This window comes from Arachis hypogaea, chromosome 13, assembly GCF_003086295.3.
Source record: "Arachis hypogaea cultivar Tifrunner chromosome 13, arahy.Tifrunner.gnm2.J5K5, whole genome shotgun sequence".
Taxonomy (NCBI): domain Eukaryota; kingdom Viridiplantae; phylum Streptophyta; class Magnoliopsida; order Fabales; family Fabaceae; genus Arachis; species Arachis hypogaea.
The window spans coordinates 3,856,985-3,929,073 of record NC_092048.1 but is presented as its reverse complement, the minus strand read 5'-3'; the positions used below and the strand labels follow the sequence as shown (position 1 = coordinate 3,929,073).

General features: G+C 29.3%; 5 protein-coding genes across 7 annotated transcripts; 3 read left to right on the top strand and 2 right to left on the bottom strand.

Annotated features, from left to right (window-relative positions):
* Window positions 1–9,407: 9,407 nt before the first annotated feature.
* On the top strand, window positions 9,408–11,121 carry LOC112736561 (NEDD8-specific protease 1). The gene is made up of 2 exons (XM_025786065.2): window positions 9,408–9,711; window positions 10,207–11,121. Exon 2 carries the CDS (start codon window positions 10,207–10,209, stop codon window positions 10,900–10,902), a length of 696 nt encoding a protein of 231 aa, XP_025641850.1. The 5' UTR covers window positions 9,408–9,711; the 3' UTR covers window positions 10,903–11,121.
* A 672-nt stretch (window positions 11,122–11,793) lies between these two features.
* LOC112736559 (arogenate dehydratase 2) lies at window positions 11,794–14,977 on the bottom strand. Of its 2 annotated transcripts, none has more exons than XM_025786063.3 (12): window positions 14,626–14,977; window positions 14,486–14,553; window positions 14,245–14,337; window positions 13,840–14,040; window positions 13,677–13,757; window positions 13,197–13,292; window positions 13,023–13,100; window positions 12,794–12,883; window positions 12,629–12,696; window positions 12,400–12,481; window positions 12,246–12,321; window positions 11,794–12,122 (listed from the first exon to the last, which is right to left on the bottom strand). In XM_025786063.3, the coding sequence occupies exons 1-11, from the start codon at window positions 14,816–14,818 to the stop codon at window positions 12,262–12,264; spliced, it is 1,110 nt and encodes a 369-aa protein (XP_025641848.1). In that variant the 5' UTR covers window positions 14,819–14,977; the 3' UTR covers window positions 11,794–12,122; window positions 12,246–12,261. The 2 variants fall into 2 exon arrangements, with proteins under 2 accessions (XP_025641848.1, XP_025641849.1); XM_025786064.3 differs by having other exon boundaries at window positions 14,486–14,533; window positions 14,626–14,964.
* A 28,403-nt stretch (window positions 14,978–43,380) lies between these two features.
* LOC112736558 (dof zinc finger protein DOF2.1) lies at window positions 43,381–45,041 on the top strand. The gene is made up of 2 exons (XM_025786062.2): window positions 43,381–43,723; window positions 43,890–45,041. Exons 1-2 carry the CDS (start codon window positions 43,691–43,693, stop codon window positions 44,772–44,774), a joined length of 918 nt encoding a protein of 305 aa, XP_025641847.1. The 5' UTR covers window positions 43,381–43,690; the 3' UTR covers window positions 44,775–45,041.
* A 6,295-nt stretch (window positions 45,042–51,336) lies between these two features.
* Window positions 51,337–58,785, bottom strand: LOC112736557 (interactor of constitutive active ROPs 3). 2 transcript variants are annotated; one of them, XM_025786061.3, is made up of 5 exons: window positions 58,599–58,747; window positions 57,174–57,236; window positions 56,700–56,823; window positions 53,555–53,729; window positions 51,337–53,153 (listed from the first exon to the last, which is right to left on the bottom strand). In XM_025786061.3, exons 3-5 carry the CDS (start codon window positions 56,723–56,725, stop codon window positions 51,546–51,548), a joined length of 1,809 nt encoding a protein of 602 aa, XP_025641846.1. In that variant the 5' UTR covers window positions 56,726–56,823; window positions 57,174–57,236; window positions 58,599–58,747; the 3' UTR covers window positions 51,337–51,545. The 2 variants fall into 2 exon arrangements, with proteins under 2 accessions (XP_025641846.1, XP_025641845.1); XM_025786060.3 differs by lacking the exon at window positions 57,174–57,236 and having other exon boundaries at window positions 58,599–58,785.
* Window positions 58,786–63,090: 4,305 nt separating this feature from the next.
* On the top strand, window positions 63,091–69,507 carry LOC112736556 (tetraspanin-3). Its single transcript, XM_025786059.3, has 2 exons — window positions 63,091–63,863; window positions 68,909–69,507. Exons 1-2 carry the CDS (start codon window positions 63,351–63,353, stop codon window positions 69,251–69,253), a joined length of 858 nt encoding a protein of 285 aa, XP_025641844.1. The 5' UTR covers window positions 63,091–63,350; the 3' UTR covers window positions 69,254–69,507.
* Window positions 69,508–72,089: the final 2,582 nt, after the last annotated feature.

The window sequence follows — 72,089 nt, the reverse complement described above, 5'->3', positions numbered from 1 at the left end:
ATGCATTTATGTGACTTGTTTGGTTTTGCATTACTTGGGTTTGTTTATTTGAATATCTATGCTTATTTGCTATATTTGAATATCTACTTGTGTTTGCCTTATCTGCTTTGTGTGTCTATGCATCGGTGTTTCGGAGGATCGGAAAAAAGGTGATGAACTTAGAGACTTAAGTTAGAAATTGAGATATAATCTAGAATACTTAGATACCTCATCCTGTCTATGATTTTCAATGTTAGTTTTAAGTTTGAATCTTTTGTCGGAAGTTCTAGGATTGCCTCTGACTTTTTCGAGACCTTATATCTTATGTAGCGGCACCACTACCATGCTGAGAACCTCTAGTTTTCATTTCATATGTGTTGTTGTTTTTCAGATGCAGGTTGAAAAGTACCACACTGTGTATTCTGGAGACTCTGAAGAAGCGAAGAACTCTTGGGATTCAGGGTTGTATTTTATTTATATTTATAAATGTATATGGATTCTCCACCTTGTATTTTATGTTTGTCCCTCTTAGAGGTCGACTCGGAGAAACAGGTTGTCAGTTTTTTGTTTTGAATTATTTTGGGGTGTATATATATGTATATGTATACTCTGGTCGGTCTTTGCTTCGCAAGCCGAGCCTAGAGCTTGTTAATTGCATTTTTTGAACTTTGGTCTTATATATTTATGTTATCTTTTTCGTTCATCTTATCAACCTGTCTACTTGTATCCGATCGTGAGTGTTGCGTTGTTCTACTTGTATTTCGTTCAATAACTTTTCTTCAAAGGCTCCTAGATAAAACTTTTTCCATTTATATTATGTATATAATTTTACTTTTAGAGGTCATAGCGTCTCGCCACCTCTGTTTTACATCCTAGGTGTAAAGCTCGGTGTGGTAGGATGTGACAATGAGGACGGATTATGAGTGGTGGGGGAGGAGGAGGGGGGGATGTCTCCACTCCATGGAGATCCGTTGCCATCCCTACTACTAATTCTTACTTGTTGTTTCGTTTTATTTTTGTTTTTAATATGGAGTTTTGATTAAATTTATATTGATCAAACTTATATTAACGATCTCAAAGGAATTAATATAACTCCTTTAAAAGGATTTTACCCGAGATTTATCAATCAAATATCGATAGAATAAAAAATTTCAATTTTTGTATTATAAATAAGCAATATAATTATTTCACTTATTTTTTGGTCGACTTCGACAGGTGGTGTCGAAACGAGCTTGCATCAAGATCTCAAGTATCGAAAAGCAGATACGGCTCTTCTAAAAAAGAGTGAGCTCGACCCAAAAATTATTTAATTGATGTCAAGACAATCTATGTCGAGAATACTAGTGGTAAACTTTATGATAAATAAAGAAATAACGAAATTCAAAGAAATTAAATAAAACTAAACCAAATAAACAAAAGGAAACAAGTTAAAAATTGATTTCTAATACTCACATACACTTGCACTCTATATTCTTCCGTTGCGTCGCGGAGACTGGAAATTTGATGAGGTTATGTGATGATTTAGTATTTTTGATTTAAGTCTTCGAACTCTTTTGAATTTCTACTATTTATAGATCATGGAAATAGATTTGCTATGGAGCATGTTTATCCACTATCTTAGTTCTTCTTTTTTCTTAGCCATGACTTTTCTTTGATCATGAAAAATTTTGACTTCGAAATTCTGACACCCACGTCTTCTTTGGTCTTTAAAGCCCCACGTTTATTCAACTTGCCCCTCAAATTTCGCACTCATGTCCTCCACTTAACTTGAAGGTTGAGTAGCAAGCCTTGATGATAAAAAAAAAAAAAATAACTATCCTTTCAACCCCAACGCTCTTTGTACTATCTTTCTTCGACTTCGACTTACCTATTTCTATTTTTGTAATCGAAATACTATTTTTATAGCCGAAACCAGTGGTAGTAAAAAAAAATCAAAATTTTTACCAACAATAATATAAACAGATGTTTAATCATGAATAAAAATAAAAATTAGAATCAAGCACAAATTTAAAATGAGAATGAACAAAAGAAAAGATAAAAAAACATTATAATACTAAAAAATATAACCGACAATTGACAAATACATAACAAAATGTAAAAGTGAAAGAATTGAAAGGACCTAAACTAAAACTGGAAATAAAATACATAAATTAAACAAATCGACTTTTAATATTTATATGTACTTGCATTTCATAATTTTTTTAGCGTCAATATGACTGAAAATTTGCATAATTTTTAGTGTGATTTTGTGTTGTTGAATAGAAGTCCCTTCTAAAATTTGTCTCATCCTATTCATAGAGAAAATTGAGAAGCTTTTTCCTAACCGTTTTATAAGATCTTCCACATTCTTTCTTTCACTTGCTCTTTAAAGATATACCCACATTTTTGAGAGTTAACTAATTCACCCCACATTCATAACAGTTTATACATTAGGATTAACTTTAAATTTAAGGTCATGTTAATTGTGACTCTTTACTCATATCTTCGACTGTCATGATCTTTACACATTAACAATTTTGCTAAATGATTTGTTTAACTTTCGACTCTCACCATTAACACCCTTCATCGTTATCAACATTTCACAAAATATGATATATATTTTGGCTCAGCAATATCTCGATCAACTCTTCTATTTCTTTGACTTCTCTCTTTAGTATCATCATTTTATCGATCATCATATTTACTTTGACTTCTTATGCTTGATTTCTAAATAAAACGGAATAATCATCGAAGTCGATTGATACACTTCTCTGGTCGAGATTTATTTTATACTAACATTGGTATTGAAAAATCTCCACAAGGATAATAGTCTCTCTTTTAAATAGTCATATAGATAACTTTTTTTTTAGTTAGGAATGAGATTCGAACTCAAAACCTCTAAATAAAGATAAATAAATTATACTATTTAAGTTATAATTCGATAATAACCATATAATTAATTTGTCTAAATAATAATGGAACATTTCATCTAAAATCTCGTAATTTATCAAATTTGTATGGAGATTAAAAATTTGTCATAAGATGTCATTAGAGAGGAAGAAGATGATGAGCTCGGAAAACTTCCATATGACAATGAAAATAATGGAAGAAGTAATCTAACATAAATAGCGCATTTAAACGTCCAAAAATGCTATGTGAACAAAAAAAAAAATTTTAATTAGTTATTATATATTTTTGATATAAATATATGTGTTGTTAAATTTTTTTAATATATATTTTATATTTTATATTTTAGTATATGTTTTATAGATTTAGTGGCTAATTTATTTGTATATCTCTAATATGATTATTTAACTTTAATGCCATATTAACATCGGACATTTTTAACATCGAAGTCATTTAATTGAGTTATAATTTTAGATTAAGCAATAATTTATAATAAAGATAATATACTTGTTGCAAACAATTAAATTAAATTAACCGAGTGGTCAACTCAATTATTCATTTAAAAAATATCCAAAATTCAAATTCTATTTTATTACAATTATTAATGATTAATGTTACGTAGGTAATCTAAGATAGATAGATTGAGTTTGAAGAATTGGCTCAAACGTCAGTAGAAAGTGGTCTCTGACTTGTTTTCATTCGGGAGCCGCCCGCCGTCCGAGTTGTATGTTTGAAGGAATGGGGGTGGTACCTGCAAAAACACACTCCGATGCCTAAGTTAGCAAGGGGTTAAGCAGGTTTAGAGTATTGGACTTAGTTTTACCTGAGTGTATCAGTGTATTTATAGATGATGATCCAATAACCACCGTTGGAGTAGTTCCACTCTTGAAGGTGGATAACCGTCCCTTTATCTTAGGGTTGTTGAGATATCTCTTCTAGAAGTGGATGAGAGATTTTAGGGGGCAGTTATTTATTTGAATAAGTGTTATCTGTCGGCTCATACTGAACCCGACCTCTTTGGAGGGGGCTTATGTCGTACCCGACCTCTTCGAAGAAGTCGGGTAGATAGTAAAGGCCAACCTCTAAATTAGACTTTTTAGCTTACTTGGGCCTGGACCATAGTGTTGAGTAGGGTACGAACAACCAATAATTTAATTATGCTATGATTTGTTCTAACATCTTCTCAATACTTTAAAAATTAAAACTCATGCATAATTTAAATTAAGATTTAGTAAAATTTTATTATGTTATCATTATTCAATTAAGGATTATAAGATTTCGTATCACTATTCGAGTCATTCTAATATTTAAAAAGTCAATAAAATTGTATTTGTTTGTTGAGATATGAATACTAATTGTTAAATACAGTAGTATATGTCCACTGTTTATTTGGCGAGACACGAATTTAAATAAATACAATAGTATATAGATACATATAAAATACATGTATTTAACGTTTTTTTTTTTTAAAATTAAGTCACGGAGACACAATGCATAAAACACAAAATTTAACCTTTTTATCCTTAGTTATTTTTAAAATTATCAATGCATAAAACGCAAAAAGTAAAATTGACATTTAATTTATACATATATATTTTATATATTATTACCAACACATTATAAAATTTATGTATCTTTATATTTATGAATTTTTGTGTATTTGTATGTGTCAAAGACACTAACCAAAAGTAGCCTAAAGTTACAAAATTTGTGTCAATCCCCATTCTTACTAAAGCAGGAAATTTTGAAAGTGAAAAACAAGATTAAAAAAAAAAGGCACGTGAGAAACACGTGTAAAGCAAAGTCAGGCAGTTAAAATTGGAAAGGCTCAGTCAACAAAACACCACCAAGTGGTCTTGCTCTCAGCCTAACTTCACCAAAAGGATGATATAAATCATGAATGAAATTTTTATGTCAACGTTGATTCAATCCAGGACTTATTCCTCTAATTGAGTTGTGTAGTGACTAATTAATCGTGTTTTATTTTAAGTGGCAAATAATAGTCTTAAACCATATTTTAATTATATATTTGAAAAATGTTCAAGAAGTCCTATAAACTTTTCAACAAACACTAATTTCAAGTTCAACAAAGTAAGTACGTAACTACGTCTAAGAGAGATGGTCTTTGCATCTTTCTCAGGTTTCGAAAAACATGCTGAAATGTCTACGGTCTAAAAAACATTCTCATGTTAGAAAAAAGTTATAATTTTATACAAATATCCAATACTATAATATACTATTTCAATGAAATTATTTATTTTGGACAACCTCCTAAAAGTTGGTATAAAACTTTTCCTTTTACATAATTATTTTACACTATAAACAAAGATAATTAGAGAAAAACCTAAAATAGCCCCCGATAAACTTTTCCTTTTATGGGACTGATTTTATCCTAAAAAGTTTTACACTTTGACCATTTTTTTTTTATTACCAAAGATATGAGACTCGAACCCGCAACCTCTTTACACTTTGACCTTTTTTTTTATTACCAAAGATATGAGACTCGAACCCGCAACCTCTTAAAGGTAAGAGACTCGAACTCGCAACCTCTTAATTGAATATGAGGAGTCTATGCCATTTGAGTTATTACTCATTGGCCTTGAACCATTAAAAAATAACAAAATTAACTCTTAATAATATAATTGCAAATGCGATGTAATAGCTATCAACAAGGCATATATATAATGCATGGAACCATCAGAACTCGTGGAATATGTGCATTGAGGAGTTTCAGAATTCGGTTAAAGATTGGAACTCGACAGTTTTTGGGAATATTCATCAAAAGAAATCCAAGATCCTGAGAAGACTTCAAGGGATAAGTAACCGTTTGAATACGGGAAGTAATAGGTTTCTTGAGAAAATGCAAGGGAAATTCTGGATCGAATACGAAAATATTTTAGTTCAAGAGGAGCTCTTTTGATTTCAGAAATCACGATGCAAATGGATTGAATTCGGGGATCGAAACACTAAACTTTTTTATGGCACTACTATAGCTACAAGAAGAAGAAACAAGATTATTTCCTTTTAAGATGATGAAGGTAACTGGGTTTTAAACAACATTGATCTCGAGCACATGGTTACTTCTTTTTATACTAATTTGTACTCTGATGACCTCCCTGATATCCCTTTTATCTTAAACAAAGCTCTTTCCACTCTTTATAATGATAAGTTGAATCAGATTGGAAGCAATTTTACTATTATGGAGATAAAAAAATACCTGCTTAGTATTGGAAGTTTGAAAGTACCAGAAAAAAACGGTCTACAAGTGATTTTCTATCAAGAGCAATGAATATTGTGGAAAATGACATGTAGAAACTGGTGGAAAAAATTCTTGCGAATTCTGGGACTATTGGTGAGATAAATGATACACTCATTACCCTTATTCCTAAAGTGAAACCAATCTATAGTCTGAAACAAATGCGCCTTATTAGCCTATGTAATGTGTTTTATAAAATCATTACTAAAGTGTTGGCTAGGATAGATAAATTAGTTAACTGAGTTAACTTAACTCACCCAATGCAGTTTTGTTTTTGGAAAACAGAATTCAGATAATATTATAATTACTCAGGAAGTGATTCACTCTATGAGATTGAAGAAAGGAGTGAAAGGGTGGATGGCGATCAAGATCGACTTGAAAAAAACATATGATAGACTGAAATGGAGCTTTATTGAAGATACTCCGAAGAATATTAGTTTGTCCCAACCTTTCATTAATCTTATTTCTAATGCATCTCTACGAGGATGAGGGTTCTCTAAAACGGGAAAGTCTTGGATGTCTTCCCTATTCGAGGCATTCGTTAGAGTGACCCTTTATCGCTGTATCTTTTTGTCTTGTATATAGAACGCCTCTTCCAGCTTATTAGTGTCATAGTGGAGTACAACTAGTGGAAGCCAATTTGCTTGAAGAGGTTATTAAAAAAGTTCTCGAAGCTTTTGCAACAGCTTGGACCAGAAAATGAATAATGATAAAATTCGCATCTTCTTTTCCTCCGCTATGGGTCTCAGAGTTAAGGAAGAGATTAGTGAAATGTTGTGGTTTACAAGAATAAATGATTTCGAAAAGTATTTTAGAGTGCCTCTTCTACACTCGAAGATATAATACTTATAAAGACATGAGAAAGTATAAGGAGCCAATGGAATATTTATACAATGTGTACAATGGAGATTTAGAGATGTCCGATTTAGTATTAGAGATATAATTATTAGTGTTATCTTTTCTCATCAGCTGAAACTTTTAGAATGAGTGGTATTATAACATGGTGTTAGAGCTCTAAATCCAAAAGATTAAGAGTTTAATCCTTAGTAAACTCCAAAATTAACTTAAACTTTTAGGATAAGATGTTTATTATGATAAAATATGTCCTTACCTCTATTTCTACTTACTGAATACAAACTGCTTTATTACCAATGTCTACATGTAATATGATTGATCTTAATTATAGAAATTTTTTTTGGGATGAGACAGAATAAAAAAAAAAAAAAAACTCATTTGGAGAAAAATCAAGAACCCAAAGGACTCCGGAAGGTTAGAAATTCGCCATGTGAGGGATCTGAACCGCGCATATACGGTGAAGATTGGATGAGACCTGGTCGAGGATAAAAACAGACTCTGAACAAAAGTGGTAACGACAATGTAAAAAAACTAAACAGAAGAACTAATATAATTTAAATAAAATTATTTAGGAATTAATTTAATTAAAAAAATCATCCAAAAATAAAATAAAAAATATGTGATCTTTCGTAAACGAATTTGACGGCTCATCCTTAAACGCTCCTTGCTAACTATGGAGTGCTGCACACCTTGTGAATTCGTAAATCTGAACTCTTCATTTATTATATTTTATTTGAATGGTCTGGATTTAAAAAGGTAACCTGTTAATCAGGTTAATCATTTTTGATAAGTTTTAGATTTTTTTTGTAAGTCTCAAGTATTGGGTTGAAGTTTAAAATAAAAAAATAGTATATAAATATTAAAAACAACATGTCTGTAAAAAAAATTATTGGACTTTAGAATTAAAATAAATAATACATAAAAAATAAGTTAAAAATTCATGTATTAAATCTAGAAAAAAAAAATATTAGAATTTAAAAAAAAATAATATTAAATATATATTATGTATATAATATTAAAATTTAAATAAATTTTGTTTTGTGTGAAATAAAATTATAATATTAAATATAAACACAATGCTAAAAAATTTTGTGTTATATATATATATATATATATATATATATATATATATATATATATATATAAACACAATGATAAAAATTTTTGTGTTATATATATATATAATTTTATTTTGTGAAAAATAAAATTAAAACATTAAATATGAACAGAATGATAAAAAATTTTGTATTATACTAATTTAATTAAAAAAATATATATACAACGTAAAAAACAAACAAACATATAATAATTTTATTTTGTGCGAAACAAAAATTCATATAAGTTTTTATTAACAATTTTTTTATTGAAATATGTCATTTTACTATATTTATAATATATTATTTGGGATAATTATATTATTTTAGTTGATATATATTATTTAAAAAAATATTTAAAATTTATTATTTTATATTAAGAATATTATTAAAAATATATTATTAGTTTTTCTTAAAATAATATTTTTTTTTCTTTGGTTCAAATACTATGATAATAAATTTTTTTTACGTAACTGCGTCTACTCAATAAATATTATATTCATTTATTTCTATATTGTATGTAAAATAAATAATTAATATTTAAAAAAGTTAATAAAAAAAAGTATTTTTTTTTTACCAACTCTTAGGTGAATATAGAGACTATGTCATTTGAACTATAACTCGTTGGCAAAGAAAGAAATACTCTTAATTATATATTAAATAAAATAATTATTTATTAGGCTCATTCTTATACAAATAAAAATTTTTCTTAGTTTTATATATGTAATATTTTATACCAATTAGCTTCAAAATTTAATTATTTTTTGAATAAATTAATAAAAATAATACAAATAATTGTTTAAATATAATTGTATTTTAATTTTTCATTCTATTACGTACACGTTGAGGATAATTTGAAATAAAAGATAATGGACTTGTTGTAACTGTCATGTATTTTGTGCTTTGATTGCGTTGTCATCTGAGAATTATGGTGCCTTCCTTTTCTATGGTAGCAATTTTTCAGGTTTTGAAGGTCCATTTATGGTAGATGTGGAATGGGGTGGATTCAAGAGCGTCAAAATATGTGGCTAGACAGAACAATAGTGGAAGCACCTGCTAGCAAACAAAACCGTGAAAATGCTTGAAGACATCACATCAACAATAACAGAATAACAGAGGAAATCGATCAAATTTTTCTGAGTACTCTTCTGGTGTAAAGATAGTCCTGTGTTAAACGAGCGAATTAGTTTTTTTTGTTAGTGCCGATTTGTTTGTTCAGTCCATGACAAAAAAAATAATAATAAATAAATTTAATTTACCTAATTACTTTTGATAACAGGTTAACTTTTAAAGAGTGCTGCACTCCCTACTTTGCCCAGAGTGCACTAGCTTTCGCCGAATTTGACTATTATCTTGGTTTCAAACCTCTCATGAAAAATATTCACCTTTGAAAAATTATGTTCACGAAAAATAATCAAATGGTATATAGAACACTTCTACAGTAACCACTAACCAGGCTTGAGCCCAAGAGAATTTGCATTCCATTGTGTGCAAAAGTCGAACAACAAATTACTTCTGAGTATCACTCGTGCGAGTATTTGACATCGATGCTTTCCTGAGGGTTCTTACATATCAAACTCCAACTTTTCCTGAATCAATAACCAACCAACCAACCAACCAGTCCTTTTCTTCAATTTGACTGTAAGTCCTTTCTAGGTTTAGGGTTATTAATCCTTGCTCATTTTTCAATAATTGGGAAACGAGTTTTCTTATGTTATCGTTGATAATTTAGAAATGGATCTTTTCTTTTTAATTTATTATTATGCAATCGCTAATTCCATTAGATAATTAGATTGCTTGAATATGTAGCGTGTGCCCAACTTTGATCTGAAGAACTTGATGCCTAGGTTATTGTGTTAAAGAAAATATTCACCAGATCCAGATGTATGTGAAAATGCCCAGCTGAAAAACTGATATTTGTGCATTTCCTTTTGTTGCATTTATCCGTGAAAAATGAAAACCTTTGGGGGCCATTTTTGAGTTTTGATTTTGGAGGGGGCAAAAGAAAGTTGAGGGAAGGGGAACTGGTTTGAAGATGTTTTGCATGTTTTATCACAAACTAGAGCAAGAAAATTTAAAATAGCAAAGTAGGTGATTGTTCATCTAACTAAGACATTGAACTTTCATTTTCATCAGATGAAGGGATCACCATCAGATGAGATGATTCTGAGCTACAACGATGTTGTGCTTCGGCGTTATGATCTAACCATCCTCAACGGTCCGTTTTATCTTAATGATCGAGTTATCGAGTTGTATTTCAGCTATCTTCCATCTTGTTATCCCTCTCAGGATACCCTGCTGGTTCCACCCTCTATAGCATTTTGGATCATGAAATGTCCTGTTGCTGAGGCTCTCAAAGATTTCATAGAGCCCCTTCATTTGTCTGATAAGGAACTGGTTATATTCCCCGTCAACGATAACGAAGATGTTGGTAAAGCTGAAGGTGGGTCTCACTGGAGCCTACTTGCTTATTACAGGCGCGCTAACAAGTTTGTTCACCATGATAGTTGCAGAGGCATGAACTCAGCACCTGCTAAGCAACTCTATAGAGCTGTTGGTGGATACATGGGGCAATGCGGATCGGCATCTGAACCTAGCTTTTTGGAATGGGCTGATTCACCCCAACAAGAGAATGGTTATGATTGTGGTTTGTATGTCATGGCCATAGCAAGAGTGATATGCAACTGGCATGTAAACTGCAAAAATATTGATTTAACGGAGCTGTGGTTCCCTGATGTGAAGGAACAGGTTACTCCAATTGCGGTTGCCGAGATGCGGGGTGAGATCTTGACCTTGGTTAAAAAGCTAATGGCAGCAAATCAAAACTCTTGAATCTAAGTGGAGCATCCTCTAACTCGAGATTTAGAAGACATCTGCATAATTGTTTGATTTGATCATATTAATGGGAGTTGAGATAGCAGTAAATACTAATAATGTAGAACACATTTTGATGAGTTTCATGTCTGAAGCAACGTGTAAGTTGGCATAGCCTGTAAAGATTCCAAACAGCTTATCGATGTTGTTAATATAACATCTAAAGTTTTAGAACTATTCAAAGTTCAAACACATTTTTACCTTTTTACTCATCAACTCATACATTAATGTTACTGTCCAAGCAAAACAAATGGTCTATAGATATGCAACATTAGATGTCATATTTATTGCCATAAAAAGAAAGTATAGTAACAGAAAGACAACACTATCCCACTTTGAATTATCGCAGTCCCATAATTGTTTATTTCTTTCTCTAATTCTTTTGTCATATTTTAGCTTCTTTAGATCTATTGCAACCTATTGGGATGAAAATGAAAAATCCAACATTCATGCGTTACCCAGAAAGCTAACGAGTCCCCTCATTTGGGCAAGATAAGATAATAAATTATATTTTTAATTGGTGTACTTAGCTGAAGGTTTGGATAATGAAGAACATTATGCTGTTAACTTTTATTTTCCAAGCTAATATATGAATGATAAAATGCTACGATTTGTTGTTTTAGCCCGAACTTCGCTGATGCAAAAATTCTTTACAAAAAGTCGCCATAGAAACACCAAGTGTAACTTTCAGAGAGTAAACGACGTTTATTAGCACACAGTTGATTTTTCAAAACTCCAAACGTTGATTACTTAATAAGTAAGCTAGCAAATTGCAAATAAATATCCAAACAAGCACTTAATCTATTGAAACCTCTTGATAACCTCGCCAGCAAAAATGTATAAGCCAGGTTTTCTCTAGTCAAATTAGTGTTTCATCATTTCATTTTAGAGATAATCTGAATACTTAACGTAACTTCAAAGGACAAGCATGGTCATTTTGAAACATCTGAGAGGAACTAATTGGGTTCAAAAGAGTATAAGCTATATTTGCATTTGAGCCAACATGTAGGTATGCTTTAAACTAACACTATATCTCTAAGAACAGAGATGCTAAAGCCAGGGAAGGCACGCCAAAACTGTTAGGAGCTTGTGCATCCAATGCTTCTGTGTATGTCTGCGTTTGAAGAAATGCAGACTTGGTGCATATTCATGAACATGATTAAACAATTTGAAGAACCCTACATCAACATCAGAAATTCAGAATAGAGCAAGAAACATAACATTAAAAGTATCCTAATTCATCCAATAAAGCAAACGACAAAATAACATCCAGGAAAACTGTTCAGATAGATGGTGCTCACCCTTTCAGGATATTATTTACACCGTGCCAGTATCCATCGGATAACTCCCTAGAACTCGCAAGAATGTAGCGAACTCCTGTAAAAATATAGAGTTTTTTAGAGCATCCGCTCATAGATAATCCTGTGGATATGATTCATAAAAATTAAAGTGTACATTCAGATGCCTCAGAGCATTTTGTGCCCTTGGATCAGCCATTGACGCTTCAAAATCAACATAAAAAAGATAATCAAAATACCTGTACAAAAAATATAACTTAGGATCATCACAAAGATCATCATAAAACCTTTTTCACTGATACAGTACTAGTTATGAATTGGAATAATCAATTTGAAGAAAGAAAATATTTAAATTAAAGAAGGAGCTGTAGTTATGGCATTCATACTTGGGTGACCCATTGCTATTATCATCAGCCATTCGCAGCGGCATGTTCCGCAAAGGACGGCTTTCAATCTGATAGAAAAACAAACAAATCTCGTGATCAGAATTGTTTTAGAAGTAAACTTGCAACTTCCATAACAAGCATCTGATGCCAATAAGAAAAACAAACCTTTGAAAGGTTGATTTGACGCAGAGCGAACACCGCAAGAGCCTTGAAAAGTATTCCCGGACCTTCTTCCAACGAAAAAACTATGCTTGTCTGAGAATTCAACACCACAATCAACAACTATACACAATATTTGATAAGTAGGCAGACGTATAACAAATCAATTAGTTGTGAGGAGAAGTATGGTGCATTCAATGCAATAGTTTCAGCTATTTATTCTATTCGTCTGTACCTTAAATGGCCTATCTGTACCGGGAATTATAGGTTCTCGTGCTAACATTAGAAATCGGGTGACATTATCGCAATCATCCTGAAAATACAAAACTGTGAGAGATGAAATCTAGTAATGTACATTAACATGAATGATTATCATGTTTGATAGAACAATGCAGCCATGGGTTCTGACCTGAATGTCTTGGGCAAGTATATTCAAGCCATAAATCTTTGCAGCAGCAGAACTAGCAACCGCTCCTGCATCTTTTACTCCATGCATGGCAATATACTATAATTTGTAACAATCTTAGGGTAAGTCACAATGATAACAAAGTCAACAATAGCAGCTTAATCGAATTTTCCATCCTAAAACCCAAGGTTCAATATCAATTCAAGTTGTTACTCTTCATAAGTTGATAAAAGTTGGTTAATTTTAAAAATAGATCATGGAGTTGATCAAGACCAACTTATATGACTAAAGGTACACCTAGAACCATGAAAAGCATAAAATACTCTGATGCCTAAAGGGAAAGTAGTATATTTCCTACACAAAAAAAAGTGGGAATGTCTAAAATGTCTTGATAATTGAAACTCAGTAAATTAAGTGCAATTGTTGCTTAACTGAAAAACAAGGAATGATACCAGAAACCAGCTCCCATCATTCTATGCATACCTGTGCAGCACCAGCTGTATCATCGACTGCTTCTCTAACCAATCCCCACTTCGTCAGTGTGTGCTCACATTGTGAAAGAGCCTAAAACACAACCAATCTTAGATGAGTTTGTGACTGTCCAAACAAAGGTAGGAGATAATAAGTTATAAACTTAGAAACAAACCTGTGGATGACTAAGAACACGCTTCAGATCCTCGAGTTTAACACCATGATTGGCCATCAGACAATGGTGAACTGCATATTTCACTTCTCCCACTATATGCAACCTGTGCCTGAGTAGAAGGTCATAATTTCTGTGGATGCTCCCTCCTAAAGAATTCTCAATTGGCAAAACTGCTCTATCCACAAGCCACCTCTCAACTTTCTAGTGTAACATAAATAAGTGGTTCAAGAACTTGCGCTTAAATTTGTCAAAAAAATCTACACATTAAACTACTCTTTATGTAACTAAGTTCTACAATGACAATCAATTTGGAATATCTTTCAATTTCTAATGTTATCATATTCCTACCAATGCAACAAATGAGGAAACTTGGAAAAAAGAGCAAAAATGAAAACAACATCATACTTGAAATGCATTCTCAAATTGTGGACATGGAACAGCTTCACAATTTGGGTAGGCCTTCTGTGCTGCTGATTCACTATAAGCACCAGGAACCCCCTGAAAAATAAAATAAAATAAAATAATTTATTCCCCCAATTAAACCAGCTCCACCAAAATAAAATAAAAATGCAAATGCTAAATCCAATACTCAACAATTCAATTGAAAAAATATTGAATTGAATATGAGACATGGAAGTAATACTACCTGATATGCAACTTGAAGACGTGGACCATCGGAAACTGAATCGGAGAGCTGAGTGGAAGTTAAAGGCCCTAATACACCAAATTAAATTAAATGAAAAAAAGAAAAAATGAATTAACGAATGAATGAAGTGAGTGAATTACGGGGAAGCGCAAATAGGTCAGCTTTATCGTTGAGATCGTTCTCCTTAAGCGAGGCGCGAAGAACGCAGGCGAAACGACACCGTTTTGGTGGGTGGAGTGTGAAGTTGAGGGTGATGGAGGAGTGCGCATGGGGTTGAGATGGCGGAGGAGAGAATGGACGGTGAGGATGCGATATGATCCGTGACGCCGCCATCGGACGATGATGGATTATTACAATTTACGGTCGCTAGGGAATCTGTTTTTGTTTGTTAGCCAAACTGGGGATTGAGTTTTCCGAAGAAGAATTTCGTGGTTTTGGGAATATATTATGGTCCAATTTCTTAGAGCACCTACAATAGTGAGTTCATCTTTCACTTTTTTGTGACATATAAGAACTCTAATCATTTGAGGAGTAAATGAATGAGTTCCGCACGGATCTTAAGACGAGGGAGTCCTTCTAAACAGGGACTCAAGTTAACCAATAATAACTTACTATTTGACAAATTATTTTAAAAAATAATAATATAAAATCTGAAATAATTAAATAATTATATTAAATAATAAAATAATAATTAAATTAGTAATAATTATAATAAAAATTGTATTAAATAATTAAATTTTTATTTAATTAATAATTTATATTAATTATTTATATTATTATATTAAATTATAATTATTTAAATTTACTTACATTAAAAAATAAATTTAATTTTTACACCTTACAAAATAATTCTTAGTTGAGTTAGTTATTTTTATTTTTAAAATTTAAAATGCTAACGATATTATTAAAATTAGCAATTGTAAACACAAAACTATAAATTAGTGTAATCCCGAATTATATATTGAGTATTATTATTATATATGAATTTATTTAATATTAATATCTTTTAATAGTGAATTATTTTTAAATTTATAAATTTAAATAATATTATTAAAAAAAATTAATTACATTAATTTTAAGTATTTTAATTAATTAATTAAGTGGGACTACAATAGAGACTAAAGTTAGTTCCTCCTAATGGAGAAGAGAGAGATGCTTTGAGTTCCTATTTATCGTTTATGACGCAAAAACTGATGTGGAGTTACTTTTTATGACAGGTACGCCATAAATAGAAATTGAGATAAGTTTCCTACTCGAGATGATCTAAACACTTCCAACGAATTGATTTCTTCAGTGTATTAAAATTATTTACACAAAATTCAACACATCGAAGACTAATTTCTTTGTTTGTCCACGGTATGATAAATCAACCATTAATTTGTAGGGAATCTAAATTTTGGCCCTAAGTTTTATTTAAAAATTTATAGCTAATTCGAATATGAAAAGCTAATTTCTAACTAATTGTTACATGCAAGGCAAAATTTTAAGTCAGTTAAAATTGAGAATGAAAATTAGTAAAAATTAAATTAAATTTTGTATTATATTTAATATAAAATATGTTGAACTATATTATTTTTAAATATTATGTTTAGTTTAAAATAAATAAATTTAAAATTAAAAAAATTAATAAAAATATTTTTAAACAAAATATTATTAAAATTTTAATTTTTAATCCTAAAAATTTTAGAATGAGTGCGATTTGTATTTTTATTTTTAATATTTTTTATTTTCTGAATTTTATAAAAAAAATAAAAAAATAAAAACAATAAAATCTTAGTTTTTTATTTTCACTTTTTGGTTTTTTTTTCACAAAATTTAAAAATAAAAAATATTAAAAATAAAAACGCGAATTAAAGACATTTTTAGTGGCATCTATTTTTATCTTTTAAAAGTATTGAAATGACTGAAATGTTGAATTTCAAATTTCTTACTACCAATCACCTAGATACAGTCTTTTTTTTATTTTTTGTTGGACTTGCCTAGATACAGTCTTTGGAAACAAACCTTATCTTAGGCTTGCTTGATTTAGTTAGTTGGGTTGGGCCTGACGTAGTTCAAGATCCAAACTGGAAAATAAATCTAACTCAAGACCAAAAAGAGAACATGGCCTGCATCTAATGTTGCACTTCAAGTTAAAGCCCACTAAATAAACTAATTTTGATCAATCACGTTAGCTAACTCTAACAGCAAGACTTGAAGGCTAAAGCCATTCACTTTAGCTCATATTCACCCTAACAGAACCCGAGCTTAGTTTAGACAATCAGGATCATAGTCTCTCCAAAATTTTTATAAAAAAAATTAGCAGTATTAATACAAAAATATAGTTCAATTAGTTTAAATATCACACTTTTATATTAAGTTTGTGGGATAAACTTCCAAATTTTTGTATTTATTTAATTATTTTTAATTTTAAACTTTAACATTTTGGATTTAGATTTTAATAAGTTTTCACAAATTAAAAATTTTATTGGCTTAGTCATACAAATTAAAATCTCATTCTTATTTATAGTAAAATTATTTTTTTATCTGTATAGTTATTTATTTTACAATAACATTTTAAATTTGGACTTCAATAAACTTACCAATTAAAAATTTTATTAGCTTATTTATACAAATTAAAACCTTATTCTCATTATTATTATTATTATTATTATTATTATTATTATTATTATTATTATTATTATTATCAACTAGGTTTTATAATTTTAATATTAGAGTTAGTTGTAGTAAAATTAATTTTTTTATCCATATAATTATTTATTTTATATTTTTAGTTATGAAATTTTAAAATATTTTATAATATCTATCTATATAATTATTTATTTATTATCATATTAATAATAAACTTAAAAATAATTATATTTATAAATTTTATTCTAATATAAATATTATTATAATTTTTGTGTTAACACCCCCACCACCAATCTCTTCAAGCTCCGCCACTGCACCCTAAACAACCCTTATGTTTAGCACAAAAGTTAATTCATAGTATACCACTTTGCATAATATCTATGCAATCAATAAACTAATTAGTAATTACTAATGCCATATATTTTTAGATTCCCGTTTTCTAGTAATTTTATTAAAGATAGAGAAATTCGAACTTGTAACCTCTAAATAAGTATGAAGAGACTATGTCATTTGAATTATAGTTTATTGATATTTTTTAGTAATTTTAATTAAAGATAAAAAATTAATTTTCATCTAATAATATAAAAAAAATTATACAATTATCAATTCATATATTACCACATCAACAAAATGAACTAATTTTTAAATTCATAACTTAAAAAAACATCTATAATTAGATAAACGTTAAAAATTAGTTTGTTAGTGTCTCAAAAGTAACTCTGAAAAATTGTTTACATTTAATGCTACTATACCCAATATCTAACTTATTTATATTTGAATGAATCCAAATCAGATCCTATTGGCACAAATATATGGATAACATAGTCAACCAAAAAAAAAAATATGCTATGTGTATATTAAAATTAGTTAACAAAATTAGTTACTAATACAAAATATATGTTAGAATATAAATATATATTGAAAATAAATTAAATTAAACATATATTTATACACAAATATATTAGTGGTTGATTTTAGTGACCAATTTTAATGTACGAATAACATTTTTGTCAAAAAAAAAATATATATGGATAACATGCTTTTAGATTATCTTTTAAAACACGGATAACATACCTTTAATCATTGTTTAAACATGTATTATAACACAACTTGACTACAATGTCCCAAACTAAACACAATCACCGTAAGTGTCAACTAGTAATAATAGAGCAAATGTTGATCTTGGTTAGAAGATAATCCAACATACGACTTTGTTATACTATATTTTAAGAAAACCTCATAGATAACAAACAAACTGGAGGATCAAGAGAATCAGAATCGAGATTTTTGAAAACGATTTGATAAAGATGCGTGTTAATTATGTTTTGTACGCATGTCATCACTGGACATATATATTCCCTTAACATCTTTTTTAAATTCTAAATGATGTCATTAATAAACTAATAATACTGTTACTAAATGGTCAAGACACGCATGCTTAGCTCACAATATTTGAACTGTGGCGAAAAATGAACAATCCCAAATTGAAATCTAAATACTTGACAACAACTAGGACCCACAAAGGTACATACAAATTCCATTTTATAAGAGACTTGATCAAAAATAAAATATATTTGGTATCTATCAACAACAATTAACAATCCATATTCTTCGTATGTTATCATCGTCCACTAAGATGAAGCTATTGGTGCATGCAATTATTGACCGCATTATTCACGACCACGTATGGTTTATAGTAAAATTGTAAAAGAATAGGAAAATAAAAGAATTGTGAAAGAGAAAGATGAAGAAATTTTATTGATTGTTGATTGAATGAATTGTAAACTATGAAAGTAAAATTAAGTATATATAGAGTATTGGCCTATGAAGGATAAAAGTAGATAAAGATAAGATATAGAGATAAAGATAAAGATAACTATAAGATAAGATAAAGACTAAATTATCATTTAATTTGTGTATTCTGTTGGCCTGAATTTGTGGGCCGTGAGACGTCTTTATTGTTGTCATGGGCTAAGGTGGAAGAGTGGTTTAATACGCCCCCGCAAGCTGGAGGATGAAAGATGTCAAGAACACTAAGCTTATTCAGATTAAGATGGAAGGGTTGAGGAGACAAAGGCTTGGTGAAGATGTCAGCTAGTTGCCCAGAAGAGGGAATTGGGAGAAGTTTTATCACTCCAGCTTGAGCTTTTTGTCGAACCAAGTGACAATCAACCTCTAAATGTTTGGTCCGTTCATGAAAAACCGGGTTAGCAGCAATATGAAGAGCACTCTGATTATCACAATATAAAACTGGTGGGCGGATAGGAGAGATGCGTAAAAATTGTAACACATTTAGTATCCATTGAAGTTCACAAGTTGTGTTGGCAAGTGCACGATATTCTGCTTCCGTGGAAGAGCGGGCAACGGTGGTTTGTTTCTTGGTCTTCCAAGAGACTAAAGAACTGCCTAAGAAGAAACAATAACCTGTTAAAGATCACCAAGTGTCAGGACATCCAGCCCAATCAGAGTCACTGAAGCCGAGAAGCTGAATTTCTGATTCCCTTGGAAAGAAAAGTCCTTTGCCGGGACTAGTTTTCAGATATCGTAACACATGCTTGGCAGCTTGAAGATGAGATTCAGTAGGAGATGCCATGAATTGACTTAATTGTTGAGTGGCATACATGATGTCCGGTCGAGTAGTGGTGAGATAGATAAGACGGCCAACCAAACGACGATATACAAAAGGGTCGGATAGCAAGGGACTTTTGTCTTGATATAGTCTTGTGGTACTATCCATTGGAACAGATGCAGGTTTAGCACCTAATAAACCAGAATCATCCAAAAGATCAAGACAATATTTTCTCTGAGATAAGCAAATTCCATTCTCCGATTGAGCAACTTCAATACCCAAAAAATATTTTAATGGGCCCAAGTCTTTAATTCGGAAGTGTTGATGTAAAATAGACTTAATGGCAGCAAGTTCAGAAATGGAATTACCAGTGAGAACAATGTCGTCAACATAGACTAAAAGGATAGAAATTTGATTACCAATGAATTTGACAAATAAACTATAATCAGATGAGGTCTGCTGATATCCATGAGATAGCAAAAGATGAGAAAGTTTGTCATACCACATACGACTAGATTGTCGTAAACCATACAGTGACTTTAGTAGCTTACAACATTGATTCGGTTGAGGAGATATAAATCCGGGTGGCAGAGTCATATAAACATCCTCAGAAAGATCCCCATGTAAGAAAGCATTATTGACATCCAACTGATGTATAGGCCAATACTTCATAGAGGCCAATGCCAAAACTAATCTGATAGTGGCAGGCTTGACAACAGGGGAGAAAGTTTCCAAGAAATCAACACCTTCAGTTTGAGTGAACCCTTTAGCCACAAGGCGTGCTTTATATTGATCAACTGAACCATCAGGCTTGCGTTTGATGCGATAGACCCATTTACAGCCAACCGGCTTAACCCCTGCAGGGCAATCAACGAGACGCCAAGTTTTGTTCAGCTCAAGAGCATCCAACTCATCTTTCATAGCACTACGCCAATTAGAGTGTTGATTGGCGTCCTTAAAAGACTTTGGCTCAACGACAGAATGTAGAGATAAAAGAAACTTTTTATGTGAAGATGAAAAAGAAGAAAAAGACATGACTGAAGATAAAGGATATTTGCACTTTGAGGGAGATTGATTTGTAGAGATGAGAGTGGAATTACACAAGTAATCAGAGAGATATGCTGGAGGTCGGTGAGGCCGGTCGGAATGACAAGGATGGGGTTGCTCAGGTGGTGAAGAAGGTGACGGGGGATGAGAAGGTGATGGTGGACTGGTGTCTAGTGTTGAAAGTGATTCGGTGATCATGGGTTCAACTTGGTTAGGAAACGATAGTGAGGAAGAAGGAGAGGTTGTTGGAGAAAATAAAGAACTAGGTGGAGTTGGGTCAATGGGTATAGGTGAGGGTTCAACTGGAAGACTAACTGAATCTTGTTTTTGAGAAGGTGTGTTTGATAATGTTGGGCTGAGTGTCTGGAATTGGACATTTTTTGTGACTAAGGGCAAGATCTTTTCATAAAAAATCACGTTTCTAGAAATCTCAATTCTTTTATCTTCTAAAACATAAACAATATACCCTTTAAAACCAGATTGAAAGCCAATAAATACAGCATTTTTGGCTCTTGGATCAAATTTTGATCTATTTACCATTTGGGTAAAACAAAACATAAGCATCCAAAAACTTTAATGTCATGATAATTTGGTGGATGATTGAATAAAATCTCAAATGGTGTTTTAAAATTAATTGCGGATGATGGAACTCTATTAAGTAAATAAACAGCATGTCTAACAGCATAAGACCAAAAAGATGATGGTAAATTAGATTGAAACATAAAAGCACGAGCTATGTTCAAAATATGTTGATGCTTGCGTTCTACCCTTCCATTTTGTTGAGGAGTTTCAACACAACTACGTTGATGAATAATGCCCTTTGAAGTATAAAAATCAGGTAAAATAAATTCTGGTCCATTATCGGAACGAATAGTTTTGACTTTGGAGTTGAATTGTGTTTCAATTAAAGTAATAAAATTTTTTATTTGATTCTGTACTTCTCCTTTTGATTTTAATAAAGTAACCCATGTAAAGCGGCTAAAATCATCAACAATAGTAAAAAAATATTTATGATTATGAATAGAATTTTGTCGAAACGGACCCCAAATATCAAAGTGTAATAAATCAAAACTTGCATTGGCTTTGTTAAAACTTTGAGAAAATGAAAGTTTCTTTTGTTTAGAAAGATGACAAATGTCACAAGCCTCATCATGATGCATAGAGATAAAAGGAAATTGTTTATGTAAATGATTAAGTCTTTGCTCAGAAAGGTGTCCTAAACGAAAATGCCATATATTGGAAGGTGTAATGGGTGGAGATTGGATGGAATTTATGGAGTGTGTAGTGGATGAATTTTTACCGAAATTTGGTTCAAAGACATATAATCCCTCTCTCATTCTGGCCAAATCAATTGTCCCCAAATTGTTGCTCTGTAGAGTGCAAGAAGAAGATGAAAAAGTGAGTTCACATATGAGTGCTGAAGTAATTTTTGAAACAGAGATAATATTAAAGTTAAAATGAGGTAAATAAAGAACATCATGAAGAACCAAGGATGGTGAAAATTGAACGATGCCTTTATAAGAAACAGTAGTTCGAGAACCATTTGGTAAATGAACAATAATAGGAGAAATTTGTGTGTAAGAAATAAACCAAGACAAATTTGATGCAATGTGATCTGTGGCACCAGAATCAATGATCCAAGTATTCAAGAATGAATCTCGATTTGAAGAATTGTTAACAGTAGAAAAGGTATTGAAAGAACAAAGATAATGAGTAGCTGGACTTGGCAGAAGCTCAAGTTAGTTTGAAGGACGAGCTTCTTCATTGAAAGGAAGTGCCATGAAAGAAAAGTGTTGGGCTGACGAAAGGTCCAAAAGAGACTCCAGATGAAGTTGCTGGTGTGTCCTTTCTCCTTGATCCATGGATGTCAGCAGAGCTCAAGAGGAGCTCTGATACCATAATAAAATTGTGAAAGAATAGGAAAATAAAAGAATTGTGAAAGAGAAATATGAAGAAATTTTATTGATTGTTGATTGAATGAATTGTAAACTATGAAAGTAAAATTAAGTATATATAGAGTATTGGCCTATGAAAGATAAAAGTAGATAAAGATAAGATATAGAGATAAAGATAAAGATAACTATAAGATAAGATAAAGACTAAATTATCATTTAATTTGTGTATTCTGTTGGGCTGAATTTGTGGGCCGTGAGACGTCTTTATTGTTGTCATGGGCTAAGGTGGAAGAGTGGTTTAATAGTTTATTTAGGAACGAATTTAAAAATAACAAAAAGTTTCGGGATCAGTAGATTTTATGATTTTTAACCATTAATTAATTATTAATGATATTTTTAATGGTGTGAGATTGTATTTAATAGTATAAAATCATTTAATTTTCTTTTAATGATTAAGTACTGGCCAGAATTTAACAAAAATGTGACCCTAACACTCCTCTTTAAATAATTATGATGTATGAATAATAGTCTTTTTTTTTTTTTTTTTTTGCTTCCTTACTAAACCATTTTCCTTTTGACCTTTGACTCAAGAGGTAATGCATTCGATCGATAAATATTTTAGTCTTATTAAATTTTTATTTATTATTTTATCTTTTTTTTCTAAAATCAAAATTTATTATACTTATTTTTTTTAAGTTAGTTATATTTATCTCTTTAACAGAATTATTTAGAGATTTTGATTATTTTAACTTATTTTAAAATTTAAAATCAGTTTATTAATTAATATAAATAGATAACATTATTCTTTCATAATATAATATAATAACATACAATAAAATTTTTTTATATTTTTTTTATTCTTTCATAATTTTATTATGATATCAGAGTTAATTTTTTATATATTTTTTCTTATTCTTTTACAGTTTTTTTTTATTTTTTATAAATTTGTTTTAACTAAAATTATTTAAAAAAAAAACTTGGTATTTCTATATGAAAATCGCTTCAAGTAAATTAGAATGCGCATTTCACTCTAAGAATATTTACGACAAATATATTGAAAACTCATATTTATGTGTTTTTGTATAAAATCAATAATTAAAAATTATTAAATAATAATTTAATTAAATAAATTAAATTAATTAATAATTTTTAAATATTAATCTCACATAAAAATACCTGAACCTTTCTTATCCTTATTCCATGCAATACATAAGGCAAAACGTATATGACTTGTTATCTTTTGAATGTTTCTACAAAGTAAGTGACGTAATGTATGTAATAGCAAATTTATATGTATAGTTGAAGAATCTCGTTAGAGAGACAATAAAAAATTTTGACAATGTATATAATGGGTTAGTTATTTAGTTTAATAAGGATAAATAATAAAAATTATATTATTTAAATTTAAAAATTTTTATTTAGTTATTTTACATTAAATTTTAAATTTTAAATTTTCTAATTTTAAATTTTAAATTTTTAAAAAATATAGTTAGTTATTTTAAAAAAATAATTATCCGAAATCTTAATTTACCAAAACATTTCACTTTAATATTCTCTTCTTTTTCAACCGGCGGTCACTCCACCTTCATTAATAATTATCCCACTTCACCCTTGATGCTTGACTTGCCACACACCACTCACCCTTAATAAAAATAACCATCTACTGAAGAAAAAAAAGAATCATCATTGAACATCCAACATATTTTAATTATATATAACTAAATCCAATCCAATCAAAATAATCATTTACATAAAAATTAAAATAACTATCCGCATACCTACTAAAATGATCATCCTAAATTGACAATTAAAATAGAAGAAGGAGATGAATAAATAGAAAAAGAAACTATGATCATCCAACGATTTAATTTTTATTAAAAAATATATATAATTTGACACATGAGTCTTATGATTTAATGTAAACATACAACTGGAGAAACAAAAAACGAAAAAAAAAAGCTTGAACATAGGAGGAGATAAACATGAGTAAGAATCAAAAGTAAGATTGATTTGATATTATTTTCAAGCATGCGTGCGTTACATCTACCTTACTCACACGATTAATTCAAACAGCGGCGTCGGCTGGAGTCCGTGGCGGCGTCGGCGGCACAGTCGGCCGTGGGTTGCAACGGCGCAGGTGAGAGAGACGCGCCACAGGGAGGTAGGACTTACCGTCCGTGATGATGGCTGCCGGGAGAGTGGCGCGAAAACAGCGGCAGAGGGCGAGGCGCGTCGGGCTAATCGGCAGAGGTGGAGGTAGAGTCGGTGGGAGGCTGCGACGGCTTTGGTATGACCGGTGAGGAGTGCAGCAGCGTGATGTGAGGACCAGAAAAGATGGCGGCAAGTTTTAGACGTATATTAGAGGTTATAGTGAAATTAAAAATAACCATATGTTGTGTGAATAAATTTAAATACTAATTTTAATTTTATTTTTTTTTAATTTTATTGTATATAATTATATACTAAAATTACTGTGTTTCCATACTTTCTCATAGTTGAATCTGTAATTTGGTCGGTCATTCATCACGTTGGAAAATCCAAATAACCAACGTTAGCAAAACAGTCTTTGTGGATTATTGGAAATTGTCATGATTTATGAATAATTAACGGGTACCCATCATAACACCCTTCTATTTTGCTTCCTTCACGTTCTCTGCATTCATTCATCTTCACACATACATCGCCATCATCATGAATCATGATTTCATTTCCTAGTTCACGTTTCACTATTTCAGGGATTAAATTGCATAAGAAATTCATTTATCACATACTCATATATATAATTATTAAATAATTTTAATATATGTATATTTTGACTATCATGTAATATTTACTTAAATAATCATCACCTTATAATATACCATTTGATTTTTCTTTGGATTGCACCAACAAAACAAACAACCTTGACGTGTCCTCTAGTTGATTCAATCATTTTGTCCACGTGACACATCATACATACACAAACGAACCTACATAGGGCAATGGAGATCTTGCTCTACTCTCATTTCAATTCTTTTTTAAAAAAATATTCATATATAATATACTTTTATTTTAAATTTTAAATTATCTCACTGTAAATAAACTAAATTCAATTATTTAAAGTCTAAAATCTATTTAATCTTTTTATCATTTTAACTATTAATTAGTTTAATCAAATTTAATTTTTTTTCATTTTCAAATTCTAGCCATCACCACTCATTTATTCTCTTAAACTCTCTTTGCAGTTTTATATTTTCAACATTCTTTTTCTATTCCTTGTCTAATGATTATCTTCTATTCATCAAAAGATAAATTTTAAATTTTTTATTTTTTTTATATCTCTCTCTATGACTCTATGTATCTTTCAATTTCATTATTTATGTTTTTGATATTTTCAATTACAAATTTTAATTCAAATAATTATAGTTTAATTTAGGTATTAATCTAATTTTTTATTCTATTCATGAATTTATATATTTTATTTTATTCTCAATTTAGTGATCTTTATTATTTATTTGTTTATTTGTTTATTTTATTTTATTATATGTAATTATATTGTATATAAATTTTTAAAGCCAATTGATCAATTTATTAATTTAGAATATATATTTTTTATTTTTAGAAATAATAATAAAAAAATATTTTAAAATAGTAATAATTATTTGGTTACATATATAAATAGAGACAACAATTAAGTAAATAATAAAATAATTATTCAACATTTTTAAAACATAAAAATAAAAAAAAGAAGTATCTTCAAAATTAGAAAAAAAAGGTAACTGCTAATATAATTTTTTTATTTTTTTATATTCGAATAATTAATGTATATTTTTATTTTTTAAATTTAGATTAATATATCTTTTAATAATAATATATATTATTTTTGTCCTTTCAATATAATTTTTTTTGAATCTGTCACTATATATATATATAACCAGACCAATCATATCGCACTCAATTTTACCTTAAAATAACCATCCACAAAGTTACATTACTTAATATATATATATATATATATATATATATATATATATATATATTAGTTTTTTATAATACTAAAAATAGTATATAGAATATTTGTCGTTTAATAATAATAATAATAATAATAATAATAATAATAATAATAATAATAACTTCTTCTTGATTCTAGTAGTATTACTTAACTAACTTACTAACTCACTAAATTATCAATATTGACGAACCGGGGTAGTATATATTTGAGTAGAAATGTAGAATAATATTTTTTTTATTGTGAAAACTCAGGTACAATCGATTTCATGTGAAGTTGATAACTGAGAACTGTTATATAATTTGATTGATTTGACTAAATTTTCATCTAATAACTTTCAACTATCAACTTCATGTGAAGTCGATTATACCTGAATTTTTACTTTTTTTCGTACATAATTTTCACCAAAAGTGAAAGTATAATGTGGATAAGAAAGACTTAACATGAAATTATACTCCCAAATGGAGAAGAGTTGTGGAGTTGGAATTATCGAGTTTGCGACGCCTTGCTTCAGGGAAGAGAACGATTATATTAGATGAAACTAAAATTAGTTACTAAAATTAATTATTAGTATAAAATATATATTAAAATATAAATATATATTAAAAATAAATTAAATCATACATATATTTATAAATAAATATATTAATAACTGATTTTAATGACTGATTTTAGTGTACAAATAATACTTTTAGAAAGAAAATATCACATATACAATTTTATTCACTCGAGAAACAAGAAGAAACGCATTAAGATGATTAGTTTCACATATGATCTCTTTGCACTCGCAATTCCAAGTCATAATAAGCCCTCTCTAAATAACACGTAGCTCACAACAAAGAACACTAGAAAGAGGTATACTAATAGAACAATATTTCATTCAAATTTTCATGTTGTCTCTAATAATACATCCAAAACCAACTAATTGCTCATTTTCAAAAACAGAATAATTGACGTTTGGTCACTTTTACCAAATTTTAAAAATATTTAGAGGCCTTTTATTAATAACGTCTCTTATTATTATTTTATCATCGTTTAAATTTTTTGGACATCAATTTAATAATTATCTCTAATTTTTTATATATCTTTTTATATAAAGAACACATAAATATACATAAACATTAAAAAATCACACATACAATATTCATCATTTATTTATAACAATTGTTCACATTAAAATAATGTTATATAAAATAATAGTTAAAAATATTAAATAATTTAAATTACTTAATATATTGTATATTTATATCTTAATTATTGTTTGTATATAAAAATATCTTAGATAACCAACTTTATTTTTTATAGGTTATGGTTTAGACTTTAGACATTGCAAGGTTGGAGGTTGTAGGCAATGTTTTCTTGCTCGGAAGACGTGACACGTGTTAAGAGGGAAGACAGAGGTGGACCCACTTCACACCAACACTCTCAACTCTCATCGCCGATGTTTCCTTTGTTTTCTTCTTCCTTACTCTCTCTCTCTCTCTCTTTCAATTACTTGCTTACCCTTCACTCAACCTAACCTATATGAATTATTGAATTCTGTTAGAATATCGGATAGATTACTGAAGTACAATATTGAAATTAAAGGAGATACAATATTATTTATTACATAAAATGAGAAGACATTACATCAAATTCAAAATCTTAAGGTGTTAAGTTAATGGATCTCTCATCTTACAAACTCTTCACTCTTCTTTATTTTCTTTGATGTGGGACTAACTTCAACACTCCTCATACTTACAACACTAACAATTATATTATTTGAGTTATAATTCGTTTACGAGATACAATAATATTTAATACACACAAATTGTAAATACTAAATCCTTTTGATAAAACAATAACTAAAATATTATCTATAGATTAAAAAATAATTTATTAGTTGATATTTTATGTATACTTAACACAAGTTTTAGGATAAATAATATATATATATATTATTGTTCAATCAAACAACCCCACCAATGAAAACAAATGAATGGTCTTTCCAAACATAGAAAATGCAATGAATAGAAGAGAATTTAAACATTCTTCCCTGCCTCCTTGGTGGCAGGACTCATTATTTTTTCGAAAAAGTAAAAATGATCTAAAATTATTAAATTCACTTGTTATTTTAAAAGAATTTGATCTATATAGTATAGCTGCTACCAACTGTGAATATATGACAATAACTCGTTTAATTGATATAACTTTATAAAATTGTTATATATCATGTTCATTATAAAAAGTTTTCCATGTTCAAAAGCACTAAAAATTTCATGGCCGTTTTGCCTCCTTATTTTTTCTCTCATTCTTTTTTCTTTTCAATTTGCCACCTCATTGAAGTTGTAAACTACAACAATGTGTCTACTTTGGTCCATAGTTATCACATCCAGCTTTTTTTTTTTTTTTCTTTTTATCTTCTAAACCTATCACATCTCATGTATTGATTATTACTATGATTTTATGATTATTAAACTCCAAAACGGCAAAACAAGCACACAAAATCACATGACATATCAACCTCAACCATTCAGACAAAGATTCTGCTGCCTGGAAGAAAGAAAAGTGGTGGAAGTGGGAACACCAGATTCTTTTCTTCACACCATTGCTCAATGCTAATACTACAAACAACGTTACCCTATGTATATATGTTGTTTTTTATGTGCTCCTTTGGGATATGTTGGGGCACAGTTTCCCATCGTTACTACTCACTTTTACTTTTTCTATTTTTATTTTTTATATTTATTTATTTTATTTTTTTTCCATTATTTATATTCTTGAGTATGTTCTCTTTGACTAGTCAAACCAACATGACTGATCCCTATGAATATGATGTTCATTCTCATAACCCCACAACTACAACCATGCCCCACCATTTTTTTTCCTCCTCCAATCTTTTTTTTTATTTAACCAAACGGTATCCCACAATCCGACAGGTTAAAAACTAATTCGTCACAGATCTAAACTTTATTTAAGGATCTGCCGCTGGTCAATGAATTACTGCATACATAAGGCGGAATTCAAACTCCCGACACTTACTTAAGCGAATAAATAAGCTGAACACTCATCCTCCAATCTTTGATCAACTTAAAATACCCTCAAAATCATGTATTTTCAGACGCATGTTATTTCAACTACCATATAATAACATATCCATCATCCATTATTCTTCTATAAAATTTAATTTACTTCTTAATAAGTTTACTATTAGAAACTAAACAAATTCATTTAATTGCATTATCGTTCTAAACATTTTTTTTTTTCAAAATTTAGTCAATACAAAAAGAATTTATTTAATTATCATTTTCAACGTAGTTACATATTCTAGAAAATAATAATTAAAAAAAAGTAATTCAACTTCCAAAATTATAAGAATTAAAACAAAAATTATTTTAAAAAAATAGAAACCATATTTCTCAAACACTTTATCATTATCCTGTAGTGGTGGAATTCATCAGTATTATTCAATCTATTTACTGGTCAGTGGTCACTTTGAATACAATAGCTAGATATGAACTAGGAACCCTAATGGTACATAGGGTGCACCCAAAGCTAAAATTCCGTGGGATCCAAACTAAAGTATGTGAAAGTGGAAACAATGATTGTACATGCTATTATTTTCCACAAGTACTCGTAAAGGATAATGATTAATTATAGTATATGAATTATTGATCATTATTATTATTATAGTTAGTATCATAGTATTTCCGGCGAGTCACTACTACTCTATAGAGAGAATCTGATACACAAAGAAATGGAGGCACAACAAACCACTCAATTTGACAATTAATCATACATAGTACTATATAGTAGTAGGTAGTGTCATATATAGAAACCATTGTTCTACTTTCTCTTTTTCTGCTTGTGGGTTGAGATAATAATTAAATAATTAATTAATAATTTAAACATAAATAATTCCTATGATTTGATGTATATTTTTTTGGGTAATGCTAGGTAGAAAAAAAAAAGCCAGAACTTGCCTTATTTAGCATTAATTAATTGTCGCAACAATTAATGAATGCTAAATAAGGCAAGTTATGACTGTTTTTGGCTGATTTTCTTTAATATTTCCGATTTTTTTTGTTACGGTATTTTTAGATTTAAAAAGTCAATGATTAATTTGTCACAGATCTAATTAAGTTTTATTTAAAAATTTATTATTAAATTATTGACTAATAAATTACTATATATATAAAATGAGATTCAAATTCTCAATATTTATTTAAATAGACTAATAAATAACTAATTATTCGACCAATTTAAGTTGATTCGATTTAATCTATATGATCTATATTTAATTCTCCTCCTTCATTATTCCCCCGGGATTTGCACCTAATAATAGCTATGATTTGTTAGGTTAGCAATTAGTAGTTTGGTAAGATATTACACGTTTATCTTAATTTTGTTACCGCAGATAGAGAATTGAAATAATGTGCTCCATGATTTATCTAAACTTAGGGCTTAATTAAAAGTTGATAAAATGCAATGATGGATGTGAACTTTCCCGTAATTATTTAATATCTTGATTAAAGATTAAAACTAAATATGTCCTTGTGGAAAAAATAAAGGAGAGAGTAGTACATTTAGTTTGTTCAATTTATCTTATCCTACCAACTTTGTTCTCTCTTTTATTTAATTAATTATTTTTTCTACCAACTATAAGCGACAAATTAAGCGCCATATATGAGAATATTATATATATAACTAGTTATAAGATAAGACAAGATGGATATGGATTAAATAAAAGAAGAAAACGAAAATAATGATTCAAGTTTCTGCATTGGTAAATAATGGCAACTGGCACAGAATGATTTCCCATATATTTGGCGGATCATCAGATGAATCTCATACTTTCTGTTTTGCCAATTCTTGTTACTTACAGTTGGGAAAACAGACCCATCAGTCTATATATATATATATATATATTTATTTATTTATTTATTTATTTTTTACTGTATCTCCCAACTCGACAGACTAAAGATTAATATGCCGATGGTACTGAGTTCCAGCCAACGCGTTACTGTATACATAAGGTGGGATTCGAACTTCCGACACTTACTTAAGCAGATTAATGAGTTAACTACTAGACCAACCCAATTTAATTTCAATCTATATATATATTACTATTTTTTTTTGAGAAATTTATTTCTAGTGTGTTTTTATAGAGTAAATTATACTAATCACACTTAGGAGTTTAAGTGCGAAAACTAATTTTTAATTAGTTAATATTAATTAGTTTTTATTTTTTATTTTTTTTTTAAAAGTTTAAAATTTAAAATTTAGGATAGTATTGAGTGCTCCATAAAAAGAGATAAAATTGTATAGTGTTGGGAGAAAGAAAGAAGAAAAGAAATGAATTTAAAAAAAAAGTTAGTTAATATTAATTAAAAAATAGTTTATTTCATTCTTAATTGGATAATTGATACAGTTAATGAACTTAATGGTTCAAGTTGGTATCTAAAATGATTTTATATTTTAGAATGTAGCACAAGTAGTGGCAGGGTTTTGGCCTTAATTAGCTTGAAGCTTAAATTAAATGATACACAAAAATAGGATTTCAAATTACTTAATCAGGGGCTTTTCAGTACTATATGTTTACGAATTAGCATATTCAAAGATATTCATTTTCTTCTAGTTAGATCCATGAATGCATGAATCATGATTATTCATGATGATGACGACGAAGATGAAGATATCAATTATTATTATCATTTAAGGCGGAAGGTACAATATGGATATTATTATATATATGCATATTATTTAATTAATGCTATATATATATATATATATATTTTAGGTAATGTTAGGTAGACAAAAAAAAAACAGCTAAAACTTGCCTTATTTAGCATTAATTAATTATCACAACAATTAATGAATACTTAATAAAGTAAGTTATGGTTGTTTTTGGCTGATTTTCTTTGGTTACAAAATATTTTCGATATTTTTTTTTTGGTAATGTTAGGTAGACAAAAAAAAAACAGTCAGAATTTGTCTTATTTAGTATTAATTAATTGTCACAACAATTAATTAATACTAAATAAAATAAATTATAACTATTTTTGGCTGATTTTCTTTGGTTACCAAACATTTCCGTTTTTTTACAGAGTGTATGGATGGTTGTTGAAGAGTAGTGAAGTGAGTAAGTGACTATAATGGGAAATAATAATGTGTGGGGAAGTGGTAATGGGAACAAAGGTTAAGAGTGGATCCAATTAGTGGAAGTTGAGTAAGACAAGTCGGTGAATACTGTAGGCATAGATTATTATTATTTATCATTATCATCATCAAAATATGGGACCACCCATATTACATTAAAGAGCCAAAAGACCAAACCAAGTAAAGCAAAATTGACTGATGAATTCAGGGATATTGGTGACACTGCTCAGTGGCATACTACTACTATAGTACACAAATAATTATTGTTATTAGTACCCTCTGTTATAATCAAAATTATTCATGTTGATTAGGTTACTATTAAGCTATATAGCAATGATTTTTTATCTTTTATTTAGAATTTTATGGCTGATCTGCTTCTTATTAAATAAAAATACAACACTCTTTTGTTAATTAAAAATTTAATTATTCGGTTAGTTTTTATAATTTTATTAAATTTATAATTAAATTTTTATATTTTTTGTTAATATAATTAGATTTTTATATTGTTTGTAATTTTTAATTAGACTTTTTTTTGTGTCAAAAGTATTAAAATTAATAAAATATTTTTTAAAAAAATATATATTTAAAGATCTAATTAGAGTCTTAATTAATTGTAGGTATTTTCATTTTGTAAAAACATATTTTGTTAATTTTAACAATTTTTTACAACGATAGAGACTTAATTATAAAATTAAAAGTAGTGTAGATATTTAATTGGAAAAAAATATATATAAAAACCTAATCATAAAATTGGCAAAACTATAGGAACGAACAGATATAATAATTAAATCTTAATTAAAAAAATATTAACTATTAATTTATTATATTTTATATCAATACTTTAAATTTAATGCTTAGAATACTATTTTTTTTATTTTTCTTTCAAATTTTAAAAAGTCATGTTATCCTTATTTTATCTTATTTTAAATTTAATGCTTATCAGCGTATTCTAATTAATAAATTTTTTTTATAATTATTTTATCAATAATATATGAGTAAAAAACAGTTAATAATACAATATCTAATTATATAGTCAATCTGTATTTTTCAAAACATGATTAATTAATAAGAATTCACAACTTCTAATAATGCATGTTTGGTTAGTGCTTAGTAAAAATTATATAAATATAAAAATTTAAATACAATTAACTTTATGTAAAATTAATAATTAAAATTTATTAAATAATAATTTAATATCTAATAATTTTAAATTATTAATTTCACATAAAATTAACTGTTAGTAAATTTTTACCTTATACTACGAATAGAAGTGTATTATGAACTACGTACTTAAATATGATTGTCATGAACGGACTCCACTGAAATCGAATAAATTAGAATTCAAGAAGATTTAAGACACAACCCGACACCAAAAGCATTAGATAGCAAGGAAACAATGAAACATGTACTGTTGTTGTATTGTACATAATACATCCCATGTAATACATAAAATGAAAACACATACATGAATAATGAAATGGGGGAACAGATTCTGTGAGCACACATCAAAAGGATGAAAGAATATATCATCAAATGATCCTATAATATCTGCACATACATGTGTGGCAACCTGCAATTGGAAGTTGGAAGAAAATAAACTATTTAGTAAATATTTTCTTTTTCCAACTGAATATATATAGAGTCCAACACAATCAAAGTGTAAAAAGCATCCCACACTTTTATCTATACTCATAATTATTATTCGATAATGTTACAGAGATAAAAAAAAAAATTAATTACTCAGCTAATTCTTAAAATTTTATTAAATTTTTAATTAAATTTTTATATATATTTTTTAATTAAATTTTTATTATATTATATCAAATTTTATAATTAAATTTTTATTATAAAAAAATATTAAAATTAATAGAATATTTTATTAAACTATAAAAAATATTTAGTCAATTGTTAAATATATTTATTTTGTTTAATAAAATATTTCGTTAATTCTAACATTTTGTTACAACAAAGACTTAATTATAAAATTTGATATGGTATGAAGATTTAATAAAGTAAAATTATAAGAACTGACATAATAATTAAATTATAAAAAATAACTAAAATTTATCCTATTTAATTAAATATTAAATAAAATAAATTATAATTATTTTTTACTAAAAATAGAAAATTAACTAAAACTTTTTTATTTATAAAATAGAATAGTAATTACTAATATTAATTATTATGTTCATATATTACAAAATTTTCTAATATATTATATAAGGATTTGAGAATGGAGGACCTGTGTCATTGTCAAGGGTGTCCCCAACATAATTAACCACAAGTCCACATCACTCGGACATTCAACAAACCACCACAATCCAATTTTAATTTCTTTTTCTTTTTAATTTCTTTAATTTTTATCTTTCTTTAATTCTTTCATTTCAATAGTATATATCATCTCAAATCATATAGTAATGTTTGTTTTCCTATGCCATGTTTGGGTCCCATTGCATCATCATCACACACATCCAAAAACATCCCTCTCTCTCTTTCTCTCACACCAAATCAAATCTCTGTTCTGCTTCGTGTTTAACAAGGAAACAATATTTTAATTATAGTGCTGTTCTTTTCGTATAATTAGGAAAGATGTTCTTTGTTTCTTTAATTTATGGTAGATAGATTGAATATTAAAAAATAATTAACGGAAAATGACGGCAACTCTCATTTTTATATATATGGTGGTCACCTCAAGGAAATAAATAATTAAATAAATACAAATACAAATTCTAAAACATAAACAAAAGTAACTAAGTGATCTTGTTTGAAAAGTAATTTTAGTATATAGTGTTATTAATTAGTATAATTATCATAAATTTCATATTATTGTGATAATAATTGATGTAAATGTCCATTTTTTATAAAGTTTAGTTTATCAAAGATGATCTTATTTAATGTAGTTTAAAAAAGTGTTATTATGTATGTATATAAATAGAGGCTTAAGTCTCTAAGAAAATACAATAACAATAATTCGTTCTTTTTTTTAGCAATATTTCTCTCTCACACTTTAATTATATATCTTTTTTTTATTTTATATATATATATATATATATATATATATATTATATAATATTAAGTAAATACATATATGAATCATCTTTATTGAGCTAATTATATTAATATTAGAATTTTCTATTTACACTTTCTTATTTTATATTTATCCTTCTTAGTTATTTATTTTACAACACATTATCAGCACGAGACTCTGATTAAATTTTAGGAAAACTCCAGGTAACAAATTTTCATTATGTCGAAGCTCATTCATCTTGAATTTAATGCTCTTGATATATCTGAAAATAACTATTTATCATGGATACTAGATGCTAAAATCCATCTTGATTCAATGGATCTTGGAGATACCATTAAGGCTAAAAATAATGTATCCTAAAAGGATAAAGCCAAAGCCATGATTTTCCTTCGTCGTCATCTTGACGAAGGGTTGAAAAATGAATATCTCACATTAAAAGATCATGCAGATTTATGAAAAGACCTTAAAGAAAGGTATAATCATCAAAAGACGGCGACACTTCCTCAAGCCCGATATGAATGGACACACTTGCGTCTACAGAATTTTAAATCCATAAATGAATATAATTCAGCAATGTTTCGAATTACCTCAGGAATGAAATTATGTGAAAAAAAGATATTTGATAATGATATGTTAGAGAAAACTTTCTCAACCTTCCATGCCTCGAATGTGCTCCTGCAGCAGCAATATCGAGAAAAAAGGATTTAAAAAATATTTTGAGCTAATTTCTTGTCTTCTTGTTGCTGAACGCAACAATGAGTTGCTCTTAAGAAATCATGAAGCGCGCCCAACTGGCGCCGCCCCATTTCCTGAAACAAATGCGGCAAATCATAACCGTAGAAGAGGTAAATGGCAAGGTTTTAGTAACAAGAAAAATTATGGAAGGAAAAGGAATTATGTTCACAAGAAAGGATCTGACCAGAAGTGGAATAAAGAAAGAAACTCTGGGCAAAATAAATCAACAGAGGATAAGTGTTTCCGTTGTGGTGCAAAGGACCATTGGTCGCGTACCTGTCGTACCCTAAGGCACCTAGTCAATTTTTACCAAGCATCTGTGAAAAAGGATGACAAAGGAAAGGAGACAAATTTCGTTTCAAATGATGTTGTTGAAAATTCTACTATTCATTATGATGTATCTGATTTCTTTGAGGACCCTGAAGGAAATATTGGTCATTTGATCAATGATGGAATAGTTTAATATATGAAATTATTAAGTATTCATGTAAATAAATAATGTAAAGAACTTATTGTTAAGTTTTATTTTCTATGTATTTAAATTTCAAATATGATGTATATAAATAATGAATATTAATGTTTATGAATTTTGAAATCATTAAATGTGTCAATTTAATTGTGCATGTAGTACTACTCATCTTATTATTATTTGTCTTAAAAGAAAATGGCAATAATATATTATGAAGATGTATGCCTTGCGGATAGTGCAAGTTCACACACCATTCTTAAAAGTAATATATACTTTACCCATCTTGTGTCAAAAGAAGAATATGTTAATACTATTACTGGCTCAGGCAATGTGATAGAAGGATTCGGAAGAGTTATAATTTTGTTTCCTGGAGGAACAAAATTTATAATAAATAATGCACTATTATCTACTAAGTCCTTAAGGAACTTATTGAGTTTTAAAGATATTCGCCGAAATGGATACCATATTGAAACAATGAATGAGGGAAATCATGAGTACTTATGTATTACAACTCATGATTTAAATAAAAAAGTTATATTGAAAAAGTTACCTTCACTTTCATCTGAGTTATATTATACCAAAATTAGTGTAATTGAATCACATGTCATTGTAAACTAGAAGTTTACTAGCCCAAATGAATTCATAACTTGGCACGACTGATTGGGTCATCCAGGAACAACCATGATGCGGAGAATTATTGAAAATTGCCATAGACATCCACTAAAAAACCAGAAGATTCTTAAATCTAGTGAATTTTGTTGTACTGCATGTTCTCATGAAAAGTTGATTTTAAAGCCATCACCAGTAAAGATTGGATTTGAGTCTTCTGAATTCTTAGAAAGGATTCAAGGCAATATATGTGGACCTATTCATCCACCATGTGGATCTTTTAGATATTTCATGGTCCTAATAGACGCATCTTCGAGATGGTCACATGTGTGCTTATTGTCTTCTCGCAACCTGGTGTTTGCAAGATTACTTGCTCAAATTATTCGATTAAAAGTACAGTTTCCAGAAAATCCAATCAAAGCAATTCGTCTTGATAATGCCGGTGAATTTACTTCCCAAGCCTTTGATGCTTATTGTATGGCTAATGGAATAAGTGTTGAACATCCAGTAGCTCATGTTCACACACAAAATAGGTTGGCAGAATCACTTATTAAACGCCTTCAATTAATTGCTAGACCCTTACTTATGAGAACAAATCTCCAACTTTGGCTTGGGGCATACTATTTTACATGCCGCAGCACTTATTCGTTTGAGGCCAACAAGTTACTATTAGTTCTCTCCTATGCAATTAGCTTTTGGCCAGTAGCCAAATGTTTTCCATTAAGAATATTCGGATGTGCGATATATGTTTCCATTGCACCACCTAATCGCACCAAAATGGGACCCCAAGGAAAATTGGGGATATATGTTGGATATAATTCTCCCTCTATAGTGAGGTATCTTGAGATACAAACTGGGGATGTATTTAAATCCCGATTTGTGGATTGTCATTTTGATGAATCAAAAGTTCCAACATTAGGGGAAGAGAATAAGCTTTCTAAAAAGGAACTTAATTGGAATGCATCATCCTTAATGCATTTAGATCCTCGATCAAGGTAATGTGAACTAGAAGTTCAAAAGATTATACATTTGCAAAGAATAGCAAATGAATTGCCTAATACATTTTCCGACACAAAGAGGATAACCAAGTCTTATATACTAACGGTTCTAAAGACAAAAATCCTCGAAAGAGAAAATAGGTAAATACTATTCCTGTTGAAAAAGATATAATAGAGACACCTGCAATTGTCCAAAATTCTGATATAGTTTTAACGCCAGAAGATGTTCAGGTACGTGAAAATTGTGAAAATGACGAGATCTCGATAAATTATGTGTTTACAGGAGAGAAATGGGACCGAAATAAGATAATTGTCAATGAAATATTTGCATATAATGTGACATTAAATATCACGCATGAAAGTAAAGATCTTGAGCCAAGATCAGTCGAAGAATATCGACAAAGGAATTATTGACCAAAATGGGAAGAAGCTATGAAAGCTGAGTTAGACTCACTTGCAAAACGTGAAGTATTTGGACCTGTAATCCATACACCAGAAGATGTAAAATCCATTGGATACCGATGGGTATTTGTGAGAAAACGAAATGAAAAAAATGAAGTTGTACGCTACAAAGCTCGACTTGTAGCGCAAGGTTTTCACGATCCGGTATAGATTATGAAGAAACATATTCCCCCTGTAGTGGATGTAATAACATTACATTATTTGGTCAGTTTATCCGTATATCATAAATTACATATGCATTTAATAGATGTGGTAACAGCTTACTTATACGGCTCATTAGATTGTGATATCTATATGAAAGTCCCTGAAAGACTAAAGATATCTAAACCATCCAATGAATATTCGTAGGGGATATACTCAATCAAATTGCAAAGATCCCTATATGGTCTAAAGCAATCTGGACAAATGTGGTATAATCGTCTTATGAGTATCTGGCCAAAAATGGATTTAAGAATGATGATATCTGCCCATGTATTTTTATAAAAGAAATCTGTATCTGGATTCATTATAATTACTGTGTACGTTGATGATTTAAATATCATTCGAACTCCTGAAGAGATTCCAACAATTATAAAAACTCTAAAAGAATAGTTTGAGATGAAAGATCTTGGAAAGACTAAATTTTGTCTCAGCCTGCAAATCGAGCATATAAAAAATGGGATCTTTATTCATCAAACAACATACACAGAGAAGATCTTGAAAAGATTTTATATGGATAAGTCACATCCCTTGAGTACCCCAATGATCGTAAGGTCTTTGGATGTGGAAAATGATCAATTCCGTCCTAAAGAAGAAAATGAAGATATTTTTGGTCCTGAAGTACCATATCTTAGTGCCATTAGAGCGCTAATGTATATTGCTAATAATACACGACCTGATATATCATTTGCTGTGAATTTACTAGCAATGTATAGTTCCTCTCCAACCAGAAGACATTGGAATGGAATCAAACAAAATTTTCGATATCTTCATGGAATGGTTAATATGGGATTGTTTTATCCATATGAATCAAAGTCACAATTAGCTGGGTATGCAAATGCTAGATATTTGTCTGACCCACATAAAGGGAGATCTCAAACAGGATACATGTTCACATATGGTAGTACAACTATATCATGGAGGTCTACAAAACAGACGATTGTGGCAACATCCTCCAATCATGCTGAAATACTAGCGATACATGAAGCTAGTCGCGAGAGTTTTTGGCTCAGGAGCTTGATCCAATATATTCTGTTATCATGTGGACTGATTGATCATAAGATATAGCTCCAACTGTCCTGTTTGAAGATAATACAGCATGCATTGCTCAGCTTAAGGGTGGATACATCAAAGGTGATAGGACAAAGCATATTTCTCCCAAATTTTTCTTCACTCATGATCTTCAAAATCAATGGACAATTAATGTCTAACAAATCCGGTCAAGTGATAATCTGGCACATTTATTTACAAAGTCACTCCAAAAATCCTCTTTTGAAATATTAGTACATCAGATTGGGATGTGTCGATTTCGAGATATTAAATAACGTCGACAAGAGGGGGAGACTGTACTCTTTTTTCCTTGGTCAGGTTTTTTTCCATTGAATTTTTCTTGACAAGGATTTTAATGAGGCAGTCTCTATCATAAAAAATTTTGTACTCTTTTTTCTTTACTAAAGTTTTATTCATTGGATTTTTCTTTAGTAAAGTTTTAATGAGGCATAATATTAAATAGTCATCTAAAGAGGAGTGTTGTGATAATAACTGATGTGGTTGTCTATTTCCCATAAAGCTTAGTTTATCAAGAATGACCTAATTTAATGTAATTTGAAAAAGTGTCATAATGTACGCATATAAATAGAGGCTTAGGCCTCTGAAAAAAATACAACAATAATTCTCTCCCTTCCTTCGCAGAGCAATATTTCTTTCTCTCACTTTAATTATATATCTCTCTCACTTTATATATATATATATATATATATATATATATATAAAAGTAAATACATATATAAATAATTTTTATTGAGCTAATTATATTAATATTATAATTTTTTATTTATATTTTTTTATTTTATATTTATCTTTCTTAGTTATTTATTTTACAACACATATAACATTATTGTTTTGAAAAAAGACATTTATTTTATTGCATATGGCCATATTCCAAGCAAAAAATAGTAACTAATATTACAAATTGATATGATTAATTGGGTGTAAGTTTAAATTTGAATTTGCATATCAATACCATCAAATAAAAGGGTTCTCTCTCTCTCTCTCTCTCTCTCTCTCTCTCTCTCTCTCTCTCTCTCTCTCTCTCTCTCTCTCTCTCTCTCTCTCTCTCTCTCTCTCTCTCTCTCTCTCTCTCTCTCTCTCAACTATTAGTACACAATTAAATATAAGTATTAGGTGACAACCTAATATTGATGTTTAGATTATGAATCAAATTTACAAATTGTGAAATAAATTCCCTCGTCCTTCTAGTATTAGGTGATGACCGAATCCCGAAACCCGAGACTACAATTTTCTTTTTATCAAAAATTAATATAAGTTGAATCACATCAAATTTATGTGATGACGCATTTTTTTTCTCTTGCGTGTATTAGTTTATCATATATTTACAACGTAAAATTTAGTGTCATCCATTTACGAAATTAAAAAAAAAAGTTATTGTAAATAATCATAATTTAAAAAAAAAAAAAATCTAAATATTAAATTTTATTTTTTTCTAACTTTTAAATATTTTTACAAAAGTTTAAATTAATAAATAAATCATTTGTTAAATATAAATTTTTTTATTATTTACAAAAATATAATAATTATTAATTATTTTATTATATTTTTAAATAATTCAAAAATTATTTTTTTAATAGTATATTTAAAATTTTTTTATCAGCAACTAAATTTTGTAATACTAAATTAATAGCGAACGTTAATAGAACAATGCAAGTGTGATTTGGCCTTTTTCAACTATCTTCAGAGGATTTTTTACCCTTTCCATGTCTATTTTTAAAGAAAAAGTCGGAATTATGCATATGGGATCATTTATTAAGACTTGTAGTCAAACCCAACTTTAAAATAATTTCTTAGATTCTTTTGAATGTACAATTTTAGCTTGTAGCCTTCTTTTTTATTTATTTTTAATTATATTTTATCAAAAAAGATGAAATTTATAGTGTTTAAAGATTAAAAGAATAACATTTTTTAAATTAATTTATTAATTTATTTAAATATATATAAAAAATTTAAATTTTATTTTATAAATACTGATGAATAATAAATTTTTAAATAAAATTTAGAATTATGATTAATTAGTATTTGATATATTAGATTAAAAGATGTAGTAAAAATAGATTTTTTTTTGTATGCGAAGGTAAAAGAGAGAAATTAAAGTATAAAAAAAGAAAAAAATTAATACAATTATTTTTATATAAAATTAATAATTAATAATTATTAGATAATAATTTAATCAAATCTATCAAAATTTTTAATAATTTTCGAATATTAATTTTATATAAAAATAATTATAAATAAATTTTTAATACGAAAGAAAATAAAATAAAGAAAAAAAGGAGGTGGAAGTGTGGGGACTGAAAGGGGAAGGAATGAGTGTGGGGTCCACGAATAGTTGAATCCACGCGAGAATGTGGGTCCCACAGGAGTTGTCAGAGACTGAGACTAGTGTTTGTTGTATGAAACCGTTGCAGAATTCTGAAATCTGAATTGGGTGGGTGGTGCTCACTGCTGATTGCTGAAAGCAACAAACACACTCTCTCTCACTCTCACTCCATTTTCCCTTTCCTTCCTATTATTCCTTCTCTGCGTGCAAGCCATCTTCATCCACAAATTATTTCTATTTATTTTCATTTTACTTTTTATAATTCAAAATTTCAGTGAAGATTAATTTAAATTAAAAATACTCATCGGCAGACTGAGTGAAAAACAAAAATCCAAAATTAATTAATGAGTAATGTATATTTTGTCTAGAAAATTTATTAAAAATGTTTAAATTTTAATTTATTTTAATTTTGTCTTAAATTTTTTTATTCATATTAAATTTATCCATGACATATAAGTTTTTAAAAAATTTATAATCAATCCAGTAATAATATTTAATAATTGAAAAATAGTGACAGAATTGTATCTAGTTTATTTGTGTCGAAAATTGTTTATATAAAATTATTGTTGAGTTGTTCTTAAATTTCTTGAAAATTTAACTGTTAGAGGTACATTTAATACAAATAAAAAAATTTTGAACAAAATTAAAACAAATTAAAATTTATAAATATTTTTAAAATTTTTGACAAAATTAAAAAACATATATATACTTTAACATGAAATAATCAAATATTTATTATACAAAAAAAAAAAAAAAATCTCCCTCCTCTTTCTCACTCTTGGGATTGGCATTTTCCTATGCCTCCTTGCTTTATTTACATATAAGAACACTTGAGATGTGCTTTCTATTATCTCCACTTTGCATGACTTCCTAGCTAAACCATCTCTTTACTTCTCTTCTCCAACCTCTACTCTTTCCCCTTTTTCTCTTCTTTTACTACTTCAAAAACACATACACCCAAAATTAAGAACACTCTCTATATCTCTAATTTCAATCCAGAGTTGTCTTATTAATTAGACTCCATAAGCTTTAAATTTTATATGGATGGATCCTTCTAGTGGACAACAGAACCAGCAGGTGAGTGATGAGACATATATGTACCATTTCATGTGTTCCAATCATCACATGTTTCTCTTGTTCTTATATTTATTAATTGTATAACAGAAACACTCGTGTTCCAGTAATTTTAGCCGTTGATCTTAATCATAAAACTCAGTAATTGATTTTTATTTGTTTGTTTCAGCAAATGGGAAATAATAATAACAATCAGTCACTAGAAAGCATGATGTTGGGTTGCACAAAACAAGAACAACAACAACAAGAGAAGAAGCCAAGGCCACAACCAGAACAAGCATTGAAATGTCCAAGATGTGATTCAACAAACACAAAGTTCTGTTACTACAACAACTACAGTCTCTCACAGCCAAGGTACTTCTGCAAATCTTGCAGAAGGTACTGGACAAAAGGAGGAACATTGAGGAATGTTCCAGTAGGTGGAGGCTGCAGAAAGAACAAAAGATCATGTTCTTCTTCATCAAAGAGAGCTCAAGATCAATTACCCTTTAACCCAGATCATAACCCTCTCATGAATTCTCTCCCTCCATTGTCATATGACTCTGAATTCACACTTGCATTGGCTAGGCTCCAAAAACAAACAGGTGGTGTGCATCTTGGTCTTGATGACCACCATGATCTCTCAATGTTGGTGAACCACACTAACACTAACACCAACACCACAACACAACAACAACAACAAGGATTCTTGGATGCACTTAGGAGCAATGGATTCAACAGCAACACCATGCATAGTGATTTGTACTATGGTGGAAATGGGGACATGGGTGAGGTTTATAATGAGATTATGCTTCCTTATGAGCAAGAAATGAGTGTTGAAACAACTCAAGCAGTTACTGTCACAACCACAAAGCAAGAACTCTGCAATGTTAGTTATAATTGCAATAGTAATAACAATAATAATAATAAGGTTTTGTGGGGTTTTCCATGGCAGATCAATGGAGATACAAACATGCTTGGAGATATTGATTTATCAAGAGCAAGTTGGAATGGTAATGGTCCTCTCACTACTCCATTATCTTGGCATGGACTTCTCAATACTCCCCTAATGTAGAACAACAACAATGGAGTTTAATTAATTAATTGCTACCCTTTAATTTCTTCTTTAAAGTATCAATTAGTGTTAAGAGTGTTGGGTTGATTAATAGGAATTTGATTCACTTGAATCACCTTTTTTTTTTTTTTCCTTCTTTCTAGGTTTTATTTATTTCTTGTTTGTTTCTAATATTTTTTTAAGCAAATGTCAAAACTTTTGTGTTATTATCTTTCTTTTTTTTTTTAATTGGTGAATAGACTAATGAAATTCTAGATTTGTATGCCATGCTTAATGGAGTTTAATTATTTGCTTATTAAATGATAAATTCCTCTCATGTTTGAGCAAAATATCAAAGTAAAAGTCTTATAAGATTTTCATCCTTAAGAGTGTTGAATTGAATCATGTTAATAATATTAATATGATTCATTTTGTCTCCCCCTTCTCTTTAGTTTTCCTAAGCAATTTGTCAAAAATTGTGTGCTATTTTTTTTTCATTGATGAATAGAGAGATGAAATTTGAGGTTTGTATGGTAGTAATTGGTAACCAAGTCAATGAAGTTGGAGAGAAGTAGATGAAGCATCATTTCCTAATTTTGACAGATGGAGAGAGAGAGAGAGATTTGAGGGAATGAGAGTGATGTTTCATGGTTTTTTATTTTTAAATTATGTGCAGCCCTGAAACAACTCTCTGAATTCTGAACACCTAGAATCAAATTTTCAGGTTCATAGATTAGTTATGGTTTCAAGATATTCTGCCACCATTGATTGCATCTTATATTCTTTCATTCATCAGGTAGATTCTTGGAACATGTTTTGTACTTTAGTTTTGTTACTGACTAGTTATATACCATACTGAAAATGTATTATTAAATTCAACTATAAAATTCTAGGTAAGAATTTTAGTGTTAATTGAATTTAATTTTGATATATGGTATTGTAAAATATTTTATACAGTTGTACAGTTATATTTTTTATTTGAATAACGAGATAATACTTAATTTGGTCTCTGAACTTGCATACAAACCACAATTTAGTTCCTAAAGTTTTAATTGCCTTTATTTAGTCCTCAAATTTTGTGAACATAACTCATTTAGTCGTTGAAACAATTTTCAACGTACAAACGTTAACGGAACACTGTCGTGAACAGCCGGATGCAACACTAAACCTTGTAAAATGATGTTGTTTTAGTTTTGACACTCAAATAACCTAAAAACAACATCGTAAGTAGTGTTTATTAAAATTTTACCTAACAAAATAAGTGATATGATACCGTTTTTGAGCTATTTAAATTCCAAAACCAAAATTACATCATTTTACAAGTTTTAACGCGACATCTGATAGTCTATAACAACGCTCCATTAACGTTTTTATACTAAAAATCGTCTCAGGGGCTAATATGAAGCACATTTATAAACTTTGGGGACTAAATAGAGGCAATTGAAACCTCAGAAACTAAATTGAAACTCGCGTATAAGTTCAAATTGAGTATTAACTCTTTGAATAACTATTCATACAGTATATATAAAAAATAGTTATCTTTATTGATATGATATTACGTAATTATTTACACATATAAAATTACTTTACACTCGTATTATATCAAAATGCGGCAACTTCGGCAAGGATTTTTGTCACTTGGCAGACCAAAATCCGAGTTAAGATTTGGGCGTGATGGAATCTGTTTCAGTAATCAGTCTCAAAATTATTTTATTTGAAATAAAATAATGTGCATCCATTACCATTAATCAATGTACCATGAGCTACTACATACATTTGTTACATCATTGTTTGAATATTTTATAACTATATATGGACATTGATTCTTGGCGCCTTATAAAAAAATTTGATTAACGTGTACATTTTTCTACATTAGAAAACAACACTGCGTAAACACGTTGAGTAGAGAAATAAATATTATTCTTTACCATAAATTAACATTCTGCCTAACTTAATTGTATGTTAACTTTTATTATTAATTAGAACTGAATTGCTTTTTCTTAGTTAATTTTAAAATTTTGCACATTACTTGATCATAATTTAATTCCATTTTTGTAATAATAATAACAATTTAAATTTTATACTTTATCAATTTAAAAGAATTTTACATAATGAGTAAAGTATGTTTTTGTCCCCAATGTTTGGAGTAAGTCCTAAAGTTGTCTTTAACATTTCAATCATCCTATTTAAATTCCTAACGTTTCAAAATTGACTCAATGTTGTCTGCCGTTAAGGATCCGTTAACAGAATTGACGGCGGGACAAAATTGAGACGCTTTTAAAACGTTAGGGACTTAAATAGAACGAAAACGTTGGGGACAAAAATGATACATAGAAATAAATTTTAATTTTATCCTTCAATAATATAATTTTTTACTATACATAGTATTCAATTATTTTTTAATCACATTTAAGTAAATTATACGTAATCATATTACTTTTATTTTAAATAAATTAATTTTTTTATAATTTTACTCTTAAAAATTTTTAGTTATCATGAAATGTTTGTAGAATGACTAGTATATAAACTTGCAGAAAAAAAAAATAATATATATACAATAAAATATAAATTATACCTTTTGTCTCTAATGTATCAAAATTCTTTAAAATTATAAAAAAAATAAATTTATTTAAAATGAAAGTAATGTGATTAAGTGTAATTTATTTAGACGTAATTAAAAAATAATTGAATACTATGTATAGTAAAAAATTAATATTATTGAAAGATAAAAATTTAATTTTATGTATCGTTTTTGTCCCTAACGTTTTCGTCCTATTTAAGTCCCTAAAGTTTTAAAATCGTCTCAATTTTGTTCCGTCGTCAATTCTGTTAACGGATTCCTAATGACCAGGACAACATTGAGTCAATTTTAAAATGTTAGGGACTTAAATAGGACGATTGAAACGTTAAAGACAACTTTAGAACTTATCACAAACGTTAAGTACAAAAATAATAATTTACTCTTACATAATTAATTAATCGTATATTATTATATTAATAAAAATAACTAATTTTTAAGTACACTATTTAAATACATAAATTTAATTAAAATGATCTTTGTGGTCTCAAAAGTAAGTAGAAATAATATGAACAAAAAGAATTCGATGAAGTCAGAAAAAGAGAATTTGGTTTGTTACGGTGTCACTATTGGAGAATTACTTTTTGGTTTCTACGGTATAAAAGAAAAAAGAAAAAAAAACGTTATAAAACAGTATCGTTTGATTTACATATATATTAGGATAAATATTATTTTAGTTCTTAATTAATTTGATTAATTTTTAATTTGGTCTCTAATATTTTAATTATTATATTTAGCTTCAAAAAAGTTTTATACAACTAATTTTAATTTTAAAAAATTTTAAATAATTTAATATTGTCTCACGGTTAAATTTGACACAAATAATTCATATATTAAAAAGTCAATAACATTTGATTTTAGTTTGTAAATAAAATCGATACACCAACGATTATTAATGTAAACATTTTTTTTTAATTTTAAAGTGTTGATAATTAATTATTACGATTTAGAATTTTGTACAAAAAAATTCGAAAAGAAAAAATGTTATAAAAAATTTTTGATAATTTTTTTTTAATATACAAAAAAATATAATATAACAACTAATAGCGTTGTAATAATCACTCTATTAATTATTCGTGTCAAATTTAATAATATAATAATTATAAATTCATTTAAATTTTTTTAAAACAAAAATAAAATATCTAAAATATTAAAAATTAAATTAAAATATGATTTAAATATTCAAAATTAAAATAGAATTTTATCCTACATATTATTTATCATTAAATGGGATAGAATTTGAATCTCATTTAAATTGAATTCAGCTCTAATCTAATGATAATTATAACGCAAATCAAGGTGATATTTTCATTGTGTATGTATGCATATAAAAACAAAAATAAAGCAGCTGTATAGCATTGGAAGAAGAAGTCATTTTCTTGCACCTAGTTGAGAGATATCATATGATTACATTTTTGTCCTCCTTGATATAGTGCCATAAGGATAGACATTGTTGAACATTGATAGGTGGAGATGGGCCATAGGTTGATATTTTAATTACATGATTATGACAAATAAAGATGTAATTTAAATTAAACAAACTATATATTATCCATCAAGTATATATATAGTTTATATTGACCGTCGCAATCACCTCAAAGCGCAACCGAATAATGGACCCACTTTGGTTGATGAGGCTTCAAATGAGAACGAAAATGGAGTAAGTGTTGATGGTCAAAGTCTTCAGCTACCACTATCTCTTTGTTTATTTAGCTCACATGCACATGCCAATATGCCATATAATTAAAGGGCTTTTAGACTTTATCATTACCATTAAGATGATATTACTAACTCTTATTACGAGTTTAACTTAATAAATTATGGCTATTTTTGGAGAAAGTCACTCAGATAAAAATACTTAAAAATTTTTTTAAAATAATTTTTAATAATTAAAATTTAATACATATAATCAATTAAATCGTATTATTTTTGTCAAACTTAGATTATACAAATTGATTTAGTCAAAAAATCGGTAAACCAAACTTTGAATTTATTAAATTAATATTTTTTTATAGCAAATAACTATAATAACTCTATTATAGAAAATGACTAAAATATTTTTATTATATATATATATAAATATATATTTTTTTTTATTTTAATTTTAAGAACCTTAAATCCTAACTCTATAATGGTACAGAGATAAGAGAAAGGTTAGGATGTACATTTCTCAAAATAATAATAATAATAATAAAAGTATTTTAATTATTTTTTATAAAAAAAATATTAATTTAAATCGGTTTAAGATGTAATTTATTTATTTTTTGGCTAAATCAATTTATCTGTTCTAATTTTGATAAAAATAACACAATTTAGTCAATTATATGTATTAAATTTTAATTAATAAAAAATATCTTTAAAAAAAGACATTTTAAACGTCTTTATCTAAATAGTTCCTATTTCTATATGATAAAATATATATTTTACATTTTTCATAATTCAAATTTAAAATTATAGAGTTCAACTAAAGAATCAATTACTTTTCAGCATATATCTAAAATCTTAACCCTAATCTTTACAAAAATTGAGAATTAAAAAGATAATTTTATAATAAAAAATTAACAAATATTAATTAATTAAAAATTAATTCTCTATATTTATTCATTAAATATATACTCATTATTATATCAGCAATAACATAGTTAACGGTTATAATTATATATATTTTTCATAAGAAAAATTTTTAGAGACAATAAATTGTAGTATTTTTTTTGTCATCATTTGATCAGTATAAATATTAAATTATTTTCAATAAATAAATTTTATTAATTTATGTGTGTAAACTATATTGATTTATGTGTGCTAAACCTAAACTCAAATGACATAATCTTCTCATACTCATCTAGAGGTTGCAGATTCGAGTCTCTTTATTTTTGAAAAAAAAATGTGCTAAACTCTAATAAATATAGATGTAAATTACATATTTTTTGTATGCAAAATATTTATAAATATAAATATAAATTATTACTGATAAAAAATAATAATATCTGCTAATTATGTAGCATTGCTCACTTCATAATAGCATAAACATATTTTTTCATGAATACTGAATATATACTTTTATACGACAATTGATTCTGGACCAATTTTATTTAATCTTCATATAACAAGTTCCATTTTGGGTATATAGTGCATATTTTGGGTCAAATAAATTGCGTGAATTGAGAAGATAATAAAAAGCATAGTGGTTACCATAAAAATTGGAATGAAACGCGTGAGTATTTTGTGAAGCATGACGTTCAAGTGCAGAAAATACCAAGTTTCTTATCAGTCAGTTATCACAGTCTTCAATGCTTATATATTACACATGTTCTATGCAAGACATGTTTTGAGGTTGAGCATTTTCACTTTTCAGTAGCCACAAATTACATTAATATTTTCAAGACTAACCCAAATGCTTGAAATTTAAAAGAGGTGATGAAAATGGTTGAAGAAATAAATTTAAAATATAAGGATTTATATTAAAAATAGATTATAAATAAATTATTTTATGTTTAATTTTTTTCTCATAAAATTATTTATTGTAAAATAAAAATGATAAAAAAAAAATTATTAAAAGAAAAGTTTTTTTTTTTTATAATTTTAAACAATGTTTAAATCTTATCATATATTATGTTTATAATAAGACTACTGACCGTTGATCATCTTGTAAATGATCTTTTTGAATTATTTTTTATCTTTCATCACTTATTTATCTTGTATCTAGGCCCTAATATAAATCATACTTGTGTTTAACCTTAAGACAATTCTAATTATAATTAGGTGAAAACTCAGGTGAAGTCGACTTCACGACTTCACCTGAAGTTGATATCTAAGAACCGTTAAATGATTTGACTGATTTGACTAAATTTTCATCCAACGACTCTCAGGTATCAACTTCATGTGAAGTCGACTTCACCTGAGTTTCCACCTTATAATTATAGTTAGTCAACTTACCAAGATGAGATGTTTAACCCTAATTCAATCCACACATAATGAGTAAGTTTGAAAATAATGCATGAGATATAGAAAGATCATACTACATAATAATGATCTTCATTCATTCAAAAACTAAACTAAATTTGCAAATTCAGTTCACAAACACTGAGACTCAGACCCAGGTAGCATTTACAGTGCAGTTCAAAGCAGAGGGTAGTTAACAAACAAAAAGAAATTAAAAAAAAAAAAAACACAAGACATTACAATAATATATTCATGACTACAACACAAGATAATTATTTCTGAGGCTTCTTCCATAACACACCAATCTTCTTAAGCATGTTGCCATTTTTCTTTCTGTTGTAGTCATCATCATCATCCATCATGTGTTCACCAAATGGTGACCGTTTATAGTTGTTGCTGTCCAAAGAAACAGTTCTCTCTGTGATCTTACCATTGTTTCCGGCCGAAAGCATAGCCGCCGCAGCCTCTGCTGCCTTCCTCCATTGATCAGACTGCACCTTCAGCCTCCTCAGCTCTGCTTCCATTTCCGAGCTGGCCGCCTGCGCTGCTTCCAGCTGCTCGGCCACCCTCGCAGCCTTCCGGTTGCTCCTATCCGCCTCCTCCATCACAATCCCAAGTTTCGCGAGTGCCTCGCGCTCTGCAGCCTTAGCCGCCTCGACTTCTGCTGCAGCCTCCTCTTTACTAACTTTGCCACCATCTGACAAGCTCTTGTTGATTTCCGATTTCAGCGATTCGTTCTCTTCGGATATGCTTTGCAGTGTTGTCTCCTTGTCCATCAAATCAGCCTTCAATTCGGCCACACATTCATTGAGTTTGTTAAGTTCTTGTTTAAGCTTGTTCTCCTTTTTGGATGCAATGCTCTCATCAAGCTTTGAACTCAAATTCTCATTTTCCTCCACAATACCTTGCAATTCAGTTTCCTTGTCCATCAAGTTAGCTTTCAACTCTTCGATTTCAACTTTCTTCGCTTTCAATTCAGCTTCTAACTCGCATGCCTTCTTGTTGGATTCAGATTTTATCTGTTCCATCAACTCATAGGCATTCCTAAGCTGCACCGTGCTTCGAATCTGTTCTTCTTGGTAATTAGTTTCGGCAGTTTCTACAGCAGATCTTAGTCGCGCAACCTCGGCCTTCAAAGCATGAGTTTCGCCTTCGATCGGAGTAGGATCCTCGCTCTCTTTCAATCCTTCAATCAGAGAATTTCCAGAATGATTGCTCGCAAGTTCCTCGAGTGAGTTGATTCTTGCTCTAGACTCGTCTAACTCTAAAGCAATGGAGTTGTAGCCATCAACGGCCTTCGCAGCATCGGTCCTTAGCTGATCTACAGTTCTATTAGCTTCCTCAAGTTGCAACAAAGTCTCATTGACCATAGCTTGGGCCTGAGCTTCAGATTGTTTGCAGTTCCTTAATTGATTTTTCATTTCCTCCACAAGAGAGAGAGTTTCTGACAAGTTCTGCTTCAAGCTCAATAGCTCTGTATCCGCCGATTCGATGTGTTGGATTTGTTGAGTCTCACAATTAGCTGTCAGTCCAAGCTGAGCCTTGAGATGCTGCATTTCATTCATTGCAGAGGCAAGTGCAGCAGAGTCAACTGAAAGCCGGTTTCTAGAAGCCTCGAGTTCGCATTCGTGCTCTTCTATGGTTTTTTCAAGCTCAGAATCATGAAGTTCTTTAGTAGCTGAGAGCTCTAGAATTTGCTTCTGCGAATTCTCGAGTTTCGCTGATAGGACTAACAGTTGATCCTTGACATCCTCGGCCTCTTGCTTAGCTTGCTTCTTGCTCGATTCGGACAGAATAAGCTGGTCCCTTACCACCCTCAGATCCTCTTGAAGTTGAGAAACTTGTGATTCCAATTCGGATATCTTGCTCGGGCGCTTCCTCTGAGGAAACAAGGAATTATAATGGTTTAGAACTATAAAAAATTTTGATGACTACAAAACACAGGATGCTTTAAAGATTCAACATGTAAATGTATGAAAAAAACAAGGTGAAAACTCAGGTGCAGTCAACTTCACATGAAGTTGATAGCCGAGAGCTGTTAGATGATTTGACCGATTTAACTAAATTTTCATCTAATGGCTTTTAGTTATCAACTTCACGTGAAATCGATTGCACTTGAGTTTCCACAAAAAAACAATGATAATTTCATAATATAGAAATCAAGAAACAGATTCATTGAAAACAGAAAACGCTGAAAATAAAAACGAACCAAATGCATCCTAAATCTTCAATGAAAAAGGAAGTTATCCCAAATAATTATGTTACTTGTGAAACAAGTTACCTCTGGAACAGGGCTTCTCGGCGATCTGCGGTCGGCGATCTTAGGGCTTCTTTCCTTTGACATTTTATTAGCTTGGCTCAACGAAGATACAGCGTCTGTGTCTAGACCGGTAGGCCTTAGTTGGCGCATCGCACGCGGCGAAACCTTATGAGGAACTTCAGAGGATCCGCCATTTCTGAAATCAAAACAAAGAGAGGTGTTGATCATGTACACATTGTTGAATCCAAATCCCAGAAGACAAAAATGCAGGTGCAAAAACAAGTATGTATTAGGGCCGTTTGGGAAGCTTCAAAAGCTTTTTTTTTTTTGAGTTTTTTGACTTATGAAAAGTAGTAGTATTAATGTCTGGTGCAACTTTTAAAATTAAATTGCAACTTTCTAAGAAACTATTTAAGTACTTATGAAGAAGTTAAAAAAAAGAGAAAAGGACAAATAGGTCCCTAACCTTTTGTCGCACGGACATTTTCGTCTCTGACCATTGAAAAATACTTTTAAGTCCCTGACATTTCACAAAATTTGGACAGATCAGTCCCTCCGTCTAAATGCCTCCGTCAAGGACTGATCCGTCCAAATGCCTTCATCAGGGACTGGTCCGTCCAAGTTTTGTGAAGGTCAAGGACTTAAAAGTATTTTTCAATGGTCAGAGACGAAAATGTCCGTGGGGCAAAAGGTCAGAGACCTATTTGTCCTTTTCTCTAAAAAAAATGACTTCTCTCATAATAAATTTTTTTTTATCACATTTCTTTTAAAATAAGTACTTTTAGAACTAAAAAACTAAACACAAAATAACTTATTTATAAGCTACTTTTAATATAAGTATTTATTGTTTAAGCTATTTTTTCAAAAGAAACTTAATTAAGTTGTCTACCCAAACTCAGCCTTAATGCTGCTACCTAAGAAACACTGTAACCTTTTTTTTGGGTGGATAGAACTACTTCAATTAGTCACAATAAAGTGTTGCTAATGTAGCTAGGTGTAAATGTCATCAACTTCATTAAATTCATTTTGAAAATGTAGTCTTCCAAGTTCCAAGAGCTATTTAAAGAACATTTTATGATTATGATAAGTTTCAAACTATATTAATCCTCCCTCCATTTCATAAGTGTCTCTTTTTAGTTTTGCACATGTATTAAGATAATCATTAAAATTTTATTGAAAAATATAAAAAATATCTCTAGTATTATTTTTCTCTCCATTAATTCTTTAGCCTTCTATGTTACTCTTTCTATTTAATAATGAAGGGCATAATAGGTAAAAATGACTTCTTGAAATTATAAGAGGACACTTAATTTGCAAACAAAAAATAAAAATGCAAAGAGACACTTAATATGAAATGAAGGGAGCAAAATTTAATTTTGGTTGTAACATTCAATCATATTCTTACTTTTAAATAATTTTTTAAATAGTAAGTTTAAAAATTAGTTATTTTTGCTATGCAACAATATCCAATTAGTTATCTACATAGAGAGGAAGGAAGAAAAAGAAAAGAAAAGAAATGGAATAGATTTTTTTTTTTAATATGTTTGGATGAAAATAAAATGAAAAGGAAGGAAATAATATATAATATTATGAAAAAATAATTTTATCCTTATATATTTTAAAATATGTTGAAAAATAAGAGGATAATATTAGAATATTAACAGTAAGTACATTTTTCTCCTATTTTACATCCAATGTTGGAGGGAAAAAAATTTAATGAGTCACACCTATTTTTTTACAATATTCATTTTTTTTTTTTTACTTTTTCATTCAACCAAATAATATAAAATAGCTATTTTCCTTCCAATTTCTTTTCTGTTCTTTTTCTTCCTCCCATTTTCTCATCAAACAAACACCTTAGTGTTAATGAAGGAGATCTTCCTCCTTAGTAGGCCGTAACGAAAATGAATCCTCTCAATTTTTTTTTTCAATTGAAGGAATAAAGTGTCATATCTCATCTCTAACCCTTCAATGCTTTCTCTCGCATAGTTTTTTTTTTGTTTCATTTATAAAATTAGTGGTGAAAAATTATACCTTACCATTTCATGTGAGAAAAAAATTGAGAGGATCTATTCCAAGTCTTAACTACTATTGTGGTCCAAATTGTGTCTTCCCTAGAATAATTCGTTTTTAGTTTTATTTTTTTAAAAAAGGAACACATGAAAATGCAATTATAGTGGTGTGGGGTAATGAAGCCTAATTGAACGAAAAAGGATATAGGGATACCTAATTACTCATTAATCTAAGGAGACAAATAAGCTTAGCCATCATTATCAATCTATTTTCTTAAGTAATCACTAATCACTAGTCGATCTAAACAGCTAGACAGATAAAATTTATTCTGTCTTAGAAGATAATGGTATTCAAGCTTAGTTTTCACGTCAACTATTTTTTTTTTTTTTTATTATTTGAATCTATGATATAATTCAATTTTGTTAAAAATAAACATATAGAGAAATTACAATATTTAAGAATAATAATCTTGCATTCTCTCACCTTAAATTAAATGTTGGAAAAAACTTCAGATAAAAATAAACGACTTATTTTGTTAAACAAAATTTATCAAAAAGGGAACTCACAACTAACTTTAAGAAAATTAAGAACAAGTATTTATTTATTAGTAGAAGGCCCAATAAAAAACATTTTCGGCACTAACTGCTATTACTAACCACATGAAGGGTTATATAAAAGCTTATATTTATCCAAAATATATGAAGCTAAACAATTCCATGGAGCTGATTAAAATTCGGTTTAATTATTCTGTTGGTCTTTATAGTTTTATCAAATTTATAATTAGGTCTTTATTTTTTTTTATTTCAATTGGGTTTCTATATTTTTAATTTTGTAATTAGATCCTTCCTAGTATAAAAAAATGTTAGAGTTAGCTAAATATTTCTCTGCAAATTAAAGATATCTACAATTAAAAACCTAATTAAATCTTTGATCACATATTTTTTGAGAGAGATATTCAATTAATTTTAACAATTTTAACATGAAAAAGACGTAATTATAAAATTAAAAGCAGTATAAAAACTCAATTGAAAAGAAAAAAAAGTATAAGGATCTAATTACAAATAAGACCTATAGAAAAATTAAACCTTGAAATTCCATTTGGATTAGGGCTAACGGTTATAAAAGCAAGCGTTATAAATCATTTCAAGATTACCTTGTCTTAGGGTTAGGGGTCTGCATGGCTTCCTTCCCTGCCCTTGCAATTTTGTATCCACCAAAAAGAGAAATGGGTTCACAATTTGGGCCTCACTGTTTCAATGCTCTCAGACCCACAAGGACTAAAAAAAATGAGACAAGAGAATCCAATGTGAATGTTGATGAAGTTATGGGAAAATAAATGTGTTCATGCAATATGAGATGCACTACTTATCATATCAACCATTTACCCCTTAAGACATAAATGCACAAGATTCTTCATTACTATGGTTTTCACATTTCAGTGATTCAGTCCCTAAAAGTACCCCACCCTTCAAAAATGTTTCACTATAAAGATATTAGGTTATGGGTACCACTATTATATAGGATGACAAAATAAATAAAAAAGTGAAGTAGATTTTTATGAATATGTCAAACTCAAACCACATATGTCCACAAAATTAAGGGGAAAAAAAAATGTTCTACTTTTTACCAAATGCTATGATAAGGTCTTTCAGGCTCCAACATCCCAGTTATGATCAAGAGGGACCTACAACTAAACCAACATAGAAGGAGGAGGAAATTACTAAAGTACCCCCCATGTAAGACCATGAAAATTTTCAATTTTATCCATGTGTAATGGGTATTTTGTAAAATCACAATTGAAATGAAAATTTCAATATCCTCCAATATTGCCGTGAAAGAAGGGAATAGCCAATTGTAGTTGGTATGAAAAAATATATTTTATTACCTATAAAACTCTCAAACTTAGATTCTGTCTGCCAAACAAGAAAGCCAATTGATCAAATTGGCTCCAACTCTTTGACATTTTTCACATCATTATTGTTTCAAATTTCAATGTTGCATTTTAAAAACAATAAACCATTAAAAAAAAGTTTTTTTTTTTTTCTAATACAACATGCTATGTTACTCAAGAGGGAAAAGTGGGAAAAACGCCAAAAATTAGAAGAACAAGGGATTTTCATAGGGAACAAAAACAAGAGGAATCAGATCCATACATAGAAACATTATTTAACTCTGCCACAAAAGTATATATATGGATAATATATAGAAACATTTTAGTTAATTAATTAATTAACCTTGGAAAAACAAATAGTAGAAAAATGGGAACACACCCCATATTTTGAGATTAAAAAGTGGAAAGAAGGAATGCACTATTTAGAGAAATATTATTTATTGAAGCATAAAAAAAGAGAGGAAGAAGCTCACAAACAAAGGGACAAATAAAGTACATTATAGAATCCACTTTTCTTTTTAATATATTCTCTGTGCTGCTTTTCTTTACACACATGAAAGCTACAAAACCTTGCAGCTCCTGAACTACATTATCAAGCAGAAAAACCGCATTTTCTTTTCTTTTGCCATAATAAATAAATATAAAATAAACTATATAAACCGGTGCTCCAATTATTTTAACCGGGAGTACCGGTGCACCAATACTCCGCGGTACCCTTGAAATGTTTCCTAAACTAAACTATATATCAGTTAGAAGCAAAGACACTTTTGGAAAAAAAAAAAAAAAGAAAAGCAAAAAGAGAGCTTTAAAAGAAAAGAAGTTTCTTTTTTTTTTCTTTTACTCTCCTTAAAGTAAAATAGTTTTTACACGGAAATTTTTTGAGAAAAAAATTAAAAAAAAAAAGTAATTTTGCAAGGAAATGTGGACACCCTAAAATAGTAAAAATATAAGTGGCAGAGACCCACTTTTTAATATGAAGTTTTGAGATCTTGTGAGGTAAGAATGTAATGTATGTGCATTGACTTGAACTATATTCAACCCCATTTGGCTATTTGCTTACATTTTATATATGAATGCAAAGTTTAAAGAGAAAATGTAAATGCAAAACAAGTTGAAAGCATAGAAAGTGAAGAAGAAGCTTGGAGAGTTGTGTATGCTGACCTTTGTTTTGTTCCTGATAGAGCGTGAAAAGGAGAAGCCAAGAAGAAAGGAGAGAAAGAGAGAGAGTAAGAGAGTGACAAAGAAAGGAAGCTAAGAAGAGTGAGAGGGTTGTAAGTTGTAACTTTGAAAGGGTTGTCGTTTCATCCAACAGCGATTAAATTGGTTTGAAGTGTGACTTTGCGTCCGCATCTATCATATTCATACTCTTCAGATAAAATATGGGAAAGTTTTCAAGTATACCGGTGTATGGATGTTTTAATGATTTTTAATAGTTGATTTTAATTATAAAGTATATCGGTGTTTTAGTAATTTTTAACTGTTGATCTTAATTATATATATTATATATTTTTTATAATTAAAATCAACAGTTAAAAATCATTGAACACTGATATATCAATACATTTAAAAAATTTTCTAAAAATGCCGTCCATATAACAAGAAAAAAAATGTTTAATTATTTTATAATAATATTAGATAATCAGTAAATATTATTATTTTTTATTAGTATTTAATTAATAATAATTTATATTTATATTTATAGAAATTTTACATATAAAAATTATATAATTTATATTTATATTTATCAAAATTTTATACGCATGAGTCAATATAATTTATACTTATATTTTTTAAAATTTATACACATAAATTAATAAAATTTATTTATTAAAGATAATTTAATATTTGTACTGATTAAATAATGATAAAAAAATACTAAAAATTTATGATCCCAACAATTTCTCATTATTTTATTAGTGTGTCTAATTTTATTAAATTTATAATTAAATTTTTATATTATTTTTAATTTTATAATTAGTTTTTTAAAAATATCACAACTAAAAATGCAATAAATCTTTACACACGTATGTTTGAAAAAATTTATTTTATTAATTCTAACTTTTTTAATACAATAAAAATCTAACTCTAAAATTAAAAAACAGTATAAAGATTTAATTAAAATATTTTAAAATATAAAATTTAATTATAAATTTATTGAGATTTTAAAATATAAGAATAATTAAATAAATAAAAAGATAATTATATTTTTTATATGAATATTAAATTTAATAATTACTTTTATATATACTTAACATAGTTGTTGACTTTTTTGTATATGATACCTAAAAAAAACAGTTGAATATTTTGTATATTTAAAAATTAAAAAACGAATTAAATTTTTTATGAATTAATTATTAACTAACTTTTATTATTTTTTCATTTTTAGGAAAATTTTGTAACATTAAAGAATATGTAATCCTTTTACTACGTTTTTACAAAATATTTGTGAGATATTTATATTAAGATGTCTTCTCTTTATGTTGAGAGATAAAATGTACCACTCAAATGAAATGAAGTTTCATAAATGGAGTATGTTGTATACTTGTACGTCGTATGTTATTCCACAAATACTATGCCTACTTTGATAAGTTCTCACTCTTTTATTTAATTAATCTTACCTCTTGTCGTGTCTTGGGATCGACGACGAATAAATCCAACAATTAAAATTGTTTAAATGCATCTAGTATATATGTTTCAAATAATTGCGTGATTTTTTTTTTTAAGTAAAATTTTAAACTTTAATGTTTTAAATAGAAAAATCAAAACATTTCATTTCTATCTTAAATCACATTAATTGAAATATTAAAAAATATATATGTTTTGGACTTTTTTTTTTTTGAGAAAATGACAAATAGGTCCCTGACCTTCTGTCCCGCGGACATTTTCGTTCCTAACCATTGAAAAATACTTTTAAGTTTCTGACATTCACAAAATTTGGATGGATCAGTCCCTAACGGAGACATTTAAACGGATCAGTCCCTAACGGAGGCATTTGAATGGAGGGACTGATCCGTTCAAGTTTTGTGAAGGTCAAAAGTATTTTTCAATAGTTTGAGACTTATTTGTCATTTTCTCTTCTTTTTTTTTTTTTATCAGGGGACATTGTTTACATTGTTATCAGTTTTTGGAGGTTTTTTTTTTATTTTTGGTTTGGTCATTCTGAGAGGTTTTGCTTCTGTTTTTTATTACAAGTACTAGTTTTTTACAAAATTTTTATTTGGTCACCCATCTATGTCGGCCCAATAAACATTTAGTTTTTGTAAGGAAAAAAAGCAGATTATCCAAAAAACAAAAACAAACGAGCCTTTTCGGGTCAAGTTAGCCCATAGAGAAAAAAAAAAGTCCCTTTTAATGAATATAATAACAACTTGTGTGGTTGTGTGAAACTCCAAATAGCTCAGTTTTGTAGTTCCAGATCATTCATCCAGTAGACCAGTACACAAAAGGTCAAAGACACTTTTAATATATTAATTAATATTAGAAAGTCATAGTTGTGGTTGGTAGTGGTGCTACAAAATTTCTTTCGGAAAAATAAACACAAAAAATTAGCAAGAGTTAATTAATATAAAAGAATAAAAATTTTAGTTAATATGTATCCTAAAAGTACATATTAAAGATACTATTACTTATTAGTGAGAGTTTCAATTTTTTTAATAAATATATAGCAATTAACAAATATATTAAAATTTTAAATTTTATATTTTTTCATAAAATTTTTTTTAATTTGTAATCTTAGTATGTATTTTTAGAATATATATTAACTGATTAATTAAATATAAATGATTACTTCTTGTTAACCGTTTTTAATATTGTTTTCCCCCAGAAAAAAAAACATATTGGAGCAATAAATTACTATCATTTATTAAAATGTCAGTGTTTATATATCATTGTCATTTGCATTTATTAAAAAGAAAATGGAAAAGTCTAGTAACATGTAGATGAAATTTCCTGGTAGAAACAGCTTTGACGATAATAATAGTTCACACTCCATAAAATCCGGAAGCTTTAAATTTTCATGCAGCTACACTGACATTTTCTCTCAGTTCCTTTGAAACTGCAGCAAGATAGGCATGTGATGACCCACATATATATACCTCTTACCCAAATAAATGTAAAAATATTATACAAGTGATTTTTATAATGAAATATTATCTATATATTAAATACTCTTGATATTTATATAAAAATACAAATATTAATAATTAATTATATATTTAAATTATTTTTTAATTAATAAAAAAATATATTTAATTGTTAAAAAATACTAATATTAAAATAATATTTATTATAAAAATTTAATTTTAATACACTATTAGTATAAAATAATTTTATATGTGTATTCAATTACGTAACATCATATATATTAGTAAAATATAACTATCTTTTACATTAATCGCATAAATATCATCTAAAAAATTGGATATAATTATACTACACACTGTCAGTACATCATTATTATAAAGGACATATATGTAACTAGATTGTTTTTATAATTATACTACTTGACAATTACATAAAATATTAAGAGAAATAAAAATATAATAGTCGCATTTTTTATGCACATAAACTTCCCTACTATAATGTAAAGGCGACAAAGACATGAACCTGCATTCTTTGTACCTTCTGCTACATGGACCTTCCAATGGAACTTCCGTTCAAAGTCTCTGGTCTCTCAGTGTGAATGGAGGGATATTATAATCATTAACTCCATATATAAAAGTTGGTTAATATATTATTGAAATTATTTTTTTTCTCCCTCTTTAGAGAGTACTATTGGTGATGAGGATCGATGGGAAATGAACATAAAGTACTGATTTAATTAAATAAGGCATGAAAAAAAATATAAATTAAAGTTACAATTTTATCTAATAATGACTAAAATTTTGTTTCAATAATTTTTAAATATTTAACACTTTAGTAGGTACACCTTATGTCCTTATTGTCATTAAATTATAATTTATTGAGTCAGAAATATAACAACAAATGAAAAGAAAATATGTATATTCCGTCTTTATTTTTAAAAATATAGATATTTTAAAAAAATTTATATCCAAAAAAAAAATACTTCATGTGTATCAAAAATCAATCTGTTATTGTCTATAATATAAAGCAAAATTTAAACTTTTAATATTTATTTAAACACACAAATAAATTAATTATTCTACTAACATAAGTTAATTATATATTTTATTGTTTCTACTATTAGAGGTTTGATATTATGATAACTGATTATTTAGTTTATATATATATATATATAATATATATATATATATATATATATATATATACACGAATCAATATGTATAAATGTACATAAATACATAATAATTAATTTAATAATTAATATTTTTTGAAAATTAAATATATTTATATTTTATAAAAAAGATTAATATAATTTATCTTTTTATATTTATTTTTTAAAAGTTTTAATTTTAATGCACTAAAACAGAATAAAACAAGTTTTATACGTATTAATTATAAATAATTATCTTACTAAAAATAACTATTTTTAATAATAAGCACATAAATAATCATTATTTAAATAAATAAATATAATTAAATAAATAATTATTATCACATAAAAAATTAAATTATTTAAAAAATAATAACATTTAAAAGATAATTAAAAAATCAGCTCAAACAATTAAAATTTATCTTATTTATCATTCATTAATTTATTATTTAGAAAACAACATGTAAACCTAGATGCAGTGATTAGCTGATTCCAGAAAACTTATCTAAAGTGGTAATTAAATTAAACCCTTAATCAAACCCTACAAATCAACTTGTGACCCACCCTAGCATGCAATATATACAAAGAAATAGAATTAGCTTCTCCACAAGTAACACTCTCATCCAAGCAACAACAAAAAAAAAACTCACTACTCACTCATAAATTAAAACAAAAAAAAAATGAGAGCAAGCAACCACTTAATTGGAGCACTAAACTTCCTAACTTTCCTCCTCTCGATCCCAATCCTGGGCGGCGGAATATGGCTGAGCAGCCGCGCCAGCACGACCGACTGCCTCCGGTTCCTGCAGTGGCCCCTAATCGTGATCGGAATCAGCATCATGGTAGTTTCACTGGCGGGCTTCGCAGGCGCGTGTTACCGCAACACCTTCCTAATGCGTCTCTACCTGGTGGTAATGTTCGTCGTCATTGCGGTTCTCATCGGCTTCATCATCTTCGCGTATGTTGTAACTGACAAGGGATCGGGCCGGGCCCTCTTGAACCGGGCCTACTTGGACTACTACCTTCAGGACTACTCGGGCTGGCTGGAGGAGCGCGTGGCCAGCAACGCTTACTGGCCCAAGATAAGCGCGTGTGTTAGGGACTCTAAGGTTTGTGGTAGAATGGGAAGAAGCATTAATGGAGTTCCTGAGACTCCTCAAATGTTCTATCTTAGAACCCTCTCTCCCATTCAGGTACCTTCTTTTTTTTCCTTCATAGATCGCCATTTCTTTTTTTAGTACGTTTATATTTGCAAAAATTAAAGATTCAAGTGCATTTGTTTTCATAAAATTGATAGTTGTTTTGAGGATAGTTAGATGATAATTTTGTTAAATTTATCAAATTATCTAACTGTTTTCAAATAGAATAAATGACCATTTGTACCTATGAAAGATGAAATTGTTGATATATATATCCATACTAGATCGAAACTAAACTTATATCCATGCAAGATGCCATTCAAGTGACAAAAGTACTTTGTTTTTGGAGAGTTGGAGTGTCACGTAAGATACTTTTGTCATACGGAAGACATCTTATATGAGTATAAGTTTAGTTTCGATCTAATGTGGGTATATATCTCAATGTTTTCATCTTTTATAAATACAAATAGTCATTTATTCTTTTTAAATATCAACTTTACATAAAAAATTATAAATAAATTTTCACCTTTGTAAAATATTATTATTTTTGTTTAAGTAAATATATTATTTTTATATAAAATTAATAATAAAAAATCATTAAATAATTTAACTAAATTATTTTCTAACATTATTTAACTGTGAGTCTTTCCTTTTGTTTAGGTTTTAAAACAGTTTATGCGTGTATATGTTTTATTTAGTTTTAATAATTAAATTGCCAGGATCATAAACTAAATTGATAGTTTCATAACTTGCCTGTTGAACCATCAAGTGATTTAATTTTTTTTAATATATATTCACATAAAAAATTATTTCATTTGAAAATAATAATACTTGGTTGTTATAGTTACATAAAGATATTTAAATATGGGTTTTTTTTTAATGTTTTAGGTTTGAATATGAGAATAAATGGAGAAATTAAAAAAAAAGTGAGGGTATGTAATAGAACTGGAGTCAAATTTTATTTAAAACTTTATAGATTTGGCTTTTAAGATATATTTATAACCAAGAGGCACTCTCAAAGTCTCAATAATTATGTTTTCTAATATTTAAAATTTAAATCACTATCACCTTGTAGGGGGAAGAGCATGTTTAATATTATATTGCACCTAATACTTGTTGACATCCGCAGATTGTGATATCATATGTTCTCTTTTTTATTTCATAAAAACATTGTATATATTATCCAAATTGTCTTATTATTAAAGGAAAAGTTGTGAGTTTAGGGTTCAGTTTAAGAAAAAATATGTGACGTAGAGGCAAATAAATAATAATTGAGATGAAGTTGATGGGGGTAGTTCTGACTTTTAACAAGTGTAGTGGATCTCTCTGCTGAAATGGTGTAGCATGTGAAGATGATGGGCTTTGACCCATCAAGCCCCGAAATTTGTGGGCGGTGGTCCAATTGATTTTAACTTATTATTATAAGTGGAAAAAAAATTATTAGAAGCTTGCTAAAATAAGAAATTAGGAGTTTAATTGGTATTCAATTTAGATTTTTTTTTTAAACCAACTTGGGATGAAGTTGACGGATTAGTCATTGACCTGTCGGGTTTAGGAATACCGTGATTGATTCATGATAATATGTGACAAAATAAACGAAAAAACATATTGGTTTAGAATTAAGAAATTCCGACTAAAAAATAAAAAAAGAAATATTTGATGTAATTATAATATAAATATTTGTGTGTGTGTGTTTGTTTCTCAGCATCAAAAGAGAAAAAGAAGATAATGTAACCAAAATGTGTGATATCATGAAAAGATTTTTCTTATGTTTAAGACTATAAAAAAAAAGTTTATGATATACGACATAGTGACAGTGATGTATTCTGGCTTTTTTTTTTTTTTTTTTTGGTTTCCCACGGTATCCCCCAACCCGGCAGGTCAAGGACTAATCCGTCGCGGTACTGAGCTCCATTTAAGGGTTTGCCGCTGGCCAATGGGTTGCTGCATGCACAAGGCGGGGATTAAAATGGATTGTCTGATTGAATAATTAATGGTACTCACAAAGCATAATTGTCGTTTCATATGCAAATATTTTATACTAACTCTATAACATATAATATGATATTTGTGCATGTAATAACTCTTGAAATTTGATTTGGAATTGTGTTTTGTACGAGCGGGGATTATAATGATTTAGGCCACATATTTGAGAATTTGGAATTTTTTAAATTTAATTAAGAAATTGAAACTTTATGAGTCAGCATAAATTAAAAAGCATTGTATGATAACACATTTAAAAAAAAAAACACAAGGGAATTTGTTTTCGAAACACTTTTAAGAGTTTGTCGTCTTACTAAAATTATTTCATTTTCTCTTTGTATGCTTTTCTGGCCATAATTAATAAGAACTTTTTGGGGTTGCAATTTGCAAACTTTCCTTGAAGAGTTAGAGTAGAATTGATAATAATAATTACTCAAAAAAGTATTGATAATAATAATAATAATAATAATCTTTCTTTGTTATATGGTTGGGCTCCATTATTATTCATTCGTACCTTTTTGTGGTTCTATTCTTTCTAAGTGGGAAACATGATTTGAATGTATAACCTAACAGTTGTCGCTTTCTCTCCTCAAATCATAAGAATGTTCTCTGAGATACGATTTATACTTTTTCAGTGTTTGCCCTTTTTTTTTTTCTACGGTAAAATTTACGTACAGTTATTTTTATATGAAATTAATAGTTAAAAATTATTAGATTGTTTGATATATTTAATTAAATTATAATTTATCTATTTTTAACTATTAACTTCACATAAAGATAACTATACATAAATTTTTATTTTATTTTTTATCTTTATCCATATAAATTATCTTTTAGGTGATATAATATCCTTCTTTTTCTTTTTTCTTTTGTTAATATAATAAACTTTCTCTTTATTCATTTGAAACTTGCAACATCATCTAAGAAGGTGTGAGGAAACAAGATGTTATTAAGGGCTTTGTTTGAATGGAAACAATGGATGAAAAATTGATAGCTAAGAAATCTTAACATGAAGAGGGAGGAGGAGGGGAAAAATTGAGAATAAGAAAATGTAATTATATAGAAACAAAAGAAATATTAGATAATTAATCATTTTTATTTATTTTATATTTGAATTAACATTAACTATTTTTTAAGTTATTTTTCTACGAAAAAATGTTGGTACCTTACTATTTTCTATAAACTGAAAAAAAAAAAGTAAAAACTTTTTCGATACTCAATTATGGCCTAATTATTACTATATATTAAATACGGCCCAATTATTATTATATATATTAAATCCAATGGTATTGTATAACAGCATGCGATACAAGTTAAATTTGAAAATAGAATATAAGAATAAAGATGTACTACATGAGTGGCATATAAAACAATATAAGCAGCAATAGTATTGACACTCCAATAATTCATGTATGCCAATGATTAAAAATGCCTGCAAGCTTTCCATATGGTCAAATCTGTTGGTGTTCTATTAAAAATTGCATCTCATAAAAGGGACATTTTAAGTATAGAATATAGTAGCAATACATGATTCCGTATAAAACATTATAAAATCATCACTATCATCACTCTTATAATTCAATTCATGAATGCCACTGACTAATATGGAAAAAAAAAAACATTTTTATTATACTCATTATGTATTTTATTATTTTATTACCTTCTTGAATCACATAGATATTTCTAGCAAGCTTTTCGAAATGGTCAATTGTTTTATGATTCAGAGACAACAACATATATGTAGTTTATTTGCTAGGTCTCCCTCAACCTTTTTTTTTTCTGAAGTCACATTTTTTCATCTTTATGCTATATATGTGAGTAAGCAGTGTATTGCACACCCCATTATGTTTCATGGGCAATGAAAAACGAGGGTTATTGTTTCGTAGCATCTGAGACTCTAGTGATAATGACAAATTAGAAATCATGTCATTTCGATCATTAAGCAATTATTTTTTACAAAGTATAGCTAGTAATTAGGGTAAATTATTCTCTCTTGTATGATTATGAGATTAGGTTATATTATACATAATATTGATATTGATTTTCTTATAATAAGAGAAGTAATCTAGTATTAATAGAAAAATATCAAGTGTCATATCAAAAGAGGTTAATATTAGTGTATATATTTAATTTATTTTTAATGTGTATTTGTATTTTATATTAACTGGGATTTAGTACTAATTTTTTATATACGCATATAATGATGTTTTTTTTTTTTAATTTATCACCTAATATCCACTTTTAAATTTACATGTTGAGGAAACTTTGGTGTTATACGTTGTTATTGATTCATTGTGTGTTATCATGGAACGTGAAATTTGAAAAACAGCTAGAAACAAATCCGACCATCCGATTTAGGAAGACCACAAATCGGAGGGCCAATATTGAGCTTCTTAATTTTTTTAATGTTTTAAAATCTTAAAACTGACTTATCGATTTCTCAACCTTAAAAAAAAAAACCTCAAATTAGAGGCTCTGATTTGTAACCCTCCGAATTTGAATTTGTCACTTCACAAATTGGAATTTTCTATACCTCCCAAAAGTCTTGTCTCCGATTTATATTTTCAAATTAAAAAATAATATTTTCATATTGTTTAAAAACACACCCATTATTCATATCTATGTATAACACGTTCTCCAAAAGCTTAACAAAAAAATGAGCCCCTAATATCATGATGTATTTTATCCTTGCAAGTAAATTGTTGCAAAATCTTAATTTCTTAGGCTGATAGATTCACATAATAAAAAGTATAGGGTACTAACAAATTATCTGTCAATTTATTATCAACAATTATTAATTATTATATTTTAAACACATATATAAAAAGACACATCTAAAAATATATCTATAAAGACACTTCTATTAAACATAGTTATAAAAATATATTTTTATTAGACACATTCACAAAGACACTTCTATTAAACACAATTATAAACAAGAGTTGGCAGAAGTTGGTAGAAATGCAGTTAGTAAATTAGCGGAATTCATTCACATGATGTTCATGATTAATTCTTTTTAGATCTACTACTTGGCTTTATCAAAAGTGAAGTAACATTCATTATTTATGTGCAATACAATTACTACTCCCATCCCATGACATGTTATTCTTGTGTAGTCTGGTTGTTGCAAGCCTCCAACAGAATGTGGCTATATCTACCAAAATGAAACGGTTTGGAACATCGGGTCTGGCGCAATGGCGGCCAACCCGGACTGCGCAAGGTGGAGCAATGACCAAGAGATGCTCTGTTATGCCTGCGACTCTTGCAAGGCCGGGGTGTTGGCAAGTCTCAAGAAGAGTTGGAGGAAGGTCTCCGTCATCAATATCATCGTCATGATCATCCTCGTAATTGTCTACATCATTGCATACACCGCGTTTCGGAACAATCGGAAGATGGACAACGACGAACCCTACGGAGAAGCCAGAATGACAAAGGCACAACCTAGTAGAATAAATATTTAGGACCACTATTTTGGATGGTAAAGAGTTTTACATGCATATTTTAGCATTTTCTAGCCTTAGAAAGGATGATGTTACTTAGTTTTGTTATTATTTGTATATTAGATAGGTGTGACATGAATTTAGTTTTCATTTTGGAAGGTTGATGTATATTGTGTTTACTTTGACTTATGCTTTTCTTTTGAAGAAGAAACTGTGATCATTTTGTAATAGGTTGAAATCAAGCATTTACTTGATTTATGTATGATTTACCTCAACCCCAATCTTAGTATATTGGTAGTCCTTTTTATATAGATATAACATATTTAAATAGTTTTAATATCAACCTTTCTACTAAAATTAAGATCTTAGCGCGTCTGACATGTCTATGAAACTGTTCGGTAGGTCGGGTACCGGACGTTCGGGTTAGGATCCTGAGGTCAATGCTTCGGACGGTGGAGGAGCTCGTCTGGCCGTGGTTTCCTGGTTCCGGGTGAGCGAGGTCCCGAGCACTTCTGATGAAAAAGGGGGGGTGCCACCTGCAAAGACACTCCGACGCCCTTGTCAGAATATGTGCAGGCGGAGAGGGAATGATGTGTGAATGTCACGTACCTTGGGGGGAGAGCCAGTCTCCCCCTTATATACATGTCAGTAGTGGGCCCCTTCAATGGCCAGGCCCATACCCTCAAGAGCGCTGTCCTTCGGCTGTGTGCAAGCCGTACGGGACGCGTGTCCGGGTCGGGCGGAAGGCGGATTATATGACCGGCGAGAACTCGGGTCGGGTCGACCCCGCGCGAGTTTGGGCCAGGCCGTAACAGTGCCCCCGACGCGTCAGCGATGGCCGTGGGGGCCATTGGTGGCGCGTGACTTTCACACTTGTGCGTTGTCATCGGGTCGGCTGATCGTGGGAGGGACGCGTCTCTTGCGCGCGTCTCTTGATCTGCTGTGGCATCTGTTTGCCGTTTCGTTCTCCGCGCTGGGCATTTAATGCTCATAATGATTTGAAAAAACCCGCGCGCAAAGACTATTTTGCCCTCGCTTCCTTTCGCGCTTTTGGGGGTGGTTTTTAAACAGTTTTCCCCCTATCTACTCCCCACTCTTATCATTTCCAACTTCTTCTCTCCCTAACATCCAAAGCTTCCTGCGCGAACTCCTTCCTGCTTCAACTTCCAGCCCAGATTTCTTTCATCGTTCCAGGTAATCTTCTGATTTCTCCCTTCTGGTGTCTGTGGTATGCTCTGTTATTGTGTGATTTGTTGTTTGTGTCTATTGCATGGCTGGTTTTATTTTTGTTAAGAGGTTTTTTCAGCTCAGCGTTGGGATAGGTGGGTTAGGAGAGGGGGTACCATTCCAGGGTAGGCTTTTTGGGTGGTTTGTGAAGTAGGTGCAGTCTTTAGCCGTATCTGGTTGTGATTGAGTTGGAAAGATGTAGTTTCTGAGTTTTTTCGAGCTTCCGACCTCATAGACTAACGGAGTGGTACCCCGCTGTAGGTATGCCTCGTGTTGTCTCCCGGTCTTCCGGATCTGCTGCGGCTTACGACCCGTATGCTTGGGTAACTGATGATATAAGGAGTTCACCCAACCAGATGGACTTAGAGGAATTGACGGAGTTCCGGCAAGCCGGTTACCTATGTGGGGGGACTGACGAGGAGGCCAACTACGAGGCCATTGTCCCGCTTCCTCGTGAGCGTATTTATGAGCTCAATTTCCATTCTCCTCGCGTTCCCGATTGGATTTGGTTTTACAAGTCCATGTTCACACAAGTCGGTGTTCGGATACCGTTCTCCGATTTCCAAATGGCGCTGCTGAACCGGATATCCGTCTGTCCGTCTCAACTTCATCCGAACAGCTGGGCTTCGATCCGCTGCTTCGAGATGGTCTGCGAGTATTTGGAGCTACCGGCTTCGGTGGACGTTTTTCTTTGTTATTTCAACCTTACCAATCCCTCCAAGCAGGGGAAAGCAAGAAAGGGGTTTCTTTCTTTCCGTGCTACTCAGGGTAGGAAGATTTTTAGCCTCTTTGAGGATTCCTACCATGGCTTCAAAGATAAGTATTTCAAGGTTCGTCCCGTTAAGGGTCGCCATCCCTTCTGGTTGTCGTTAGAGGGGGAGCGCCTTATCCAGACTTACTGGAGCTTTGGCGCGGGGTCGAATCCTTTTGTGAAAGTGTCGTACAAGAGGTTGTCGGCTGTAGATAGGCAGATAGCGGACGTTCTTCTTGCTATCTTTGAAAAGAATCCCGTGAACCCCCACCTTCTCATGGGTGAACGGGAGGCCGGCCGGAGCTATATTCGTGAGTTCCTTTTCTTGTTTGCGTATGTTTCTTGCTTTATTCGTTTGTCGGCTTGACGGCTAACGTTCTTGTTGTTTATTGCAGTGGAAATGTCTGCTACCGTGACTGGTCTTGAGAACCTGATGAAGACCTTTTTTGATGCTAGTGATGATGAGAATGCCGAAGGGAAAGACGCCGGCAAGTCGGAGGGTCCATCAGGGGAAAAAACGGGCCAAGCTTCCCCTGCTCAGGATGCCGAGGAGTCGGGAAAGCAGGGCCCAATGTTCGGTAGGTCGGGTACCGGACGTTCGGGTTAGGATCCTGAGGTCAATGCTTCGGACGGTGGAGGAGCTCGTCTGGCCGTGGTTTCCTGGTTCCGGGTGAGCGAGGTCCCGAGCACTTCTGATGAAAAAGGGGGGGTGCCACCTGCAAAGACACTCCGACGCCCTTGTCAGAATATGTGCAGGCGGAGAGGGAATGATGTGTGAATGTCACGTACCTTGGGGGGAGAGCCAGTCTCCCCCTTATATACATGTCAGTAGTGGGCCCCTTCAATGGCCAGGCCCATACCCTCAAGAGCGCTGTCCTT

Excerpts from the sequence above, each read along its gene's own strand:
- LOC112736561 (XM_025786065.2), top strand. The coding sequence starts at position 10,207 with ATGAAGGGATCACCATCAGATGAGATGATTCTGAGCTACAACGATGTT.
- LOC112736559 (XM_025786063.3), bottom strand. The coding sequence starts at position 14,818 with ATGGCGGCGTCACGGATCATATCGCATCCTCACCGTCCATTCTCTCCT. Across the intron at positions 14,338-14,485 it reads GTCTTCAAGTTGCATATCAG|GGGGTTCCTGGTGCTTATAG; the intron begins GTAGTATTACTT and ends TTTATTTTTCAG. Across the intron at positions 12,884-13,022 it reads GTACAGATAGGCCATTTAAG|ACAAGCATAGTTTTTTCGTT; the intron begins GTACAGACGAAT and ends TTGAATTCTCAG.
- LOC112736558 (XM_025786062.2), top strand. The coding sequence starts at position 43,691 with ATGGATCCTTCTAGTGGACAACAGAACCAGCAG. Across the intron at positions 43,724-43,889 it reads GTGGACAACAGAACCAGCAG|CAAATGGGAAATAATAATAA; the intron begins GTGAGTGATGAG and ends TGTTTGTTTCAG.
- LOC112736557 (XM_025786060.3), bottom strand. The coding sequence starts at position 56,725 with ATGCAGACCCCTAACCCTAAGACAAG. Across the intron at positions 53,730-56,699 it reads ACCCCTAACCCTAAGACAAG|AAATGGCGGATCCTCTGAAG; the intron begins GTAATCTTGAAA and ends TTTTGATTTCAG. Across the intron at positions 53,154-53,554 it reads CGAGAAGCCCTGTTCCAGAG|AGGAAGCGCCCGAGCAAGAT; the intron begins GTAACTTGTTTC and ends TTGTTTCCTCAG.
- LOC112736556 (XM_025786059.3), top strand. The coding sequence starts at position 63,351 with ATGAGAGCAAGCAACCACTTAATTGGAGCACTAAACTTCCTAACTTTC. Across the intron at positions 63,864-68,908 it reads GAACCCTCTCTCCCATTCAG|TCTGGTTGTTGCAAGCCTCC; the intron begins GTACCTTCTTTT and ends ATTCTTGTGTAG.